At 45.4% G+C, this 70006-nt stretch overlaps 4 protein-coding genes and 2 long non-coding RNA genes across 7 annotated transcripts in view; 4 read left to right on the forward strand and 2 right to left on the reverse strand.

Moving 5' to 3' along the window:
• Positions 1 to 9321: 9321 nt before the first annotated feature.
• On the reverse strand, positions 9322 to 35971 carry TTC9 (tetratricopeptide repeat domain 9). Of its 2 annotated transcripts, XM_015864644.2 has the most exons (4): positions 35565 to 35971; positions 20712 to 20792; positions 14329 to 14511; positions 9322 to 10466 (listed from the first exon to the last, which is right to left on the reverse strand). In XM_015864644.2, exons 1-4 carry the CDS (start codon positions 35932 to 35934, stop codon positions 10387 to 10389), a joined length of 714 nt encoding a protein of 237 aa, XP_015720130.1. In that variant the 5' UTR covers positions 35935 to 35971; the 3' UTR covers positions 9322 to 10386. The 2 variants fall into 2 exon arrangements, with proteins under 2 accessions (XP_015720130.1, XP_015720131.1); XM_015864645.2 differs by lacking the exon at positions 20712 to 20792.
• Positions 18624 to 25724, forward strand: LOC107314884. Its single transcript, XR_004307319.1, has 4 exons — positions 18624 to 18799; positions 20904 to 23342; positions 23617 to 23742; positions 25628 to 25724. It is a non-coding gene; the product is annotated as an uncharacterized LOC107314884 (long non-coding RNA).
• A 17176-nt stretch (positions 35972 to 53147) lies between the features above and the next one.
• MED6 (mediator complex subunit 6) lies at positions 53148 to 60123 on the forward strand. Its single transcript, XM_015864642.2, has 8 exons — positions 53148 to 53244; positions 53994 to 54153; positions 55193 to 55284; positions 56794 to 56876; positions 57568 to 57676; positions 58101 to 58216; positions 58970 to 58997; positions 59592 to 60123. The coding sequence occupies exons 1-8, from the start codon at positions 53223 to 53225 to the stop codon at positions 59720 to 59722; spliced, it is 741 nt and encodes a 246-aa protein (XP_015720128.1). The 5' UTR covers positions 53148 to 53222; the 3' UTR covers positions 59723 to 60123.
• Positions 60124 to 60493: 370 nt separating this feature from the next.
• Positions 60494 to 64281, reverse strand: LOC116653464. The gene is made up of 2 exons (XR_004307320.1): positions 64193 to 64281; positions 60494 to 60590 (listed from the first exon to the last, which is right to left on the reverse strand). It is a non-coding gene; the product is annotated as an uncharacterized LOC116653464 (long non-coding RNA).
• Positions 64282 to 64343: 62 nt separating this feature from the next.
• On the forward strand, positions 64344 to 66790 carry ADAM20 (ADAM metallopeptidase domain 20). Its single transcript, XM_015864641.2, has one exon. It carries the CDS (start codon positions 64368 to 64370, stop codon positions 66531 to 66533), a length of 2166 nt encoding a protein of 721 aa, XP_015720127.1. The 5' UTR covers positions 64344 to 64367; the 3' UTR covers positions 66534 to 66790.
• A 372-nt stretch (positions 66791 to 67162) lies between these two features.
• Positions 67163 to 70006, forward strand: part of LOC107314883 (synaptojanin-2-binding protein) — a 7335-nt gene continuing 4491 nt past the window's right edge. Inside the window, exon 1 of the mRNA XM_015864646.2 lies at positions 67163 to 67433. Coding sequence (XP_015720132.1) covers positions 67367 to 67433 — 67 coding nt within the window. The 5' untranslated portion in view covers positions 67163 to 67366. The remainder of the gene's footprint in view (positions 67434 to 70006) is intronic.

Raw genomic sequence — 70006 nt, forward strand, 5'->3', positions numbered from 1 at the left:
ACATGGAGAAGGAAAGTGAAGGAGCTCAGTGTGTAACAATGTCCTGCAAGCAGTGAGGAAGGAGGGTAAGCCAAAAGGTTGCTGGTTCCTAGAGCAGAAACCAGAGAGCCTGGACTGGAGGTTTTGTCTCCATGCTGTGATTCACTCTGCCACTGTGGGCAGTAGGTTTTGGACTTCAACTTCATTCATATGTAAAACAGAACTGGAAACCTACAAGTGTGTTGTAGTTTGTAACCAGTCTGTTTGAGCTTTGAGATCTCGGAGGCTGAAGGCAAAATGCTACAACAGATCAGAACATGAGGTAGGCACCCCAGCATGCATTCATTCTTGGCTGCAGCACGCTGCCGCCAGCCAACCTGAGTGCTCCAGCTGCATCCTGCTCCCCATAAGCACTTTGCAATTATGTCTCATTGTACAGTCTTTTTGTTCAACAACTCACTGGCTTTTCTCGCATCAAATGAATTATTCAGCGGCAGATTGTGTTCTTGTTTTTAACAGCAGCAGCAACAATACTTTGTGCTCAGAGAGTCCCTTCAGAAGTGTGCTTGAAACATTACTTGCTAAATTCTTCCATAAGCAGCAGTGTGAGATGGGGTTAGTTCAGTGCTTGCAGAAATGAGGCTCAGTGCTGCTCTGTAACAGGACCAGGTAACGTGGGGAACAGGTCTAGGAGAAGTAAAGCTTCTACTGATCTGCACAACATTTCTTCTCCTCTGAGCTGCTTTTCAGCAATGTAGTCCTGAGCCAAATCCTCAACTGCTTTAATCAGCATTATTTCCTTAAACACCACAGGGAGATGCCAGCATTTATCTGGATCTGGACCACATTTTCAGGCTAAATTCCCTAGGGCTTTCCACAGATACCTGATATTTTTAAGATGCCTTTGGCTCACTTCTCTCATTAAGAGTGGTGAATGTTGGTGCTATTTAATCTCTGGGCACATGCAAGACACCATACAATGAGATGGATGCTGCATGCCTGTTTGTGGCCGCTTCATCCACTCTTCAGAGGGGCTCTTGCTTGAAGATCTCACACAGCAACATACGTTGCAGGCTTTATAGCATTCCTAATAGCACTGAAAAGGCAGAGATTTATTTGTCCTACAAGCAGTGATTTTGTTTCAGTAGTTAATGCATTTAAACACGAACCCAGCTATGGTGCTTGCAGTGATTAGGGGATTTGGTGTTCTACAGCACAGTTCCGTGTAACCAAGTGGCTACAGATTTGAGTCTGCTCTTGCCACAGGTGTCCCAGTCAGATCCAGTTCAAGGCTGGCTTTTCCATTGGCTGAAGATATTCAGCGATGTTAGATGAAATCTATGGGCTGCACTGCCTGTGATCCTTGCCTAGAAGCTTTCTGAAAGAAATGTCTCTCTTTTGACTGTGGAGTGCTGGGAGAAGAACTTAGAGAGCATGAAGAACAACATAATAGGTCTGAATTTTTGTGCCATAGTTCTTAAATGCTCACATCTTGCTCAGGCGATTTTAATCCTGCTTGCTCTGAATGATCTGAATGTGCTTGACTCTGTAGGGTCATCTAAAAGAACAGAAGGAGTTTCTTTTGAGCAATGTTCCCAACAGGCTGTGACTCTCAGCTGTAAAGCAGTGTTTTTCTTAAATGCTAAAGGACTGCAAAGCCCTGAAGATCTTGTTAGCATCACTACAAAAATGAAACAGTTTTACTGATCTCCCCCTGCCCCAAAGCTGGTAATTTATGTCTTAAATTACGCGTGTCCTTTTAAGACCAGAGAGATGCAGATCTGTTCACTGTGTGGATAAAGAATTGTGATTCCTCATTTCATGACACATAATTGTTTCACAAACAGGATGCATCTTGGTAAGGAGTGTTATACGTGAAATTAAAGTGGGAATGAACAGAGCAGTCTGGGATGAGACTTGAATGTGAGTCAAAATGGTCTTGCTACTGCAAGGAATGCAAAACTTTTTATTAGAATCAATAAGTAGGCCTGTCACACATAGGACTTCTGAAATAGCGTTTCCACTCTCTTGTGCTGGGAGGTTGCACCTGGAGGACTGCCCTGTTTCCAGCACTGCACTCAAATAGAGATGGAAACCACCTGGAAGTAATCCGAAGGTAGGCCAGGGGAACAGAGAAACCCACTCAGCTGAAGAAATGTTGATAAAAGCTGAAAGATCAGTTCTAGAGTAGAGGCTTTTGCAAAGATCAGAGATTTCTGCAAAGAAAAAGAATAAATTTTTCAAGCCTGCTGTAGCTAAATCAAAAATTAATGGGATGAAATCACTGCAAAGACTTAGTTTAAGCTTTAGTAAAAAGTTTCTTATCTTCGCATCTATGTAGGCTGTGGCATTCTGTCACAGGAGGCTTTTAAGAACAGGTTAGACAAACACATCTTGGGAGCAGTTTAACTTAGTCTGACCTAATTGCCTTAAGGCAGTGGGGTGGTGTAGGTGCTCTCTTGAGGATCTTTTCCAGGCCCATTTTCAGAGTTAGTATCACTTCAACTTTATGGTATGAGGTGATATGGCTTGACTTGCTCATCATTAATAGAGCTCTGACATTCCTGAAGGGAATCATTGTTTACACTGGTAATGAGTGAAAGGAGAGATTCCATCTTTTATTAGACAGCTCTCCTTTATTGGTTAACTAATTCCATCTGACATTGGATCACAGAGATGTAAAAATCTAGGATCTCTGTAGCTCCACATCACTCTCTGGACAAATAACAGTGGGAGTAGGAAACTGCTGTCCCAGACCACTGCAAGGAAGAGAGATCTCTTAAGGACAGCACGTATCTTAGAAGATCTATTTCTTGAGAAGAAAATTATCATCAGAAATACAACCTAGCTCATTTGATAATGAGAATCCTTGCTAACAGCACTGTAGGGCTCCTCATTTTTCTGTTGATTTGAATTCTGCTCTGTATGCTATAAATTGGAGGATTAGAGTCAAGCTGCACAGTTTTCTGTAATCTGCAGATCCAGACCCTCTTATCATGTACAGCTTTTCCTTTTCTTCTCTCATATGGCAGTCCTTTTCCAGAAGCCACACAAGGTGAAGTGAAGCTCGACTCCTATGCCATAGCGGCCCAACACAGCAAACAAAGATGACAGAAGTTAAATGTTACTTTTATTCCTTGAGTAAACAAATATGACAGAGATACCTCTTACTCATTTTCCCTATTGAGATGATGGTAGACTTTGTGGAGTGACTGCTTGCTCTTCCATATTGCTAAGCTGATGTCAGGAGACCAGTCTCCCAGATCAACAGCATTAGGTTCTCTGAAGAGCAGCTTAAGCTCTGCAGGTTGAAGTAAAAGCCTCAGTTTGGGGTGCTGCTGGGACATGTTGCTTTGCCTCTATCCAAGGCAGGTTTCTGTCTTGCTCAGCCCTTCCATCTTGCTGGGCTGGGGACAAGTATAGGGAGTCACTGACTAGGTAACTGTTTTTCTGTACTTATATAAAAGCCCAAGCCTGTGTGACACGTGAACAGGCAGCACTGCCTGACACAAAAAAAATAAAAATGATGAAGTGAGTCCTTCTGAATCCCAATAGCTTAGAACAGCTAGTGGCTTTTTACAGTTTGTTTGGTGAGTTTGTAAAACTTAGGTTTTAAAAGGCATCTAGAAACAGGAACATGCCCCTACCCCAGGATGATGGTGCAGCCTTAGCGTCAAGGCACTGTGGGCTGAAAGAGGTGCAGCTGAGAGCCAGCAATGGGGATATGCCAGTCTGGGCCACACTGCCTCCTCCAGCCCTGCTGTCAGGGTCAGGCCTCTGGATGACTCCATCTGTTCTGCTCAGGCACTGCCCATGCCTGCATTTTGGTGAGCATCCTGGCAGGACAGCTAGATTTCACCAGAGATGTGAAGGATCCTGTGAAAGGTTGTGCATCTTGGCTTGCAGGGCTTATTTCAGGAGCGGGCTTATGAGCTCTCCCTGTGTCAGTGCTCAGAGCTTGCCAGCAGGCAGCCAAGCCTCAGAGATAACCTACTGAAGTCAGCAAGCTGTTAGTTGGATCTAATTCAGCCCTAGCGAGATGCAGGAGGGCAGCTCTGACTGAGGGAATATGCCATTTACATGTGGCCATTTTTCAAAGCAGAAGTTTGTAGGAGGCAATATGAGACAGCTGGGTTTTATCTGATGCCAAAAGATTTGCTGTAGCCCAGCACTGCTCCTGTGTGAAGAGAAGGAATGCTGCAGAGCATAGCTCTGTCAGCCCTTTTCAGGGAGTTGCTGCCACAGTCTCTTCAGCCTGAGCCTCGTCCTTGGTTTGCTAAGCTGCTTCTCTGGGTTGTCATCACTGACCAAGAATACCCCTAGTAGCCAGGCTGGTTACAAAGCACCCATTGTTGTTTAAAGGAAGTGAAAATCCTCATGTTCCCAACTGTAAATCCTCCAGCTGTCTTTGCTAAGCAAAATCAAAGGAATGCTTAGTCCATCTGTTTCATTCTGGGTAATCTGAATATGTAGTTTTCCTAGTGGCCAATAAGATACATTTTAATTTAGTATCACAGGCACAGCAGCAGGTTCTGTCTAGAAGAAGAGTTGAAGATGCTGCTGCAGGAGATGAGCAAGGGGGGTCTGCATTTGAGTTTGAGTCAGTGCTGAAACAGAAGCATCAGCAGCTAAAAAATTCCAGCTCTGCCTGCACTGCTGTGCCCTCAAGACTGCAGCCTATGGTCACTTTGTGCCCCTGCATGTACACACTCATACGCACATAGACTGGGGGACACCTCCAGAAATTATGGAAGAGACACTGTTGATTAGGATGATTTTGACTTAAATCTAGCTCCAGTAACAAGCAACTAGGTCTTCTTCCTTTACTTTAAAAGGTTGGGGTTTTTTTCTTTTCTTGGCAGAGTTCTTTATATGAAGCTTCTCTGCCATCTTCAGTGCTCAGAGTTTGCATGTTGGATGTCAGCATTTCACTGCAGTCAGCACCAAGCCTTTACAGCACTGAGCTAAGCTGGGGTCTAATACAGAAAATGTATGGTTTCGCATGAATCACAGTTTTGATTTGTCGATCTGACAATAGACGAGAGAACATATGCTCAGATGCTTCTGTTAGCCCAGCTCTAAGGAGAAAACAGCGTAACAAGGAGAGCACAGTGGTGACTCACCCTTCCTCTGAGCTTATCTGCTATGGCTTCTGTAGGCCGCAGAGAGAGTGGGGAGCTCTCGTGAGGGTCCTGTGACAAGCGCTTAAACACAGGCAGTCAGGGGAGATTGGGTGGCACAATTGTTATGAGGATTATATTGGCTCCACAGCCCCAGCCAAGTTCACCTTCATCTTCCTTAGTTCTCTCCCCAGTTCCAGCTGGCTCTGCTGTGTGTTATTTCCTCACCAGTGATGGGCAGTTGCCAGAGGCAGCTACCAGCTGGCAGAGTCCCACATGCCCCAGCAGGAAAAAGGAGAGGAGGGGAGCCCTCTGGAAGGAAGAAAAAGTTGTACAAGTTAGTTACTGCAGAGCCACAGCTATTTATAAAACTGGGCTGGCAATGAAGGAAGGAGAAAAGCTGTGGGTAGGGCCTGTGATGCCAGCCTGGCAAGGCAGCTTTGTTCTCCCTGTTATGGCTGGATAGTGCAGCACACTGGGCTTGCAGCTACAGCGTTTTTCCCCACCTAACATGACCAGTCATTCTGCCAAAATCTATCTGCCCTCAGGCTTGTGCTGTGGTGAGCGGGGAAGACTGGAGGCTGTAGGGCTGGCAAGAAGTTGTGGGGAAAGTCAGAGGCCATGGTTCAGGCCGGATGCTGTGGGGCAGGAAAAGCAGTGCCTGGCAGAGGCAGCCTGGGCTCGTGCTGCTCAGTGCAGAGCACAGGGGAAAATTTGGAAGGGCAGTCTCCTCTACTCCCTTTCTGGTGAACAGGTCAACTTGTTAAACCCATTCCTGCATCAGCAAGTGAAGGTTTGGCGTCTATTCAGTGTATTTGCTGCTACACAGTTTTGAAAGGAAAATTGAGAGAGAGGTACATTGTGTTTCTTTCCATCCCACCTTATTTCCTCTCCTCCCCCTTGTCCTCTTATCTGGCCTTGTAGCACAACAGATGTTTTCCATAGGATAAAGGAAAGTGGAGCGGGCATGAAGTTTGGGTAACAAGACAATTTCCTGGGCAGTACACAGTCTATTCATCTTCCAATTCCCCACCATAACTACTGCTGGAAGCAGATGTTATAGGCACAGCTTTCCAGGCTGAATGATTTTGAGCTGGCCCTTTGCTATGACAAAAGAAAATCTGTCTCTGGGAAGCCAAAAGGAATCTTATCCTCTCCCTACCTCCATGAGACCATTTACACCCCTTTCCACCTCACAGGCTGCTAACTGCCTCAAAGTCATATGTTGACACAGGTTTCCTCCTATGTTCTTATCTGGTATCTATGAATTTACCTTCCCTAAGCTGTAGCTGAGGAAGGCGTCTTGTCTTTTCATCGCCTCCACTGAGGCAGCAGGGAGGCTGTTGATGTGGTAGCATTGCCTGCAGCATTTAGCACCTGAGGAGCTTATAAGAACTACTCAGAACAACCTCTGGAAATCTCATACCAGTTGCAGCAATACAAAGTCCTGCTAATTAGTTATGCAAATCCATAAATAGAATTAAGAAACCTGTTAATTAACTGCGCCCTCCCAAGCATCCCTTCTGGGTGGCATACCACTGTGCTTCCTTATTTAAATAGCCCCTGCCCCAGCCTCTCAACTGCCTCGTGGAACATGAAGCTCAGGAGGAACACAGGTGTCCTTCAGAGTGCATGAGCAAAGATGAGCAAGCAAGCAGAGAAGAGGGGTATACCAGTCCTGTGTATTTGGTGTGGTTTTCCCTTTGTCACACATACCCTTCCACTTTCCTTCTCCACCTTCCCTTCTCCTTCCCCTGCAAATAGAAAAGGTGAGGGTACAATCGAGGGACTGAACATGAAGGAAGGATAAAGAAAACAAGGCAGACAAAGCCCCTGAAGATCCCATGTGAACCACCACAGGAACACAACTGCTTGTTAGTGTGCTGGGCTGAATTCTGGGGAGAACATTCACACAGATGAAATTCTTGGAAAGTGAAACAGAGATGCACTGCTAAGGGGGTTGCTCTGTGCTCAATGTCATCTTCAACTTATGGGCTCCTGAGTTTTCCAGCAAGCACGAATAGCCAGACCTTTGCCTACCCGTCAATTCTGAAAACCAATCATTCTTAAATCAAACAAAGACTTCTGCTCTGCCCATGTCACTTTTTCCAGCTGCAGGGACTGACACGTGTTTGGACAAATTCTGCAGCCAGCGTGTGTCTGTCAGCTCCTCACACTTTCACAAACAAATTGTGCTGGAGGAAGGAAGCCTCCCTCTCTGCTGCCCCCTCCAGCTGGAAAATCAACTCTAATCCGACTGTCCTTTTTCCTGTTGTGTATCCTGCCAATTAAAACTAAGTCTTGTTATTAACTGCAAATAATGTGGCTAAGCCTTTGGTCATATTTTTCCTGCTTTAATCCTCATTCTGCCCATGAGCCTGTATTTGACTTGTATTTTGCATCTCACAATTGGCTCAGCTCTCTCTCATTTCAACCCCAGTTCTTGCTTGCTTTCAGCCTTCCTCCTGCTCTGCCAGGTACCTGCCTTGTCATTTTGTTCCTGCTGTTTTCATATGTAATGGGCGAATGGACTTCCAATTACACTGGAGGCATTTAAACTGTGCTGAAGAACCCCTTAGTGTGCTGGAACTCAAATATGCCTTCTCTTCCTGCAGAAGACAAAGATTCTTCAAGGCTTTTCCTCACTCCCCTGACACATGCAGACACATGTAGAGGTAGTGATATTTCTGCACATCTTTCTACTTACACTGTAAACTGTACTGGTTTGTATTGCAAGGCAGAGCTGGCTGCAGTGGGGAGGAGCTCTGTAGCTTTGGTGGCATTGCTGCTCTCTTTCCTTCCCATGCACAGAATCTCCACATGGACTTCTGTGCATCTTTCTCACAGGCTTTGTGTCACAGTGGAAACAGGGCCACGGGCCTACATCTTCAATGAGTGGAAAATGGCTTTCCTTTTATATTAAGGTCACAAGTGAGAAGCCTGCCTGTGCTCGCCTGCACTCTCCTGGGGCAGAGGCTGTGTAGGTGGTGTCCTCTCCTTGTGCGTGGCCTGCGGGGTGAATCCTTGTTTCAGTCCTAGTAAAGGGCAACATGCAGCTGTGGGGTGAACTGTCAGGAGCAATATGAAGTACAGGGAAGTCACCTCTATTTGCATTTGCCGTGCACCATAATGTACATAGGACATGGAGAACTGCACGTATCTGAACGGCAGAATCTTTTTCTCTCCCTATTTTGTGCAGTACCATGTAAAACCGGCACCCAAACATAATTCTGCCTAAACTTCTTTTTCTAGTTATCAACAATTTTCAGAATGTCGCTCATTTGTTCTCTGTCTTTAAACCAATGGTTGTCCTGGCAGCAGCTGCTTAGACATGGCTAGTGGTGGGCAGAGGCGCTTACTATTTCTGGCAGAGATGTATGAGCTGTAGGCCATCTAAAGAGGGTAATGGTGCTGCCCCAAGTACACGAGCCCTTCACAGTTGCTGCACACAGCATTCCTGATTTTGGGAAGCAGCTGCTTTCCACCACCCACTCGAGAAATATGAACTTCTGGTGCCATCCCAGGTAATATGTTTCACACAGCTGACATAGGTCCATCTTACCTCAGAGACTTAGACGTCATTCTGTCTCTTCCCCACCCCCAGTGTGGGCCTGATGTATCCTTGAACTAAAGAACACAGCTTCATTTTTTTTCAGACAGTGATACAGATTTGCCTTTTCCCTTGATTTTCTCTAGCAACTGTTTCAAGTTTTGGCTGTAAAAAAAAAAACTGTTGCAAGATATTGCTGCTGGAATGTGAGATTAGCCCACTGTTTGCAAATACCACATCCAATAGGACCAGAGCACGCAGCACTCAACAGAACTCGGTGTGTTCAGATTTCTGCTCTCTGTGTTTGAGTTTGCACATTTATCTAAGTGCTGAGCAGGCTATCTTGGGGCACACAGACTGCACTGCCCACCACAGGATAAGAGCACGTGTTCATCCTGTAGCTAGGAGTGATTTCCTGTGGCCCAGTGCAGTGGGGCAGCCCCATTGGAGATGTGTGTGTGGCACTTAATGATCCCATTACTGGCAGCTCCAGAAAAGAACCCTTTAGCCAAGGAGACTGAACTCACAGAAGTGATCAGACTGCTGCAGTAGGTCTAAAAGACCCTCTGGGCAGCTGAAATGGCTTCCAAAGTTGTTGGTCCTGCCCTGTTTGTTGGCACCATGTTCTGCTAAAAAAGAAAGAAAGAGGACACAGGAAGCACCAACACAAGGTGGGAGAATCAAGACCTCAATCCAATGTACTAGTAATACTTAGCACTGTACATCACTATACTTACAAACATGAACTAGTAAATCCTCACAACACCCCTGCGAGGTAGGGAAGTATTATTATCCCCAGTGTACAGATGGGGAAACTGAGGCACAGAGAGGCTAAGTGACTTGCCTAAGACCACACAGCAAGGCATTGGCAGAGCTGGTACATGAATGGAGACGTCCCTGTCCCCCACCCCAAGCAAACCCCACCAGATGATGTTGCCTGTCTGGATACGGGAAACCCACAAGTCCCTTCTAAAAGGAATGCCTGGACTTGTTGCCTATTAATAATTTTTATTTGCCTTTAATGAATTATTTCACAGTTTTTCCCTCATACTGTACACCACACTTACAGTCTATACAGCCTTCTGTGGTACCCCACGACCTTCTCCTCTGGCACTGGGACAGCTTTGGGGGTATTGTAGGGTGCTCTGTGCTTTCATTTAGAGGATGTTTAGAAACAGTTTCACTGGAATTGTACTGGGAGCATGTGAGCTCTCAATGGAGACTGATAGCACACACTGGAGAAGCAGGCAGGGGGAGCTGATGGTAAAAAGGCATTTGCTGTCCCCTGTGAAATCACCAGCGGTCTCTTGGTTTCTTAGCTCTTCTAAGCTCCATCGATCACTCAGAGTAGAAACTGTTTGTCTCCAGCTTGTCTGGTCAGAAAGGAGTTGTCTGGGGATTGCTTCCCTACAGGTAGTAGCAGTCAGCTCGGGACCAGAGAGGTCCCCCCACATTGTCTCCTCCAGGTGTGTGACACTGTCTTGGAACAAGGCTGGCTGTAGCCATTGTGCTCTCCTGCCATGGGGAAGGGGTATTACTGTGGTTGGCAATGGTAATTGCTGCAGCCATACCCAGCGTCTAAGTCTCTTTTCTCAAAACCAAGATTCAATGAAGAGCAAGGGAGAGTGGGTGGATGAGGAGATGGGGATGAGGCAGAGCAAACAAGAAAATCCACCAAATGGGCTTCTGGGAAGGAAATGTTCCCCTTTGGGCACTTCAGCTGAAGCGGCTCCTTCTTCACAAGGCTTCTTTCTCTCTCTGGGAACATCTGCTGAGCTTCATCTCTGTCAGCTGAATATATCGTATGACATTGGTATCTGCAGGGAGAGAGCAAACACATACACATACAGCAGTTACAACTTCCTGTGAAGGACAGACACACCACAGCTCTCATCTGTGGTGCATCTCCCATTCTGGGCTCCGGCACTGCCTGAGGAACAGCTCCAGTGGGAAGGGGCTCTGAACCAAACCCTCTAACCAAACAGGCATAGAAACACTGTTTTATCTGCATAGAGAGCTGTGAGATCCCTGTGCAAGTTTTAAGCCATCTTTTTCCTCACAGTATTTTGTTGCACTAGCACAGTGCATACAGCACACAAGTTTTGCCGTTCACTCAAGGCACAGGTTGATTTGCACAGGCATGTCTTCAAAAGACCTCATGCTCGTGCAGCCAAGGTCACTCCAGTCTCCAGTCACGTTGATTTACTATCACAAGAGCCTGGCATCTGCATAGTACCAAATGGTGTGTGATATCAAAAGCAAGCAAGCATAAAAAAATAACTGTTTTCACTTATGTATTAATTTAAAAACGGTCCTTTGCTCACAGCTGTACTCAGAAGGCCAACCAGGGCCAGCTTTGTCCATTATAAATTATTACAGCTTCAGAAATCAATCTGAAGCACATTGCATCCACTCTGCCCACAGTGAGAGAGCAATCTCATCTCTTCCTCATCCAAACAGCAACATGCCCTGTGCCAGCAGGGAAAGGAGAAGTGCTTGAGCCTCTGAAGAGATGAGCACATTACTGGTACCATGACAGGTGCTAGCAAGTGCAGGTACTGCACCCACTGAAGGAGTTGTGGGTGCAAAGTTTCCTTTAAAATAGGGAGGGGGGCACCTCTGTTGTGCCCATCAGCTCAAGTGGAGGCCGTGGGAGATGGTTCAGCTTCTCTTTACACAGAGCTCTCTACATGTTGCAGCAATGCTGTTGTGACCTTCCAAGCCACCTCTGGTGAGGTGGGGCTCTGGGCAAAGCCTTCTGCTGGCTCATCAGCATCACCCAAGTCAGTTCAGAGGATAGAATTCAGTGATTTAGCTACATGTCCCACTCAGGGAATCTCAGTGAAGAAAGGAGCTCTGCTGTCACTTGTGTTAGGCAAGGAGAAGCAGCCTAACTGATTTTAAAGCAGCCTTTTAAAAAACGCAGAAGTAGTTTCAGTTGCACAGCCTCCAGAAGTGGAGCAGTTCAGCTGAGGGAGTAGCCCTGAGTGTTTGGCCACCCTTCACTCTGCCTGATCTGCCCTCCTAGCACCTGATGGTGACACAGGTAACCATCCTCTCTATTGGGCTGCACAGAGGTCAGCCTAGCACAGGTGAAGGCACATTAGGAACTCACACCTGCCTTAGCCTGCAGGATTCTGTGCCTGGCACAGGTGGAGGTGGGTCTCAGCAATGAGTAGTAACAGCAGGCTGCCAGGTACCTTTGGCCTAGGGGTAAGGGAGGTAGATAGGTACTGACAGCACAGCCTCATCACCTGGGAGATTACAACACACATAGAGAGCCAGGGGCAAAATAAGATGCAGGTGACAAGGGGTGGGAACAAATCTAATTGCAAGATAGCTAAAAAAAATTGCTGGCAGGTAGAGATGTGTTTTGTTTCTCCTTTGAGGGCTACTGCTTTACTGGAGAGGAGTAATGAGTAGTACTTTGCTTGTGGAAAAAAATGGAGCCTTTTCTTTTCCTTTAAATAATACTGCGCTACTCTCACTCTGTATGTAGGGGTATTTCAAAATTAAGTGTTAATGAGCAGAAGGTTCTGGTGCTTCTCAGTGAGGAAGTACTGACAGGTAAGGGCAGCCTGGTCAGGCTCACACCGAAAGATGGTGATGCTGCAGTAGGAGTGGCTCTCTTGGCTCTTAGGCTGTGCCATCAGCCTTTTTGCTGTGTTGTTTCTCCCTGTAGCTTCAGGGCTGGTTGTGTACTTCTGGGGCAGGCATTGTTTTTGCTCCCAGGCCCGGAGTCCTGAGCATTAAGGCCAGCTACTTCTGTGTAGCATAGGAAGCTGGCCTGGTGCACAGGCCCTCTGACCTGAGTACTGTAGGGCTGGCAGACTAACTATGGGTGTCTGGTGTTCCCAGCCAACCTGTGGTCCTTTTGCATCCCTGGTCAGTGGTCACCTTTATGGTGTGACCAGATGGGCGGGAAGAAGTTGGGCACTGCTTGAAGGTAAGGTGTATGCCAAGTCTGTTATATCAAAGTTCAACTTGTGATGTGCATCTGATTTACAGATGTAAAGCAATTTCTTAGTAAGAAGCATTATACGGTTATCTCATACTATTTATATAATCTGCTTTTGTATTTTTATCTTTTTCTTTGGAGGTAGCACAAGAAATCAGGACAAACCCAGGGGACAGTGAACACCTATAAGGGATCTGTTATGCTGGCAGACGTGTAAAACCCTCTGCTCGCTAATTCCTCTTTGCCATTTAAAATTCCCCCACTGAAGAGAGTCAATGATTTGTGCCAAAAACTGTTCTATTTGAGAGAGAAGGGAAGGGGAAAAGGGGGGGGAGGGAAAGGGGGGCTGTAATGATAACCAAGTGCTTTACCAGCAACCTTGGTGGAACATCAGACAAAAGAAATGATCACGTTTTGCAGATGGAGACATTGAGTTATTCCAGGTCACGTAATAACATTTCTTGATAGCATCACCTGGTTCCTACTGCTCTAGCAGCCTCATCCTTTTTTACTGTATGTATTCACTTCTTTCCCCTTGAATACCCTGCAAGTTCTCAATAATAATAAATAAAACAGTGCAACAATGGCCTCAGTCTGAGGGTAAAAGGGAAAAGTATGATGCAGAGCTGTAGGCCAGAACTGTTTTTTGTATACATTAAGGGTCTTTGGGGACAGTTTCTGGTATGTCTCTGCAGCAAGTAGTGGTATTTGGAGCTGTTGCTGTTGAATACATTAGTTTTTACTTCAAGAAGGAATGAGAGATGCCAAATAAATAGTATTTCTCAGAGGGGAAAAAAGAACAACAATTCAGATTTTAAAAAGTGGTTCAGCTAGAAAGACTTCTTCATGTCTGAGCCTTATCAGAACCTCAAGGTTAAGATAATTTCTTATTTTCCTATGTTCTTTACACAGGCTTCCCTATTCCCTGATTCTGGCATGGGCTGAAAGCAGAAGGGCACACTGTAAATAGGCTAAACTGAGCTCTTAAGCACATTTGCTCAGTAGTGTGGGGTGTGCAGCTGTGCTGTCAGGCTGCCCAGAGCCTGGGGCCAGGCATGGCAGATGGGACTGGGCCCCTGTACAAGAAGTGGAAGGGGAGTGGGATCCCAGTGCTCCTTCAGGACACTGCCACTGCAAGAGCCCAGCAGGACCAGGACACTGCACACAGCCACCTCTCACTACCACTGTTGCTTCCTCTGGCCCAAGGCACACCAGCACCACTGTACTCACTCCTGTTCCACACCCAGCTTTCACTCTGTGCTCACAGGTGTGAGTGGAAAAGCTGCTCTCTGGGGTTTCCCTTGCACATGGCTTCTGTTTGACTTTCCTGTGGTCCTTTAATTTTCCTTCAAGTCTCTTCATGGAAATGGTTTGAACAAGTGTGCTTTTTATCTCATTATCAAGACTGAAAAATAAAAGCACCATCTCTGCACTGGGGCCATCTGCCCCCTTCTGATTTCAGGTAGGCCGGCATATGGGTGGCTGGTCCAACTAGCTTAGGCTGTTTGGGTAAATAATGAGTATGTTTCTCATATTAATTATTTTGGTTTTGGACATGTGGATGGCAGATACTTGAACAGGGGAGAATCCTTGAAGCAAGGCTAAGGATACAATGAGTCGTGCCCATCCCTGTGGAAATCAATACAGTCAGATAGGGACCAAGTCTTGTGAAAAGAAATGCAAAGGATTTCCATGTAAAGTCACATTGCTCCTTTCCATACCTGTTGGCTGGCGGGATCTTGCCTCTTTCAAGTAGTAGAGTGCCTTGTTGTAGTCACCCAGGTGGTAAAATGCAACTCCCGACCGGTAGAGTGCCTTGAAGTTCTCTCCTTCTTTCTGCAGCACCTTCAGGCAGTACTCCTTGACACGCTCGTAGTTCACCAGCTCGGCCTGGAGCAGGCAGGCTGCAGGGCATGGGGAGAGAGAGAGAAGAGCATTAGGCTGCATTGCTGCTCCTGCAATCTGCACAGGCAAAAAGAGTAGCCTAGGTGAGGGCAGTGACTCAGACTTGTGATTCAGAAAGGGTGCAGTCGAACACATTGTTTGCCAAATCCAATTGTTCACCATTTAAATACCAGCGTTTCTATTTCTGCAGTTTCAGACAGATTAGGTTGTTTGTTCTGGGGGCTTAGGGGAAGAGTGAAAACATAAACATCCCCCTGGAGCCAGAGCTCCACGTGATCTTGTGGTAGTGACTGGCTTAGCTTGGAGCAGAATCATTCCTCAGCTGAGGAACAGGGCTTGGAACAGTACAGAAAAGGAGGTAAAAAAATAATGATCTGATAAGAGGGAGCAAAAGGAACTAAATTAGGTTAGATATCGGTCTTAATGGTCCAAGGATGCAGAATTAATAATGTAATGTCTTTTATGCAGGAGGTCCTATATAGTTTTTTTCTGTAGGAAGCAATGAGGAGCCCTGCTCTGTTGGAATGCACTTAGTAAAGCAGGGGCACCTGGAATTATAATGGGAGGAAAAATGTGCTAGGCTGCGTGCTTTTTGCTAAGTACTGTAACAAAAGGTTCAGCACCAGAGGTCAGTTCTCCTGGCTTCCTAATGGAAAGGTACACAACAGTGAGGAAACAGCCTACTGAGGGCTCAGTGCTGAAGGGCAACTGATGTAGAAATGTCAGGGAGCTGAAGAAAATCCCCACAGCGAGTTTCCCACAACTAGGGGGAGCTGACTGCCACTCTGGGCTTACTGTAGCGCTCACTCTGGGCTTGGTTTCTTTTGGCTTACTGGGCATTAAGATGGTCTTGGGGACCACCGATGAGAACAGGACACACTGAAGCCATAAATCTACAGGAAATGAAGAGAGCTGTTCTGTCCACAAGCTCTTCTGGTGCTACAACTCAAGGCAAGTTTGGGAATGACATGATCTGGGGAGGAGAGAAGGGGAAGGAAGGCAGGATGCTGCTGCAAGGATCAGTTCAGAGGCTGGCACTGTCAAGTGCCAGGGCATGGGGAGAAATTTCCCCTAACAGGTGGTGTTACTCAGTGCCTCATTGGCAAGGAGACTCACTGCTCCTGGAAATCCAAGACATCACTGTTCATGTGGTACCAACAAACAGCCAGACTTCATTTTTTGTGCAGTAACTGTGACCGAGGTAATTCAATGCTGGATCAGGAAAATGACTCAGTTCTAGATCTCCCTTCTGCTGCATCCCTTAAGTAAGCCCTGCACCTTCTCTGTAACACACTTCATATTCCATGGACAGGAGAGTGGCCTAGACGATCTCCAGAGATTCTTTGCAACCTAGATTAGTCTGAGCCTATCTTCAGTTAATGTGGATGGAATGCGCTTCTAACCCAAGTATATGTTTGAAGTTCAAATAGATAACTGGAAATGATTATAAACAGCCTTTGGCCTGTAGAGAATCTATGGTACAGATGCACTGAGTGAGTGCTAAACTTGTCCCACTACTGGTCTGTTTGGCCGAGTGGCATGTTATTTACTAATCAGATCTTTGTCCCATTTGCTTTAGTGATGGACTTTCTATGTATTTTAGCAGCCCTGACGTGGAAGTGCATAGATACTAGAAAGGCATCTGACTGCTTCCTAATGATTGCTAGTTAAGAAAGAAAAACCCATACATCTCTAAAAGCTTGGTAGCATTTCCTCATCCAGAATTTGTCCCTTCCTATTTGTCAAATGTTGAATTTTCTCACTCTGTTTCTAATGGAGCTTGAAATGACTGTGCTCTGTTTTTCTTTATTTTTTTATTTTTTTTAAAGCTATTAAAAAAGAAAAAAAAGAAAAGAGAGTGTAAATTTCCTGCTGGCTTCACAGCCCTGGAAACTGGATTGCTTTGTTAGTCTGCTGCCCAGGTAGCACATACAGCAGTGGCAGCAGCTCTCTGCACACCGATCCAATCTTTCATGCCCTGGGAAACTGCCTTGCGGAGCAACTAGATGGGGGATTTCTGGCTGTTTGCTTACTACTTGGTATTTCCAACTATTGTCATAGAAGTTACTCTGGAGGTGACAGGCATATTAACTCAGTAATTCTGTATTGGACTTGCTTTGTGGATTAGTTTAAAAGAAAACTATTCTAAATCCTGCTAATTGATAAGCTGAAATGTACTTCCAGAGATCTAGCTGGGTTCTTTCTGTGGCTCGTGTTCACAGTAAAGATTCTGCAAGGCAGCGTTAGTAACTATGCATATGGCTGGGAAAAGTCATTACCACATGGCTAGCAGGAGAGATGCGTGTTTATCGGAACAAAATGAGCAGATGGATGTGCAGGAAACAGTTATGCTGCAGGAGATGGCCATTTGGAGCACCAACGTTGGAAGTGGCTGTTGTAAATGAACCTGGAGGGAGAACCTCGCTTATAAATATTTAGAGGTGCGTGCTTTTAGCTCTTGTGCACTGGAATGACCTTAATGGATTGTGATTCAATGCAAATATTGAGTCTGTTAGTAATTCGGCTTTCAAAAATGGAAGAGACGTGGCACCTTTGTATTCCTGCATCATTCAGTCAGGGGGGAATTGTTTTGAAATGTCATCTTCCCAAACAGACATGTGTATTTCTGGCTAGAAGTGTTTGTTTACCACATAAAAACACATCTTCGCTCTCCTTCTCTGTTCTTAATAGGCCCCCCAGTGAATCCTTCTGAGGAACAGAGCTCACGCATCAAGGCAGGTTTATCTGGATCCTTCTTGAAAGTGAATGGGCTCAGCCCCACACAGCATCATCTCTAATAGCAATCTGGCAATTCAAAAGGTGCCCTTCACGGGCAGATGCAAACCTACAGTTGTAGTCAGTTTCTGTGGGTCTCATCACTGTAAAGCAGCATCGGTTGAACTCACAGCTCAGGAATTAGGATGTTTCACTTCACCTCAGTGTGTGTCTGGGAGAAGAACTCCTTGAGAGCAGCCTTGTGTGGAAAGACTTGGGGGTTCTGGTGGATGAAAAACGCAATGCAAACCAGCAGTTTGCAGCCCAGAAGGTTAACAGTGTAGTCACCATAGGGAAAAGGAGGGGGTAATCCCCCTGTTCTGTCTTTATGAGGCCCCAGTTGGAGTACCATGTCCAGGTGTGGGGCCCCAGCACAAGAGAGGTGTGGAGCTGTTGGATCGAGTCTGGTGGAGGGCTGCAAATATGGTCATGGAGCACCTCTCCTACAAAGGCAGGCTGAGGCAGTTGGGATTGTTCAGCCTGGAGAAGGTTGCAGAGAGACCTTGTTATGATGTTCCAGTACTTGAAGACAGCTTATAAGTGGGAGGGAGACCGACTTGTACATGGCCTGATAGTGATAGGACAGGGAGAAACTATTTTAAACTAAAATAAGGAGTTTTAGCTGAGATATTATGAGGATTTTTTTTTCCCCTCAGAGTGTGTCAAAGCACTGGAACAGGCTGCTCAGAGAAGCTGGAGGTGTGCAAGGCCAGGCTGGATGGGATCCTGGGCAGCCTGAGCTGGTGAGTGACAGCCCTGTCCATGGCAGGGGGTTGTTTAGCTTCAACTCCTAGTAACTGATTTCTGTTACACCTTTGTCTGCTACCCTGAACAGCTTGTGTTTGCTCCTTGCATCAATACGCTGAAACTGATAAATTCATTCCATCTCCTCTTTAATAGCCTGCATAAAGAAGAGTCTGGAGTTTCTTGGTACAACAAAACCAAACAAAGCTTTTCATCGCTTTATAGCTGTTCTCTGAGCCCTCAAAGTGAAGTTCAACACAAAATGCTGTAGGTTAGCATGTCATCAGAGAAACCTCTCCTACTTGCAAACCACTGCAGGTTATACAAATAGCTCCATTTGGCCTCAGCTTTTGACTTCAAATTTTGGCTGAGTCAAGTACTAAGGCTGCAAGTGAGATGTATGGGTTTTAACATGGAGATTTTGAACAACAATATGAAAAGCCTTGTATACCTGGAAAGTTTTGCCAACGGGTAAGTCTGCATGCCAGAGCATTCTCCCAGCCAGTTTTAACCCAGTGGCCAAATTCCTACTGCAGGCAAGGCTCAAAACCTATCCATGTTATGGAAAAGTAAGCCAAATTACTGCGCAGGCCATTAGCAGATTCCTACCCTGTGGCATCCTCCTTCAGCTCAGTGCTGTTATGTTACTCAAAACAGGAATTTGCACCTTTTCCAGGGGATGAAAATGATTTGGCCCTTCAGGAATGTCTCGGCTTTCAATTCATATTTCACAAAGTCCAGCCCTGTCTGCAGTTTGCTGTCACCCAGGTAAGCTGATACTATTGCTTTAGTTTGCTTTGCTTCCATCGTAGATGTGAATCACCTGCTTATAACTTTGTTGCTCTTGTAAGTTTTTGTTCTAAAATATTCCATATGTAATGTCTGCTTTTTGGGAAATGTCAGCCAAAACTGTTCAGGTATTTTTGAAAAGCAGATTAGAGAAACACATCTTATTTTCCCCTTGTTAAAGGTCTCTGCTGACTGTCTCTTTGGATTTGTCTCATGTCCTCTCATCATTTGGCTTTGCAATCTGAAATCTGGCAGATATCATTTGTGTCAAGCAGGTGCCTTCTGTTATCCCTGGGGTATTATGGAGCTGGCCAACCAATAACCTTCTGAAAATAAAACCAATAGAGTATGGTTGTATTGTACTCAGACAGAGGTGCCTTAGATTTTGGTACCTAAATTTTTAATATTTTGTCTAAATTGGACATAATCCACTCTAGGAAACAGAAGGGATTTGGGAACTTAAGAGAATAGGAGACATCTCTTATTAGCTCACTGGTAATGAGAAGAAAGAATTGCAGAAGCTGGAAATAAAGCAGAGATAAACTGTCTTATGATAAAGACATAGAGACTGATGCTGGCAAGGCAAGGAGACGGGCTGAGAGCTGTGAGGGGGGAGAACTGTGGGGGTGCAGAAAAGGGTGTATGAGTGGGTAAGTGAATTCTGCTGAGGAGGCAAAGACTGGGCTCAGAAGTGGAGATAAGTTTGGGACAAGGTGCTGAGGACATAAAGTCACAGAACAACCCAGCCTGAGTACCAGGAGGAGCATGTACATAGCTGTAATTCAAGCACAGGTGACTAGTCTCCCTGCATGACAGCAGGTCCTCTAGCAGACAAATTACCCACCTTTGCATTCTTGCTCTGAATCATCTTTTTCTGTTCACTGTCCTCGCTGAGGAATACTGATCTGCAATGCCTGAAAGCTGGCCTTTGCAAATATCCTCTAGAGACAAGAGCAGGTGTCCTATGCAAGAGCTAATAGTTCGCCCTGTGGCCGAACCATTCTCAGACACCCATACGAGAGTCTGAATCCAAATAACTTCTACTCCTTAGACTAAAAACCAAGATTTGACTTCCAAAAAACAAGCAAACAAATAAAAAACCCCAGTGAGTCCATTTTTGTTCTCTTTGAGTTTTCGATGAAGGACAAGCAGGACAAACAACTGTTCTGCAACATCTGCTGGTTCAGAATGGACCAAAAAACCAAGCAAGTGTGTATCAACTGGGCTGGCTGCAGAGCAGAGAGAAGTAGCTACTAAACCCATTACTGCTCAAGCCTGATGTGGATATTTCTTCTTTACTGCATTTATTCTTGATTCTACCACTGGAGTTTAACAGCCTAAGCGTGGATTATTACTTCTTAGCAAGTGCTAGGTACTCCAACCACTACAAACTCAATGTGTATTTCACAAACTCACAGTGTCATTCCCAGAAATAACCATGATTAAAGTCTGCAAAATGCTTTACTTTCTGACATGATCTCACCCTAAGTATAGCAGCCAACAACTCACTTAAAATCTGTTTAAATCACAGAGAGATGGAACATATTCTTGTTCTCTTTTAGACAATGCGCGGTTGATGCTTTGATATAATCACTTCAGGGTTTTATTCTGACATGATTAAGACCTTGGATGTATTGCTGAACAGGTTTTGTCTGCCTGTTGCATATAGAACTCAAATAGGGAAGACTATGGGAGTCTCATAATACTTCTCTTACTTGAGAAGGCTCAGCATCTTTCATGGGGGTGCTCTTCCTCAGAAAAAACATGACAGTGATAAGTCTTGGTTTGATTTGTGCTTAAGAAGAAAGAATATTGGAACATAACTAGAGAAAAATCAGATCAAAAAAGAAACAAGAATGTTTTGGAATAGACAGCAATCTTCTATTCATACCACTGTTGGATGTATCCATCTTTGTGCATGGCGGTCTGTGTAACCATTGTTCATAAAAGTACATGGGCTGTATCGTGTCCACTGGAGGAATTAAAGAGGATACTGTTACTAAATGACATTGAAATTTTCAGCCATGTGTTAGTAATTCAGATTACAACTAAATTCTAATACTGGATAACATGTCTTTTGTAGGATGATGCTGAAAATGTAAAGGGTTATCTGAGATTGACAGTAACCTTGGAATGAAGCTACAGTGATTTCAGCATGCAGCCCACTAAGAACTAGACTGATCTGGATTGTTGGATTACTTTGACTTAAACTTCTCTGAAATCAAAGTAAGTGATCTTGAATGTGAAGCTGCATAAGTAACATGTGGATGGCACAGCCCAATCTCTAACCTGTGTTAAACTTTTGATCCTGACTGGCACTGAAAGAAGTAGTATATGAGGGAACATACGAAACCTATGCTGAGAGAACAGAGCAGGTTGTTAAGCATTCATATCTGCACCAAGCCCATGTGTGCTGTGCTGTTCAAGAATACAACCCAGTGTTCCTCCAAAGAGGATATTTAGCAGCATCTTTTTCAGAGAAATGATGCATACGGTTTCACTACAGGGCTGAGATGCTAATTAGAATCTACGGTTTCCAGACAATCTCTTCCATTAAATGTTTCTCTTTTCTCTATAGTCCAAGCTTGCAAACAAAGAGGATTTTCTGGCTTCTCACCAATAAGAAACTAATTATAGACAGCTTGATAATGTCTGGCAATAATCTGATCAGCTGACTCCTAGTTCCTGAACACCCTTAATGGGGTGAGAAGGGAATATGAGAATGACAATACAACTTTCCAGTCTATGGTTCTCACTTATTCATCTCCAGGTACCACAAAGCCCTAAATATACCCGTATGTTTCTGCTTGCAAGAAAATGTGTGGATAATTAAAATCCAAGCTGTATGACAGGCTGTTTCTCTCAGTAAAGAGGGATTCGTGCTAAATGAGCTGTAGATCAACAAATGTTTGGAGAGCCCAAAGAGTCACCTCATCCAAGCTGCCTTCCTCTTCTTAGCCTGACTCTCAACTCATAGACAGATGCCAATTGTTCCTTCCCTTTCTGCTTTCTAGACCATGCTTTCCTTTCATTGCTGAGCATGGTCTTCTTTAGTTCTCTGCTGCTCCTGAGTACTTCCTACCTCTTCCAGGAGAAGGACCAGAACATGGACTACTACAATTCAGAAGAGAGACCTTAGTGACTAAAGAACGCCGATGTTTCCACCATCATATGCACTAAAAGGCATCTAGCAGCTCTCCAAGGAGCTGCTGAGCCTGTTGCATCTGGATTTTTGTGGCTTGCAGCCCACCCTAGGACTCCACCTACCGCCATCCCTTCTAGGGGTTTGGAAAGCACAGGGCTGATAACAGTGAGATAAGTAACAGCTAATGTGAGCTGTCAGAACAAATCAGTTTAATTTCAGTCTGCGATAGGGCAATCAATCTTGAAGATAAAGGAGAAACAGTGGATGTTACATATCTTGGCTTTTATACTAGTCAAATGACAAATTTTAGTGACGTTTTCTCAAGCAAATTGAAGGAGAGCGGTCTAAATGAATAGACTTAACTTTGTTATTGAAGAGGAAGGCAATATTAAGTAAGGTTCTGCACTGATCTCTCCTAGATCCCATGGTATTTGTTATTTTCAATAAAGATCTAAATGACAGCCTGCAGAACACCTTGTGAATTTTCAGGTAATGCCAAGATGTGAGGAGATGCTGGGGTGTATCGGAAGGCAGGGCTAGAAGACCAAAGCACCCCCAGACTGGAGCAGTGTCAAAACAAAAACAGGATGCAGTCTGGAAGGGGCTGGTGAAAGGTGCTAAAATTAGGCAGAAAACAAAACACCCTGCAGTGGTATGGGGGAAACCAGCTGTCTGAAGGACAGTTCTGCAGAAACTGATCTAGGGGGCGACCCACATCACATCTGTCAACAAGGCAATAGCATTAATGAGGAAAAAATGCACACCAGCATGTGTAAAAGGAAGTCTGCAAGAAACATCAGTAATATGTCTAATCCTGGATAACAATCTTGCAAAAAAATGTGGATATAAACTGCAGGGGAACACCAGCAATAACAACTGGTACAGAAGGGACAGAGTACAAGCCTTAAAGGAGACATTGAAGGAAAACAGCCTTACAATGCTCACATGTGTAAAGAGAAAAAAGCTCTGTCATGTGAAGCAGGTTATAATCACGATACAATCAGTTCTTGTATTCATAAAGTAAGAAGAGAGCTTAAATTTTAGCAGGAAAGATTCTGACTGGGAAGAACTTCCTAATACTGGGAAGATAAACACTGTAGTAGACTGCTCAGAGAAGTTGTGAAGGATCTTAGCTTTGACAGCGTGTAAGAATAGTTTGTATAAAAGTTACCTGGAACATGCATCACCTGTACCCCTGCACTGTGCTTGAGTCTCAATTTCTGTCTGCAATTCAGTTACTGATTGTGCTGTCACAATTGGAGCACAAACTTGGTTCTCCCAGTGACAGCCCACTCATTCAGAAGGTTCTATGGAAGGAGGTTGCTGTGACACCCTCCAAGCTAGACTTCTGAATACATTAGCACTTAGTAACAGCAGGTGTGAATGACATCTGATCCTCATACCTTCTGTTTTGAGAGGAGTATTTGGACCTACCTGTTCCTGTAGTTACTGGTCCTTCAAATTAACACCTAAGATTTACTGAAAATTCTTAGCTGGTAGTAGTTAAAACCTAGATGTCAGGCAAACAAGGAACGCTTTCTGAAGCACTCAAAATCTATGCCCAGTTGTCAATCAGCAAATCTTTATTCAATCAAAACAGAGATCATCTTCATATTGCATCTTCTAATCTCTGTGCCTTTGATTTTCCCAGCCAGGAGATGTAGGAGCAAGATCCTAGAAAACCACTGGTGGGACAAGAACTTCAATCAGCTTTTGATACCTAGACAAGAGCTTCAGTCAGCTATTAATGCCTAGATCACTTCATTCTATAATCTCTGTAAGTACTTCCTCCTCCAGCAGCCACATGAGGAGAGATGGGAATCCCTTGTTTGTTTTTGCCAAGGCATTTATTGTTGATCTGCCAGGTTACATTCCCTGGAGGTTTCCTTCGCTCTGACTTTACATTTATCTAGTAATCCTTGGCCTGTCTGTATCTTTTAGAATCAGGACTCATCTAGTACAGTCTAGTCCAGTCAACATGAGTTTAGATATGTTTGACCTTCAGTTTTGCTGTTCGAGTTGCTATTTATTTCACCACTCCTTCCTTGTTTGTTTTTCCATGTATTTCACCTTGCATTGCTTTGCACTCTCAACTGCTGTGTGGTCTTCACTTCATATCCTTTCCTCCTTTGGCCTTCTATTGATATTGCCTTCCACTGGAGGAATCTGGTTGTTTTCACAAGGGAAAAGTACACACGATTTTATCAGATATCAGCAATATCAGATGGTGACAACCATCTGGTGAGTGCCTGGAGTTCAACAGCTGTCCGGCTCTAACATGTGCAATCAAATGTTTTATGACTCTTAACAGAGTAAACTACAAGAACTACTACATAATGAAATTAAGACCTTAGTAGAAAGGGGCTTTTGTAAACCCCACTGAGGCAAGGAGGGTATTTCTTTAAGTATGGAGAATCTATGGAGGGATTGATAGATCTCAAGGTGCCTTCTTTGCTGCATGGGAAAGCCTCCTTTGCTAGGTGTGGTTTGCTGAATAAACAGCTGACAGCAGGGGTGTGAAATGCAGCTGGTGCAGCTTGAAGGTTCTCAAATGAGGTTGCTGACAATTGCGTATGCCGCAACTGCCTCAGGCTCAGCTTACTGTGGCACGTTTAATTTGGGCTGAGAGCTAATGCTCCATCCTGTGCCATAGCAGGGCTGGGAAATGTGGCTGCACAGCACCTGTGTGCTGTGCCCTGCGGTGCTGAGACACAGCTCACCTTACCTCCCAGGACACGGGGAAACAGACAACTGCAGAATCTGCTAAGGAAGGGCTGGAAGCAGGCTGTCTGAGGCCACTGCCTTTTTGCCTTCAGACCATGTATGCAGGCCACTCTGATATTAATGCCTCCTAATTATTTCCTTGGAAACTACAACTGATACAGAGAGCACAATAATGCTGATAAAGTAAATTCTTAGCTACGAAACACTATTTTTCAGCATAGTCACTGCTGTTACCTACGAATTTTTGCTAGTGATGGACAAGAAGCTGCATGCTGTGCTCATAAAAATCTGCATCACTGGAGTGAGCCATTGTTTCACAGCTGCTATGATGGCATCATGGCTAGGAAAATGTTTCTGTTCTTATGTGAGCATTTGTGGGATCCACCTGGTGCAAACCTTGAGATATTCCAGTGCTGTCAGCACCATTTCCAATGCATTGAAGCATTCAGTTCTGTACACAGTTCTCTGGCCATAATCTGCCAATTCATGTAGATGAGCTGATTGAGACACTCTTTACTTCATGGTGTGACAGCTGTGAATGGCCATCCGGAACGTGTCTTATCTTCTGCTGTCGCCACTGCTGAAACGCACCAGTGCTCACATTCACTGTTTGGTTTCCATAAATGTTCAGAAAGCATCAATGAATGGCAGTGGGTGCCATTTTTTTTCCGCACGGGGGAACTTGCTGACACACCTTTGCTTTATCCGTGCTTCCATGTCAGTTGCTATTTTGTCAGACTGGCCCTCTGCTGCCATCTGTCACACAGCAACAACATGTAATGGAATACCAGAGGGTGGGTTCAACCTCTACTGCCGTACCACCAATGTCCACCTCCGACATCCCAGGTGAACATAATAAAACAGGAGGTATTACTTTTGGAGCAGCCTTCATACAATTGATAGAGACTAAAATGCTTTTTTTTGCCTTCTTTTTTCAGTTCGATCCCTCCTGAGATCCCTAGCTGAGAAACCTTACTGGCAAGGAGAGGTTGAATGTGGAGGCACATTTCCTTCATTAAAATAACAGCCCAATCACATGCGTAGCCCAAAGCCTTTGCATTTTAATGAGGTTCTGAAACAGAAAGCAGCCTTTATGGCCTCTGTGGGAGGGATAGAGAGAACAAGAAGGGGCACAATCAGAGGCAGAGGACGCCCAAGTCGACTGTTTTCTAACAAACTGAAGAGCGAGAGGTAAAAATCAAAGCTCTGAAAACTTTGTTTTCCTTAAAATTGCACAGAACAAATGTACAAAGAAAAGTGGTTTGTGAGCACAGCTGGCTCTGTTGGGATGTGCCACCTGGCTGGGCTCTGCCTGCCAGTGCAAGCTGAGGTGAAGCTTCACCTCTCTGTGTGGTTGGGCCTCTAGTGTCCTCATCTCTTTCTTGCCCTCTGTTTGTACTGTAAACATAGTGCATTTGAGATAACTGCCGCTCCATCAAATCCGGATAGGCGACAGGTTGGAAAGTTATTGAGAGGGGTCTGACAGGCCAACCACGGCAAACATGCCTGCTTATGACTCATTTCCTCTGGAAATCAGGCTGAAAACAAATAAACTAAAGACTAGAGTGATGATTCAGTGCATTATTTGCCTGAGAAAGCCAGGGTTTGAACTGTGCGGGAGCACTGGTTGGTGTTCTAATCAGATGCCTGCTCTTTAATATAAGTTGTAGCAAAGTGCTTCAGGTAAAGATCCCAGATTGTTCCCAAGCTTTTCGTAATCCATGTCTGAGCAGCACATGGCTGGCAGTGGAAGAATAGAGTAGGTAGAGTGTGTCTGATCAGAACTGTATGGAGTGGAACTTCCACCCCAAGTAAGGAGCTTGTTTTCAGACACCAGCAACACAGGAATCACTGTACAAGGCCAGGCCAGTCAGTTCTCTGTCCTGACCGTGTACCCTTTTGCTTACACTAGGGGACACGAGGATATACTGAGAACCATATGATGGCTAACCAAGTTGAAGTGGGTTCTGCTCACATGTGTATATGTCTACTAATAGAGATTGCTAGTGGAATGTCTCAGGAAGTCATTTCATTATTGAGCCTTAGTGCTTTTGTAGGAGTGCTCTACTCACACTGTGAAGTCAGAAGGTATAGTAAAAAGGATGATGATGTTGTATGAAAAGACCTACATGACCCAGTGGATGGTGTTAAATTTATTTGGGATGGAGACTGGTAATGTAAAACTTAAAATTGTGCTCTTTGGACTCGAGGCAAGAATTTATGCTTGAATTTGTGAGCTCGTGAGGTGGAAACAGCCCAAGAGGAAAAGGATGTGAATATGCTGGCTGGTCACAGGACGACTGAGTCATTTATGTGACACAGACATGGAAAGGGAAATTAAAATCTCAGGGGTTTATTCATAAATCCCAACCAGTTAGCAGTGGTTATCAAGCATGAAAATGTAATATTTGCTTTACAGTTTTTTGCCTATCTAATACAGCATCGCATGTTCTGATTAGTTCTGTGTCTCAGCCTTCTTTTCCAACCTTATTCGGTTCTTTAACTCCATGATACCTTCTGGCACCGTGCTTCAAGTTAATCAGCCCTGAGTTTAAAAATTTACTTTGCATTCATCTATTAATTTAATTTACCCTCCGCCCCATGAGCAAAGCTCCTGATCTGCCACAGTCTGAGCCCCCATCACAATAGACAGGGAATGTATAAAGGAAAAGGAGTGTATTTTCTTTGTGCTTCCAGAGTAGGTGAGGATCTTATGCTGCTCTGGTTTCTTTGCAACATGAATGCACTACTGCGTCTTGAGCAATTAATCACTGCAAATCATTTAAGAGGCTGGTAATCTGGGATTTGAATTATGCTAGCATTAAAAAAAATATGGGGACTGAAGAAGTTGTTGAGGCTTAACTCTGCACCGTGCTGTTTGATGAGAGAATCATCGCTAGAGGCATGGGATGGAGGATCTCATTTATTCATCTGGAAATAAGCGACCAAAAAAAGGTGCTGTGGCAGAGCAATAGGTATAACTAGTGCTGACTTATGTCATCCTACAGTAACAGACTCCTTTCTTCACGCTTCTGCTTTTGCAATATTAACTGATGGCCTCCCCAAGTAGCTCATGTTTGAGAGAGACTATTGCAAGGAGCCCACCTATTACCTCAAAGAATGAAAGAAACACAGGTCTTCCTGTCCACTCCCAGAGAGGGAGCAGGAGTGGGGGAGAGGAATGCTAACTCTCACAGCTTCTTTGCAGTTGGCTGAAAGATTGTTCTGTATTTCATGAAGATGCTTTTCCTGTCAGGGTGAATTAGTGGGTTAGATGGTGACTGTAGGGATAGTGCAGCACACTGGAGGTAGATGTTGGTTAGTCACACCAGCCCAGGAATAGCCAAAGGAAGCGTTAAGGGTCTAACATAAATTTTCAAGTCCAGACACCTCCTCTGCCTTGAATTTGCTTTCAGGAGTAAATTTCTTCTCCCACACACCAGACTGGGGAGTGTGCAGGACAAGGATGTACTAGCACTTATTTTCTGCTTTCCCCTCCATCTGCTTCAGGTAGCAGCAAACAATTCTGCTGCTCAGAGTCGAAAACAGTCTTTCAAGCCTAAGATAAATGTATTGAGCTGAGCTGAGCTGAAATCAGGCCATGCACGTCAAGCTAAGCCTTAAAGATGCATGAGGCAGGTAGCGAATCTCCACCACTGCATGATTAGGTTCCACCAAGAGGGAATTCGTCCCTCTTGCTTTACAGAACAAAATGACTTCTGGCAAGGTAGATACCTCACTTGAGTTTCCTCAAGTAGGAAACAAACCATTTAGACTCTGATGTGGCCAGGCCAGCTTAACACCAGGGGCATGAAAACTGACAGTTGTAATCAGGGCATCACAGGAGCTTCAGAATCAAAATCTGATGAAAACTAGTTTGGTGGCTCTTTGCTGGCTGACCCAGCTGCTCCTTTCCAGCAGCTCCTAGGAAACTAGATCGACGGCTAGATTAGCAGAGTTTTGCTGCTGCCACTCCGATATGAAAGGAGGTGCTGCTGTCATTGATGCAGAACAATCTTCATGACAGCCCCCTAAACTGGCAGCAAGGAAACGCAACAGACAGTGCTCCTGTTAAAGTAAGAAAGAGAATGCAGAGCAGTGGTGAGAAAAAGAACTTGCCCTAGCAAGGCTGAGCTTTTACCTGTTGAAAATGGATGTACTGGAGAAGGTGTCGCAGCAGAGATGGGTTTTAAAGAGAACCAGGAAAGGAGAAAAGATCTGGTCTGAACTAACATACCACAAGTAAAATCAGCTCTGAGGAATCAAGTGCATCAAGACACTGTGAGGCAGAACCTGTGAACACAAAGGACGAGAGAACCTCACTGACAAAATGGGGACAGGGCCTGGAAAGTATCAGAAATTTGCCTGTGGGGTCAAAAAGTTGTAACCAGGAGGGCGAGCAGAAGGACACAAGTAGGAAGGGCACTGACTGTGTGAACAGCCCTGACTCCTGAGCTGAGAGACATGATGGGAAAACTGGGTACATGGGACTAAGCCAAGGAGAAGCAGATGGTGCTATCCAGCCTATAAGCCTCAGGGTGATGGTGTGTCAAGAATTTCAGAGTGAGGAGAATGGAGTGGATTTTGAAGTACAGACCATGACATTAGCTGTTGCCTATGGATAATAACAGATGAGCTCTGGCACATCAAGTTATGACAGATAAAATCATTGCTCCCAGCTGTCCCTTCTGCCATGGGTTATTGTAGAGAGAAAACGTGAGTGTGCCTAATTCACTCCATGAGTTGTGTCAGGGTGATTTCCAGCACGGTCGTAATCTCAGAATGGTTATGCTCAGGTGGGACCTCTCTGCTCCAACCCCACCTTCCTGAGCCGCTGAGCACAGCACAACCACCTGGGCGGGTGTACAGGAGCAGGGCCAGCTACGTGCCTTCCTACCTCCTCCCACCTCACGTGAGCCTGCCCCAGCTGAAGCTACCTCTAGCAATTCCAGCGAAGCTTCCAGAAACTGCACTGACTCTACTGTCCTTGTTAAAGAAAAAAGGAATAGAAACGCTCCAAGCCACCACAAGATTTACCTGCATTCATCTATCAATGTCTTGTGTTTACTGTTTTCCATCCAAGATGCAGTGCAGAAATGAACAAAAGGAGACAGATTCCTGAGCGGCTGTTAGTAACAACTTCTTAGTTAACGATAGTTAACATTGACTCTTCTTCAAAACATTTTTAACCCTCAGTTTTAGTCACTGGTATGGTTATCCAGGTAAGCTCAAATCAAGATTAACAAACAGCTATATCTTATGTATTCTATAATATACAGCTACATTCTTTTTATATCACCATTTCTCACCTGTGAGGTTAGAGAACACAGAACAAAATAAATAGCCAGTAAATTTTCCCAAAATCTTGTCATGTAGTTCCTCTTTCTTAAGTTTTGTTTCTTCATTTGCATGCTATTGTCAGGAAGAAAGTGGGACCTGGCAACACTTAGACCTCCAATTTTATTTTTACCGTTTTCTTTTGCTATTTCTTTCCTTAAAGCAATCTCTTTTATTGGGTGTGCATTAGAGCTTATCTTTAAATCCTAATATGAGATCCTCTGACAGCCCTCCTTACTTGGAGCATCGGTCATTCTGCTCACAGGACACTGATGGGGACGTGCTGCTGAACTGATAGGCATTTCTAGAAGAACGACTGGAGAAGCAAGTCTGGAGTTGGGTTGGAAATTTCTAGGTTTAAACCCAACTAACAGGAAGAAAAGAAGGATGCTCCACCTGCTGAGCTATGGAAAGGTGGCCCAGCTCCCATAAAAGAAGGTAACCATGGAGTTCATGGATGTTTTTAGCAATAGGTTGAGAACCAGCTTTGGTTTTCACACGTGGCTTTGTTGAACCACCTGAACCATCTCCAGAGCATCACTGACAGAAATGTGGGGAGGAGGAAGAGGCTGTGACTCACTGCGACTCACTGTGGGACTCCAGGACAGCATTTCAGAAGAGGATGGAGTAAAGCTGGGAGGAGGTGCTACTACAGACCTCACAGAAAGCAAATCAACACACACCTCAAGGAGGAGAACAATCTGCAGTCTTTAGGTAAACAAATTAACCACAGCTCTGTGTGCCAGAAAAAGCTGTGTCATTTTTTGATGCCTCCTGCTTCACCTCCTATGGTGAGCTGTAGTTAGCCTTGGACACATCTCAGCTCACCAGAACTGCAGCTCCTCAGGGCAGCCTGGCAAAGGGCTCTGCACCTTAGCAGCACATTGGGATGAGATCAGCAGGGACAAGGCAACTGGGCATCTGGTAGAAGCAGCTACAAGAACACCTGCCACCACCACATCCTCAAGTTTTGAAAAAGCTTGGGAAGAAGAGTGATGTAAAGAGAGAAAAACACGTTTCCTGCCTCAGCAAGAGAGGTGCTGTCAGATATATTTAAACTGGAGAGCACTTCCCATCTCACCCTCACAGTGCCTGAGCAGGGAGAAGTTTGTTCTCCAAAGTAAAAGCGAACAGGTAAATGCACAGGATTTGTATAGAATAATTCATGGCAATGGCTTAAAATCCCACTTATTTAAATACATGTTGGGCTTTGGGCCTATCACTACAATGCCTCAGTCACTTGTATTCATTCTCTGCTTTGACTGCACCTTTGTGAAACAAGGACTGTGCCAGGCCTGTACAACAGCCGTTCCCATCGCTCTGGTTGGGCAAATGCATCTAAACTAAAAGTGTCAGGAAACTCCCACCTCAGTGAAAAAGCAGCCACATCCTGCTCACATTTGCTGCTCTCTCTTTTTCCCACTGCATGGAATCCTTACCAAGCTTTTTTGTTGTTGTTGATGCAGCATGTAAAAAAAACCTTCACATCAAGCAACAATCCAAGGCTGCTTTAACACCCACAGCAATGTGCCCTGGTAGAGTCTGTACTTGTTAGTTGCAATATACTGGGGTGGAATTTTAGTAGAGGTTCCTTTTGAGGAGACATAGTGAGTGTCAGTGAGGACAAGTTTTAGCATCTTTTCTCATACATAGTAGTATTTTCACTTAGATTAAGGCCCCTTGTCTCAAAGGGACTACTCTCTGAAGGCTGTACTTGCTGTCCAGGCTGAGACCCAGCTTGGATGGTTATGCTTTGTAACAGTCTGCAGGTACGTGTGCCCTCTTGGCTGGACTCCTTTACTAAAATAAGCGTACTTAAATGGAGATGAACACATTACATTTAATTGACATTCATGTAATTCACAAAGCATTCCAGCACTCCCAAGAGGTCATCAATGCGGATGTATACACTGAGACTCAAAGAATGAAAGTTTGGTGAGGCTAATACAACTGGTCAGCGCAGAGAGGCAGAATGGAACATTCACATCTCCCAGCATCACTCCTCGTCCTTCATTCTGTCTCTGGTTCTGCTTTTCCTGCCAAGATTAGCTCCAGTGTTTCTGCGTGCTTGGGAAAATCAACAGAGGTTTGCTTATCACACTGCAATGTTCCCTCACGACAAAGCTTAAAACTATGCTTACTCTGTGCATTTTGCTGCTTTAGAAGGACAGGAACTTAACACCTCTCTGCAGAGATTCTTTTGGGCAGATCCTTTGAAACCTTTGGGCAGTAATGCTGGAATAAATTCTTGTTGCATTTGATGGGGATAGCGGTTGCATTTGTAGCAGGTAGATGCTCCCTACCTACTTGTGGTTCAAAAGGCATTTTAGTTTTGACTACGCACAAGATGTTATATGAGTGGAAAGGAGACCAGGACACGAGTGGTATTTGGCCAGCTTGTTTTTCTGCAGGCATTGTTCCTACATTCATTTTTATTTTCAAAGAATACAAACCACTGACTTGGGAAAACTCGGTTGAATGCACCACCAGGACTGGATTGTGGCTCCTGTTCTTTATTTTTCAAATGGGCTGAGAGAAGCAAAAGGAGGTCAAGTGACTTCCTCAAGGTCAGAGACCGTCAGTGAGTCATAAAGAAATGACTGTTTGCCTCACAGCCTGGCATTCATTCTGCAAGGCTGTGCGTTGCTGGTAGGATTTTTCTTTGCCTACCGCAGTGATTTCTGGGAGCCCTGACCATGCTGCTGCCCTTGTGTCCAGTAACATTTACCAGACATAGGCCAAAACAAAGGGCTCTCATCTGGGTTGTGCAAATGAGGGGTGAGTCTCTTTCAGGTGAAGCTCTTGGGGCTGGCCCTGCAGCCCAGCTCATAGCCGCCCTGCCCTGCAGTATAAGAACTGCCTGTTGAAGGTGCTCTACGTGAATCTGTGACTTCACATTCTGCAAAGCAATAAATGCACTGACAACAGTTCACCGCTGGCCCACATGCTCTTACGTAATCACTCAGATTTAAATACAAACCAACCCCAGTCGTACTGTTTGTGGGCACAGCCTTCACCCATCCGAATGTCCCAAATCCCCTTTGGGTGTGTATTTCTTACCCCCTTATTTGGCTAAGTGCATTATAACCATAGCTGATGTGCTCCTCTGTCTGGCTCTAAGTAATTAGGTGTGCACATCTATACTTACCATGCAAAACATCTCTGACAGGTGAATGTGTTCTGGCCGCGTGAAAACAGTGCAAAACCAAAGTGGGCTTCCTAACTGCTGAGCTTGGAGAGCAAGCGGAGGTGCTGAAGGAACTCGATAATAAGGACACTCAGATGACAGCTGCTAATGCTATCGGGTACACATCAGAGCTAAGTGAAAAACTGCCTTCTCTAGAATTAACATGCATGGCTGTTATGCTCTCTGCACTATGCAATGCAGATTTATTTATTTTAAAAACAGCTCGAGGCACCCAGTCAATGCTCAGAAGCAGGGCGCCCTGCGTCTCCTCTCTTCCCCGCGTCCAATAACTCCAACATCAGGCACTGGTGCCAGAGCACACTGTGCAGCGGATCTGCTGGCTCCTACTGCACCACTCCCTTACAGCACACAGCCCCGCTGCTGCACCTCGTGAGGTTTCTATTAGGAAGGTGTACTAACTGTTATGACAGTTCTGGAGGAGCTCCCTCCCACCCCTCTTCTTCCCTACAGACTCTAATTCACAGATCCTCCTGCTAAGTGGGAGCTCAGGGGCTGTGCCGGGAGGAGCAGCACTGCAGTTTGTTCAGCTGCACGCTCCCCTCTCCAACAGGGGCACTTCCTTCAGGCAGCGCAACACACCCAGCTCAGTGTCTCCAGGACAAATTCCTTCTCTCTGCTCTTTGCTGTCCATCTCCTGAAAACAAATAATGCTGTGAGCAAAAGGGCACCCTGACCTGCTGCCATGTTACCCCAGGGAAAGCACTGCCTGCACCTTCAGGGTTAACTGTTGTCATCTCCTCTTGTGTTCACACCAGTTAAATTTAGGTAAAATCTGTTCAAATCTAGGCTAAAGATGGAGCAGGTTTCTCACGTCAGCCTGCTAACCGCTGACAGCATCAAATACAATCAGCACTGAAAGAAATTCCCTGCAGAAACCAGAAACAGCAAATAAATGGACAACGACCACGGTGCAGGAGGACCCTGCAGGCACCGTGCACATCTCCAGCGAGCACAACTTGTGAGTGCAGCAAAGTGCCACGGTGGTGGGTCAGCCCAGCCCTGCTGCCGTGTCCCCGCTGTGCCTCAGCACTGACAGCTACAGAGGTGTCCCTGGGAGCACATCTGCAAACCCACAGATGCTCGGTGCGGAACTGTTTGTAGTACGATGGGCTCTGTATAACTAACTGCACTCATCTCAACCAGCCCTGCCACATACAGTGGGTTTTAATAAACCCGTGGACAGGAATTCCGCGAGAGGCAAAATTACAGCTGTGCAATTATGCTATCGCTCTGGAATCTCACCTGCCTCTCCCTCCCCGCGATTTCGACAGGCTTTTGAAGGAGGAATATCTATGAATGTGATAAATGGGGGCTAAACCGTGCCTTGCCTTCCGCTCCATCCCAAAAGGCACGCTGAGCGTAACAGATTGGCGTGGATAAGGCAGGAGAAGGTTCTGGCTCGATGTTTCAAACCCTGTTTGCTTTATTCTGCCTCTTTTTTTAGCCCTGGACAACAGGAACCAAAGCTCGCCAAGTGTCTAGAAAGCCAGGAGCCAGGCGGTGGGGACAGCTGACACGCCAGTGTCCTGATTTTCACCATTTTCTCCCCAAGGATATGAAGGGTAGTGAGTGACCCTTCATCCTTCCGAGAACAGCACAGCTTTATCAGTTTTGTCATTTTGCGCACCTCGTTGAGGTTACAAACCTTCCCTACCCTCTACGTACGTGGCCGCAAGTTTTTGTTTTAGGGATGCTTTTGGGCTCGGAAAGAAAACATCCATGTGTTTCCTGGGAGCAGAACTGACCCCTGATCCCGCAGCTCGTGCTCGGGCGCAGCTCCTCGGCAGGGACTTCAGAACGAGACCTCAAAGTGCGCCGATCCCCGGCCCTCCCCTCCATCTTCCCGCAGCACCTCTCCCGAGCAGATGGGAGGGATGAGCCCACGTCTGCTGGCCGCAGCTGCGACTGGCGCCTAGCGAAAAGCCAGCGCTATATTTGCCTTCAACTTTTATAGCGTAGGGGCCAGAAAACGCCTTTGATACCCGGCGCTATTCGGAGCTACCGCAGCAGCACCCGACCCCTTCCCCTGCTTGGCCTCGGTCGCGGTGAGGGAGGCTCCCCGCCGTGCCGCCGCTTACAGGACCGGCTTTACGTTGCGGCGGGGGCACCGGACCGCAGGACGCCCGTGGCTGCGGGGCAGCGGCACGGCTCCGCGCTCCGGGCGCCGCTTTCGCACCGCTGGGGCCTGCGGCAGCACCGGGAGGGCCGGGAGGGGAACGGGGGGCCACGAACAGCGCCCGGGTGCCGAACTAAAAGCGCTGTGGGGTGGGGGCACGACGCGGGGGAAGGGACGCGCGGCCGGGGGTCCCGGCGCCCCGCGGCCATCTGACCTGCCAGGCTGTTGTAGCAGTCGACCTCGATGGCCTCCACCGCCTGCCGCTGCTCCTCGCTCAGCCCGCCCGCGGCGGCGTTGGCAGGGCGCTGCCCGCCCGGCTCCCGGCTCAGCAGCAGCGCCTTGAGCTCCAGCAGGGCGCGGTGGTACTTGCCGATGGCCTCCCGGAATTTCTTGTCCTTGTAGCACTGCGCCCCTTCGCTCTTGAAATCCAGCGCCCTCCCGATCAGCTCGCCCGGCTCCGCGCCGCCCGCCGCCGCCGCCGCCCGCGGCTGCTGGCTGCCCCCCGCGGGGCCGTGCCCGTGCCCATCGCCCGCCCCGCGGCCGCCGGCGTTCAGCTTCCCCGCCGCCGGGCTCGCCCTCTCCATGGCCGCGGCGCCGCCGCCTCCCGCGCCGCCCTACGCGGGCGATGCCGCGGCGCCCGCCGAGCCGCCGCCGCCGCCCGTGCCCCCGCGCCGCTGCCCGGCTCCGCCGCTCGCTCCCATCCTCCGGCGGCCGCCGCTCCTCCTCCTCCTCCCCGCGCCCGCGGGGCGCCCGCCCCCGCCCGCCCCCGCCTCCGGCCGCCCGCAGCGGGCACGGCCGCCCCCCGGACAGCCCCGCGCGGCTCGGGGCCTCACCGCGGCCCCGGCTCTACTCGCCCCTCTGCAGCCCGGGAGCCGCCTCGCCCTCCCGTCCCCTTCTCATCCCCATCCCCGCCGCTCTCGCCGTTCCCGTCCCGCCGCCCTCGCTTCGCTGCGTGCCGCCGGGCAGCAGGTGGCTGCGCCTTCATGAGGGCACCGAAGCCGTGGCCCGGCGGCTCCGCAGCCCCCGGCACCCGCCCCTCGGGGGGGCTTCAATTTTCCCGAGTCGGATTTTAACATTTTTTTGACAAATGTGTGTATGCCCAGTGACAGGCAGGACACTGCCGGGTTTGGGGATCTGTGGGAGTGCCCCACACACACACAGTGAGAGCATCGCATCAGCACCAGACACACACAGCTCAGGTGGGTCCGTGTCCTGTGGGTGCACCATGGCTCCAGGGTGCTTTGTGGGTCACCCTGCATGCTGTAAAAGCAGAAGGTGGATGAAAACACAGAGAGGCGTTTTCATCACCCATGTAACCCTCCCATGTAGGAGGTGCAGGCGTGGGGCGGTGTGCTCGAGCTCTGCAACCGCAAGGAAGCTTCAAAATGGAGGCCCAGTTCTCCCTGTGAGATACATGTGGCCTTGTGGCATGGCACCAGAGAACAGCCCCGTTCTGGGGGTGCATGTGGGTGTGCAGATTGTGGCTGGGTGACTCCTGAGCGGGCAGTGCTTGAGGCCTGGTGCTGTGGGGTTGCTCCAGGCCTCTGGGCATCACTAAAGCCATGGCTTCAGCTTTGAATGCGGACATGTTGGGGAGTGTCACAGAGAAGCGGGTGGCACCGTACCTGTGGTAAAAGCATTATTTTGATAATTAGAGCTAAGATACTCAGCCACAATTAGCTGATTTCACGTGCTCTGATTCACAGGTGACCCAGCAGACCTGTCCCCGTAAAGCCTCGTTTCCTGCAAACAGATGCTCAGTGATCTCGGGTACCCTGTACCAAACACAAGATAAGACAGACACTTGTGCTCCAAGCATGCATGGTCTGGAGGTTGGGAAGTCCAGCGAGGCAAGGAGGGCAGCAACAGTCAGAATAGAATCGATGTGTGGGATCTAAAAATTAAGGAAGGAACGTTCCTGCTGGGCCACGCTTTGTCCTCCTGCTCATCACATTGCTCAAGGTAAGATCACAGAACTCCAGAGGTTTCATCTTACCGATATTGATTCCTGCTCAGGAGAATCACAAGGACACAGTGTGTCACCTGCGCTGGAGATCTGACATTGCCAGGGGGGAAAAGGGAATGTTGCAGGCACTAAGCAGTGTACAAATGAGGAGGGGGTGGGCTTTTAGCAGGGTGCAGCAGCATGGCTGGGACCTGGGCTTGGTTTGCATGAGCCCACGAACATACACAGTCTCAGGGCTCTGAGACATAGGGGACCCTGCCTTCTCTTCCTTCCTGTGCATTAGCCTTTAAGGAAATCTTTGAGATTTCCTCCTTTGTTAACTGCTCTTCAGCGGGTGACTGAGGCAAGCTGTGTAAAGCTGAAGTTTCTCCTACATCAAATTCTGGCAGTGCTCATTATGCCATTATGGGTGCATGTGGGGATGGAGGAGGTCACGGAATAATAGTGAAAGCAAGTGCTCTAATTAGTATGGACTGTACTGGGTGTACTGCTCTGAGGCTTAGTCCCAAGTGCTGCTTAAGCACCCAGATGAGTTTTCCATCCTGTCATTCTTCCAGAAATGTCCAACCTCTCTTCCTGCCAGATTGCAGTGGCTGTGAAGAGGGAAGTCACAACTGCATACATCCCAAAGTAGGTGGTAGCAGCAGTGTCTGACTGTTTGCTGTTTCTTGTCCAACTGGATCTCCCATGCAGATGATGTAAAGCTGTGGTCAGGTTTGCGTAGGTCAGGTGGCAAAGGTCAGAGTAGTCCATCGGCCCCATCCTCCTGGAGAGGAACTGAGCAATGCGCTGGTTGCACTAAGATGCTTGAGAAACATTGCAGCATCAGTCTGGGGGCACCGCACTGGCCGCTCTTGGGGATGACCAGCACCTCTATTGGCACCCAGCTTGAAAACCTGACAGCACCAGAAAGAGCAGGTCTGCGTACCACATAGGTGTGCTGTGCTGAGAAGTGAGGCATGCATTCAGATAAATAAAGCAAGGCAGGTTCGTAGCCCTCAGCTGTGTGCCATGGGATGAGGTCACGGCGTTGGTCAGTGTCAGCTCCTGTGCCTGCTGGTGAGGTTTTGTCCGCAGCAGCACAGTGCTTATCTGTCTCATTCTGTGCTGGCTGGGGTGTGCTGACTGTCTGTCTGTGTGTCTGTCTGCTTGCCCCTAGGTGCAGCAGAGCCGGCAGCTGCCTGGGTGTGCCTGTCTCTCCTCCTCCACACGTGGAGGATTTCCTCACGCATTCAGAATGTGTACGCTCGCATTGCTTTATTATTGTTATTATTCTGCAGCAGCCACATGCCTCATAGTGGTATTTTAGGATCTGTGACTCACTAAACCATAATTTCCTGCTCATAGCCTACCTGAAAAGCATTGTCTTGGTGTGGTCCCTTTTGCAGCGGGGAGATGCTCTGCTGGGTGAGACCGTAAATATAGAGAAAGATGCTGGGCACAGAGCCACCAGATCCTCCGACCTTCTCTTGGCTGCAGTGGTTTGTCTCTGCCCAAGTGGGTGATTAATTGACAGACAGACATAGGGCAGATTCCTCACATTTCCGGACAGTGCTGTAAAGAACAGAGTATGAGCTAAGCAGGCAGAGCACCTGTCTTTATGGCTGCACTGTTCTAGCTGGGTGTGAATGTGCTGTATCATTTCTGGTTCTGGTTAGCTTTTTACCAGTTACCACTTTTAGGGCCCCTGTGAGGTCTCACATCTAAATCACAAAATCATAGAATGGAATCATAGAATCGCTTGAGTTGGAAGGGACCCTTAAAGGCCATCTAGCCCAACTCCCCCTGCAATGAACAGGAACACTCCTTGTCCACGCACTGACTTTGATAGGACTGGTGGTGGTGTGAGAGTTGTCCCACCAAGTCTTTATGGACAGCTCGAGGACCAAACCAGAAGCCTCAGAGCTCCCCAGATGAACCCAAACCAGGTTGTGATGAAAGTGGTGCTGAGTCCCTGTGAATGGGGGAAGAGATTCCTCCTGCCTGCCGCCATTCAGCTGGAAAGAGAATACCCAGGCTGCCCTCAGCCTCCAGCACACACAGCTGCTGCTGCTAAAGTCTGTCACCAGCTTAGTCAATCATCCATTATTTATTTCCAAATCGTATGTAAAGCTCTGCACCACAGCCTTTAGTCTACCTATGGGGAAAAGAAGAGATGGAGCTTCTGAAAGACCTGGGAAAACAAAGGCAGAGAAGCCTCTGAAATTCTTTGCTTGGGAGATTGTCACATGTAGTTACATCTAAAGAAGAGAGGAAAGGGAAATAAAATCATATGCAAGAAGGGGTTGCCACCTCAGAGCATATTCCTTTGATCTCTCCATGTCATTTGGTGCAGTTGATTTCTTTTAGTGCTGGAGCTCCTTTGTTTACAAGTGTTCCTCAGACACAAAGCGCTTTGCTCGTCGTGTCCCTGGTGCATGTTTCCATGCAGCCTGGGCCATGTGTGCGACTGGTCACCGGTCACTGCCGCCTGCCTGCTGGAGAGAGGGATCCTGGCACCGAGGAAAAACAGCCAACAGAGATGTTTGCAGGCAAACAAGAGCGTATTTGTGACAAGCCATTCGTTAGGCATGTGGATGAGCAGCATCTTTGTCACAGAAATATTTGCTGAGGAAGAATATTAAGAGGTAGATGGTAAAACAGAACGGCTGCTCAGAGTGAGGATGGGTGTTGCAGACTGCTTTTAACACACTGGATTCCTCCATTTTCATGATGATGATGATGATGATGATTTCAAGATGATGGCAGAGTGCTGCTTGAGAGCCTTGGCTCTGGGGGCCAGATCAAACCCATGTCATCATTTCAAGTGGCTTTGGTTTTTTTTTGCACTTAAATTAAGAACGAGTTCTCTGATTTGTAGGACTGTTCAGCTGCACCAGAAGGGAAGAGAATGTTGCCCTGAAATTTGAGAGACCCTTTTAATCTCTTAGCATCTATGGTGACAGGCCACCTGCAGGCTGCAGTTACAATCTGTTGGGCCATCCCTGGAACTCTGGAAGAGCTCCTGCACTGTGCTCAGACCGAACTGGAGGGTAGTGAGGTTTGTTCCTCAGTTGTGTGCAAAAGGAGTAGATTTGTGGGAAAAAAAATACATCTTCCTTAGCAGGCAAGTACTGAGAATTACAAAGTAGGCATTCCTGTATCTTTCGGCCCTCATTTTTCCTTTACCTTATCTACCAGCATCCAAGCCTGTCCTAGTTCCAAAGGTACATCTACACCATACAAAAAGCACAGTGAGGGGTTTTTGTATTAGCAGTGACCTAGATCTGAGCTCAGAACAAAGGTTTCCTGAGACCCTATGGAAGGAAGCAGACTGTCTCTCTCCTCGCCCAGCTGTTGCTGCCCTGGGAAGATGAGCAGGACTGCTCCATGTTATACCACAGCATCAAGGGCTGTGTCTCTGTGCATCGCCCTCCTGCTGTTGCTGGCAGGACACCTGCTCAGGTGCTTTCTGAAGGTGAAGTCACTCAGCTCTCATTTCTGGACCACTGATGCACTGCACGCTGTGCAGTATTAATGGGGAATAAGGGACTGCCCAGGTGAAAGGCAAGCAGCTCGAGGCTGGTAAGGACCATGGCACTGGATGAGGTGTATAGCAGGATACTCGACTTCAAATCTGTACAGGAGTGAGGAGGAAATCAGCTGAGTATGAATCAAGCCCAATTGCCTGCAAGTATGACTGGATCATGGATTACTGAAGAACATTAAAGGCATCCCAAAATTCACTGACACTCCATGTATCCTGGATGGCTGGTGCTCAGAAGAGACAGGCAGCTCTGGTTATACACCCTGCTTACACCTGCAGGATCAGGCAGGGGTTGTGACCACTTTCCAGGACAAGTGTGCATTTTTCCTAACTCACCAATTACTAACATAACTAACCCCAGAACCACTGGGCTTACTTCGCATGTATGGCTGTAACTCTCATTCAGCTGCATTCTTCCACAATAACAGGTAGGCAGGATCAAGTGTGCATCCAGCTACACCTAAGCTTAAAGAAACATCCCTCTCAGCTTGATGGTTCAACCCTATCACTGTTTATGGGATTAAAAATGAAGAGTAGGATCACATGGGGACATTCATGCTTCTAATCACTTACAGCTTACCCACCTTACAGCTGAACTGCAGGAGTAAAGCTGTGAGCGCTCATTTCACAGAGCAAACAGACCTGCTGGGAGAGCAGCTGCCCCTCTGAGACCCATCCCATCAACATGTGAAGGAGTTAAGATCTCACAACAAGCACAGGTGTCTGGAAAGTTCCTGGTTTGGCTAAACCTTTAAAAACCAGGGCTTCTGTGAGTGGTCTCTGTGTGGCATCTGGTATTATTGTTCTCTGTCAAGGTGAAGAGTATGGTAATAGGCTACTTTGTCGTGCCTGGCTGTGAGCAGAATGTTGTTCTCTGGACAGGACATCAGAACACAGCTGGCTGCACTGATGGCAGCAGAAGGGCTGTGTGCTTCTCCTGCCTGTTCTCACATACCTCTGCAAACCGTGGTGGTGTCCAAGTGAGCAGCCCCGAGGAAACACAGGCTGACTCAGGGTGTGTGGTCAGCAATGCAGTAAATGGTGCTCTCTGCTAAGTGAGCACTTAGCCGCTCCTCTGGTGCATCAGGAGGTCCTGCCATTCAGCCGGCTGTGCTATCTTTGGAAGAGGTGAGATGAAGGTGTTTCACTCTCCTGATCTTTAATGCTCTTGTGCTGTTACTGAGTTTGGAATTTCGGCTGTGGGTCCTGGGTCAGATTTCAGTGCAAATGCATTCCCATTTACTTTTCCAGTTGGATGTACTTAGTCTGCTTGCTGTTCTTTCTGTCCCAACGTGCTGAGTGTGCTGCAGTGCACAGCTGAGCAGATGGATCCTTTTGTCCCAGAGACAGATCCATGGCTGAACACAGGGATTCTTATGTCTACAGAAGTGCTCGAGTGCAAGCTGCAGTGTAAACTGGAGATCTTTAAGGCCATTTTGCACATGGATAGCTGATCTGCTCACAAGGAGGCAGAAACAGGGAGACAGGCTCTAAAAAAAGGAATGCATCTTGCTATATCCCCAACATTCATCATCCTTAAGCAGCACGTGGGGTTTTCTTGAGGACACACAATCCCAGATTTGCTAGAAATAAATTTGTGAGCTCTGGTGAGCGCAAAGCCCCAGACAGCATGGTTGCAGGCTTACCATCTGTGTGTTACTCCAGGCCTGCAGTTCGCATTGTGGGGTTCTCAGCTTTGTTCTTTTGTTGCAACCCAAGCAGCTTTCCAGGCCAGATCCATCTCCCAGGACGCTGCAGTGATGGAAGGTGGCCAGTACAGTGTGGTATCAGTATAATGCTGCGTGCAGTGCAGTGGAAGCTTAAATGAGCCTTAAGTGAAGAAACATCATTGCTTCATCCTGCAGAGAGAAGTTCAAGTGAGCCTGGCTCTATGCAGAGCTTTCAGACTCATTCAGAGGAGCCATGCGATGCTGCAAATATAAGGTCCCAAGTGTAGACACGTAGAGATTAGCACCATCCCTGCTTAATCGAAGCTCGCTGAGGATTTCACTGCTGAAAGTTAGCATTTGTATGGTGATTCCCGCAACACACTGTAATACTGATTTTAAAGGTATTTATTTTCCTGTAAGCTGTTGAGCACAGTTGATATTACTTTGTATCACCCTGCGGAGAGCCTGAAGAGCAGCCTTTATGGGCCAGCTTGTCTGAGCCCAGCTGTCACTATAATAATGCCTTAGCCTGGAGCAGCAATGTCCTGGCAGCTCAGGAAAAGGCGCCTTTCTATTGTTGAGGAGATTTTGGCTGCGCTCTTGGCTTTTGAATTTTCTATCACGTTTTGAGATTTGACCTTGTTCCTGCCTGCCCTGTGCCTATTGGCCAGAATAAGCCAGGTAAAACAAGTTAGTTTCTATGCAGCATTTCCAAATTTCTCAAGAAAAAGAGGACAGTTTTAAGCTACATTCATGATCCTCTTTCCTTACCCTACAGTCGCCTTGGAAGATCAGAGTATGAAACTCACTGTATAGTACAGCACATGCTGTCAGAGAGACGTGGGAAGTTGCGGCCATGAGTATCTCAAGCTGGAAATTCCTTTGTCTTGGACTGCAGCTACGAGCTTCCTGTCTTCATATATCAACCCCTCCTTCATAATGTCATATATAAAAATTTTCCTATATGTGACTCCTATTTAAACCAGAGATACAGTCCTGATGGATGTTGGAAGTGGAAGATGAAAGTAATTTTTCTTTTTTTCCAGTCCAACGTTTATTTAAAACGCTGGATGGTATGGAGACAAACAGCAGTTAAATACTAGTTAGGGAAAGGAGCAAATATAATTTCTACAAGGATTTTGAAAACAGAGAATCAATGGTGTCAAGAGCAGCAGATGCCCCATGGAAGGAACTTTGAAATCAGTGGCAGTGAGAATAAGAAAGAACAAAGATAGCGTGGAAAAAGGAAAAGCTGAAGGAAAGAGGTGTCTTGGATGAGGAAGTAAAAGGAAAATACTACAGTATAAACAGTACATTTGCACTTGAGGGAGGAAGCAACGGATGGTTGTAGATGGGGCTGGTGCAACTTCTGGGAAGCTGAGCTGATGGTTGGAACCCATGTGAAAAACAGCACTGCTACAGCAGGGCCACAGCAGTACAGGTGTAAGGAAACAAACCTGAGTGGCAGTGGCACATCTGGTCCTGAATCCATGCAGAGAACAGAGTAGTGTGCAGCCTGATTGTTCATTACTGTGGCTTCATCTGCTCTAGCTAAAGTCAGGAAGACACAACGTCCACAAAGATGGACTTGCAAAACCCTTCTTGCATAAATTCAGAGAGCTGTGCACGTAATAATGAAGTATGTGGGCATATGGGACAGATTTTCTTGGAGCTTGTCAGCAAATCTGCCAAGTCTGCAACTTTCTAGGTTTTTGTCGTGCCGAGGTCAGATGCAGCGTATGAGGAATTCATCTGAAACCAGAAGGTAAGACAAGGATGGGCCTGATATCAAAATGTGACCTTGTCTTTTTCTCATTATTCCCATAACTTATATTAACCAAATATATATTGATGGAACAGAAAGAAAATCAATACTTTTCCTCCAAAATGAAAATATCAACATAAACATAGGTTATAAAGTTGCTCATACGACCTCCTTAATATTTATAATGCAGATTTGTAGGGCACTTGTCAAATCAAAAGATCAAAAGGCAAATAGTGTCACAGAAACAACAACAAGCCAACAGTAAGCAACGAGTGTTTTGGATTTGTCATTTTTCAGCGCACAACCAGAACTGTTTGCAAGCAGTAATATTGCTTAATGTACCACATTTCACATTCACAGTTTTGAAAGCGAGAATGAGCTATTGCAGTCATCTGTTCTAATCTCCTCTGTAAAACAGGTAATGCAGTCTTAACTGGTGGTCTGTGATTACAGTTTCTTATTTTTATTCAAGCTCTGAAATTTATTTATGAAGACTTGGGTCCTGACTTAAAGTCTCCCAAGGTTTTTGATGGTTTATTCCAGGGGCTGATTACCATCATTATTTTGTCTTACCAAGTCTGTCTTCTTTCAGATTCTAATCATCAGATCTTGATGTAATTTTTTTCCTGCTAGATTGCACAGGCGGCTACTGTAACCAAAAGAAATCTTCTGTCTTGACAGCTATTTCTCCATTTATTGTGGTCTGTTCTTGGTTAATAGACCAAGTTACTCTAATCCTTTGCTGAAAACAGAGGTTTCCTAAAATACTCATCAGTTCCATGGCTCTTTTCTGGACTCTTTCTTAAATATCGAAGTGCAGACACTGGAACTAAACTCCATTGTCACCTGTAATTTCTTTACTCCCCAGTTCTGCCTGATAAGCCTCGCTTCAAAATCAGGTACTATACTCACCATAACCAACTTGTTCAAATATTTCCTTTTAAGTTTAATACAGTTTTCAGGGCATCTTGAGTTTTTCCATAGAAATGCATTCCCATGGAGGTGAATGACACTGACTAAATAACAGATTATGGAAGGACAACATTAGAATACCCTCTGTGTGAAGACTCTGTCATCTACTATCATTTTTTGCATTTGATAAATGAAACATTTTTTTATGTCTCACCAGACCTGGACCACGCTGATTTTTTTCAAGTTAGAATTTCTTAAAGGACAGACACAAATGCCGTGCCATATACATGCGGTAAATATGACCGATCTCATTTCTAAGCCAATTTTGCCTGGTGAGATTTATATTGCAACAAACCAAGCTGACTGGTATCGATCATGCCTCTGTTTGCTTCTCTGAGTGCATCTCCTGTCCACTAGCCCCTGATTCTACTGGGATCAGGGTCAATCTAACTAGTCTGGGGTCACTCTGGTATTTATGTCAGCCTTGTTTAACAATGGGCAGAATGAGACTATTTTCCAGCATCCAGACATTGGAAATTCTAGAAGATCTCAGGAAAAAAAAAAAAAGAAAATCAATACTAGGAGCCCTGGTAGCTTTTAAGTCAACTCCTGTAATAATCTCTTTTGATACCTTGGAGAGTAATGAAATCAGATGGGAAGCAACACAGGCTCATACCATAAAATACCTGTTAGGACTTGCCATTGTGGCAGTGAGTCAAGATGCTGTTAGCAAAGGTATGACTTGGAAACTTACATTCATTTTTGATTCTCGGACTGGTGGTGCCTTCTGAAAGGTTGTGATTTCTACAATTGCAGCCATCTGTGTGTGTTTCAGCTACGTGGTTCCAAAGCTTTAAAATGAAAAGGAAAGTCATTTTAGTGACTTCAAAGAGTTTCTGCAATACATGGAAATAGATATTATTTAGGTGCATAGGATGGGCAGGATCTGTATGAGTAATAACTTCAGTGTCCAGATTTCATTCATAATCCACTGGTTTTCAATCAAAGACTGTTTGTATGAGAGAATCAGGCAATAAAAATCTCTCGTGGGCTGTTGTCTCTCTCTTGGAAGTTGTAGAATTATTTAAGTGTTGCCATCACAATAGAGAAACACCAGTACTGAAAAATGTAGAGCAGTTAGAAGAATAAGCTTGACCTTATTAGCAGCATCACCCACTTTGTACTGCGGGGCTTTGGGGGCGGTGGGAATTGAGCCAGTCTGCTGGGAGTCATGGGACATAGTGCAACTGTCTTCTGGTTGTTTACTTCTTAACTCATTTAATTAGTTTAGTTTCTCGATTATTTTTCTTTCTGCTTAAGTGCTGTTGCTGAGGTAACTCGTATACATGTGTGTATGTATACATATACACATGTGTGTGTATGTATAATATAGGTTGGGAAGTAGGTTGGGAAATGCAATCTCGTTTGGGTGACAGAGGCACAAGGTTGAAGCCCAGCCTCTTATCAACACCTCTATGGATCTTAACCAAGTTAATTTCCCCACCTCTCTCCCCTGGCTCCCAGTTTTTGCAACAGACCCAACCCCTCTTACGTATCCCGTAGCACCACCTACTGGGATGAGGATTCTCAGATGAATCCGGTATAGGGACACTGGGAATACGGTCCAAAACCAATGTATAAAGCTACCTTATAAATGTATAATGCGTTTTTAGCATTTTACTAGTGAGTGAGGGGATGAAGAGATGACAGGCATGGGCAAACTTGCTTCTGACTATTTACCGTATGCATTAAAAGGGTTCTAAAGTTATGATGGATGCTGAAATGAGATATTTGAGCTGCATTAAGGATACAGAAATTGATACAATCACTTAGTGTTGTGCTCACATTACAAATCGGATCTCATTATGACACACAGTCTTCTACAGATTGAGAGAGAGCAGGTCACTTTTATATCACAACAAGTATTTTATGAAATAGTTGACTTGTGTAGACTGTCTGAATAAGCTGCAATGTCTTTGTAGCTTCACAGATGAATTTTAAATTGTATTTGGGAGGTTATATTCTCATGTAGCCTTGGGCTGAAAAATCCAGGACTTATCTGCCCAACCAGCTGAGGTCTCGGGGTTACAGAAATGAGGAAAGCAGCTCCTGGAAAGGACTAGATTCTGCATGTCACTGAGACAAAAGGCAAGCACTGAAAATTGGTATGGGAGATGATACAGGTAGTATTTAGAAAATAAGTGCCCTCTGTAGTCACTTCCACTCCATCGGTGGTGGAAGGGAGTCAGGCTTCAGAAAAATAGTATTCACAAATGCAAAAGACAGTGTGTCCTGATTTGAGAGGCCTGAGGTATAAGCAAGAGTTACAACACTTAATATATTGTATAGGCAGATTGAAAGAGATTTTAAAATATACTGACAAATAATCAGTATGGAGGATAGGCAGACATGAATTTTAACAAATAAGAATCATACAGACAGAGAAATGTGTGATGACTGCAGCTTTCCATGTCCACTTCTGTAAATGTTCAAAGACATGGGAGACATTTGATCTGCCATAAAAGCCACTGTGGATCAGAAAGTAGAAAGCCGTGAGCAGTACAGCAATTCAGGCTGCAGCTTCTGCATCCTTGATACTTGTCTGAGGTACAGTAAGAAAAAAAATGTTTTTTTCTGCCTATAATGAAGACCGGGTTTCCTCTCAAATGCTAGTAAGTCATAAACCATATGATGTTTCTCCCTATTCACCTTTTCCTTTTAGGAAAGAATGATCATATTGAGCTGTATAGCTGGATAATGCGCATAGAAAGGATATTCCAGCCTACACAGAGCTTGAGTTTGAAGGACATTTCTTTCACCACAGCCCTGATAAGGGTATACAAAGAGAAAGCTACTCATCTAGCTGAACCTCCCTTAAATCTAAATCCTGTTATAACTTGGGGAGAGAAAAAGTCATTTAACGTGATTGAGAGATTTGATAAAGAGATGGACAGCAAACAAGAGTTAACAGTATGTTATGGGGCTGGGCTGGGTGAAGAAGGCAGTAGAGATTGGTAAGGCTCATGATGTCCTTTTCCAGTACAGAGCCCAGGCTGACTATGTTAGGAATGGGCTCCACTGCGCTATTAGATGCAGTGTCCGATATGTTAACAAAACACTTTGCTACAGATCTGTTCTGCACTGGGGAAAGCTGTCCTGGAGAAACAGCCCTATTGATGGAGGTATTCATTGCCCTGCTCTACCTTCTGTTCCTTCAGATGACAGTCTACACTTCATGGCACTGAATCAAGCTATGAAGGTTAGTCATGTGCTGTATTTCTGCTGGTAAATGTTAATTTTGGACAGATTTGTAGGACATTTAACAGGTCTGTATTCATCTCCTGATGTTCCTATTATCATTATTTATCACTGGATCATGATAGCTTTAGCATCCCAGTGGAGCCCCACTGTGCTAAGTACTACAAGAACACATGCCCAGCTTTGCTTCTTTGGCTTCACTCCAGTAGATCAGCTATACTTGAGCATCTCCTGCTCTGCTATCTTGACTTTTTCTTCTTCAGCAGAGGAGATATTTAAAACACTGGAGAAAGGGGGGCGGGGGAGACAATCACTTAAGATCCCTTGCTTGTTAATCTGCGAACATTCCTGCTCTACCCCTTTCCATTGCACTTACAGAAAGTCATGACCAATTCTTTGCTAGATGCACAGCTATCACAGTGTATTCTCTAAGCTGCCACATCCCTACAGACTCTAATGCAGGGTGTGAAGCAGAGAGGTGCTGTGGTATTTTCAGTTATACAGATGAAGCTTTGGTAGAAGAGCAGGTTTGTGTTTGCTTAGAGTACATGGTGAATCTCTGTGCTGTGAGCTTAATTAATTAAATCTACCCTTTCCTATTGAAGTCTTACGCCAAGTACCCACTGGCATAAGACTATATTGAAGCCTTATGCCAAGTGCCTGTTGGCATACCATACTTGGCTGATGTGATTGAGAGAATATCCCCAGATGAAAGTTTCTCTTATATGCAGAGTATCCTTTTGCCAAACGAGCGCTTCCAGCACTGTACATCGTGAGAGCAGGGTCACACCTTCTGGTTCTGTGACGTGGCACAGCAAGACTAGTATCTCATTCTCTAATGGTGGAAAATGCAGCACCAACGTGATGGTCTGATATTTTTTTTGATACCAAAGGGATTGACCTTGCCTTTTTGGGACATGTCGAAGCCAAATATGAGATTATCTATATTCACCTTTTTTTTTTTAATGCAGCCTATGATGGGAGTATGTTACTCCTGCAATAGGAGGGATGGATGCTCCTGTGAATGAGATTCCTCTACAAATTGCATTCCAGAACTATTTGAACAGATTTCTTGTGCATCCATAGTTGTTCCAAGAGCCCACACAAAGCACTGATGCACCAGTAGTTCCCTATTCCAGAGAGGACTTCATAATTTAGAGCTCACAGGGCAACAAAAGGCAGCCTACAGTGATATTCTCTGCAACAGCTTCTGAATGGAAAGGACTAGGAACCCACAAGCAAGTAAAGTCAACTGCTCAACTTGTTCATCCAAACAAAAACAGATTGTTAGCAGTGATTCGAGCCTCATTAAGTTAAAAAAACAAACAAACCCATAGCCCGAGATTAATATTTGGGTGACTTGTCTGTCTTAAGAGTTGGGTGGTGTGAAAGCACAGGTGAAGAAGCAACACACCAGTCAGGACAGAACAAAATGATTTTTATTGCGACATACAGAGGGAAACATGTAAAATTACAGGGAAGGAAGCACAGGTGTTAGGGTTACCAGGCAACCACAGTATTAAAAATAATGTGACAGGAAAGCAGGGAAGAAGGGACCCAATCGGAGAGCTGCCTGGCCAATTAGGTGCCTGAGTCAGTGATGAAGTGAGCACATTAGGATTTCATGGCAGGTGAAGAAATCTGAGATAGACAGAAGCTGCAGAGAAAAAAAATGTAAGTGACTAAATGGACAGAGCGGAGATGAGAATTATTATCAGTGGAATAAAACCCTCTATTTTAATTATTATAAAGCTCGGAGTTGTTCAAGCAGAGAGGTGATGAGAAGTTCCATTTCTGATCTGCCTCTGGTGTTTCTGGATTGATTTTTCAGCTCTTTCAAAACAATGAAATTAAGCTTTTCTTTTGCACTTCCTGATCTGGTCAGCCTGCCCTGTTCTGCTTCCTCCCTCTGGGCTGCACTGAGCACTGCCACTGTGCGGCACAGGGCTCGCTGCCAACCAAGCCCTGGTTTTGACACAGAGTACAGTTAGCCAGGAAAGCACATCCTGATTTTGTTCTTCACAGTGGAGACACATATTTTTCTCAGACCTTCTTTCAGATCAGCCAGATGCCTGACTAAGGGCATTAAAGGGACTTCACGATCTGGCCATATTTATAAAGCAATGCAAAACAAAGGCACTCAAGGCCTACTGAAAGATATTCTGTAATTGCTATGTCAGTAGTGTGGTGCAGAGACTGCGGCTGTTTCTAGCATGTGCAGTACAGAGGCTCTATGGGTGGGCAATTGCTTTGCCTTCCTTCCCCCCACTGCCCCCTGCTTGGATCTGCTTAGTGGAAATGGGGTATCAATGAAATACCAGCTGGCTGCAAAGCCAACGAATGGATCCAAGTTGGAGGCTGAGCAGCAGTTACCTGACAGATCATCCTGACTCTCTGTTTGTATCTAAACTTGTGAATCTTGTAGGACGTAGGGCAACTTCTGGGTCATGAGTGCGTTCCATCTGCACCCAGGAGGTGATCCCACACCTGCAGACTGTACTTGTTGCCTTCTTCTCTATTGGGCTTCTGTGCTGACAACATCAATGCAGCAGCAGAGATACTACTATTACAAATGTCTGCAGAAACAAAAAGGGCAGCATCCCGACTTTCAGTGATGCTTTTATAAGAGATCACGTGCCAGATGACATAGCTGGTGCTTCTTTGCTTGAGATCTCATTTCCTCTCCTTCCTGCAGTCATGGGAGCCATGTGGCATCCTGACATTTCTTCTTTATTAACTTCTTGACAGATAGGCTTTTGGGGTTTATTAGGAGATTAATTGTTTTCAAGAAGCTTTTAGGATATTATCAAGGCTTTATCTTTTTTTTTTTTCCTTCCCCCGTGCCTTTGAACATGTAACTCCTTACAGCGCTGTGAGATGCTCTGAGGATGCCGGGAGCAGTGCTCTTCTCACCACCCTCAGGCTCCTGCTGCTTGCAGCAACGAGGTGATAGCAACAAGGGGAACCCAGTTCTGAAGAGGGCACCAGCTGCAGCCATCGTGGCAGCTGCTTCAGTTAGATCTTCCCTGTGGCATCTTTCCAGTAGGAAAAAAGAAACAAGATCACGCAAGCCTGGCTTTTTTCTTCATTTTTTTCCCACAGTCAATGCATGTGATGAGCAGTATTTATAAAAACTGTGCATGAAACAGTATCTCAGGAAGGAAAAGTACAGGCAGATGCACTGAACAAAAGGAGAAATTAACGACTTTGAAGTCAGCAGAAGTGCCTGATTAAGGATGTGAAGAACAGAACTCTGCAATCTGCCCATTTTATAGGTTTCTAAAGCATCGTTCCACAATGGATTTTGAGGCCTATGGAAAGCTATGGTACAAATGACTACGTATGTAGAGTCACTAAAGATACCATTGAAATTGTCCTTATTTTCAGGATGGAAAGAAGGAAATCTCATCAGCAAAATGATAATACAACTTAAGGACAACATTCACAGTAGGCCAATTAAACCTCCCCATGAAAGATGTGGGTGTTGTGGTTGTAGTATTTCCCTTGTGTTGTTCGTAATTTTCTAGCACTACTTGGTTGTTGTTTCTTTTTTTCTCCCCAAAACAAAAAGAAACATTTTTCCATTCCTATTTAATATAAAACTGGTAACAACTCGCTCATTTCACATGCAGTTCAAGCCCTTCAATTCTGCATTAAGCACAGGAATTTAAATTTCCCTTGCAATTCACAGGAAAGCTGGATTTGCACAGAACAGTCAGCGAGACTTGGAGCTTGTTACTTATTACAGTGCGAGTTCAAACATAGGTTGGCAGAATCCAAAGCGCTGTGATGATCTTGTTCTGCAGCCTCTGAGATGTTTGGGAAACTACCCAGTGTATAATGAGAAGGATAAAGAGACAATGCTTTTTACCTGATGACATACAGCTGGACTGTTTGTTCTGCCTCTGTGGTCTGTGGAGATGCGCACAGACTGCCATTAGTAGATGGAGTCCTCTCGATTTAGTTGTGTTTATGTGAGGCCATAAAGGGAGTCCTTGCTAGCGGCCCCTCCGTACCCATAATGCGATCGGAGTGTTCAGCACTACTGAGCCCACATCCACTGGGGATATAAAGACTGTAAATGAGGGGCAGTCTCTTTTATTCTATCTGTTCTACATACAGTGCCTGGTAAAGAGGGTCAGAGCAGGACAATTCCTCATTAGTTCTGATAGCAGAAATACATACAATTAATTCCACTTGGACAAAGATGATATTAAATGCCATCAAATCATGAAAAGGCACCTATTTTTATCCATGTGTTTTATGCGTTTTTGAAACACAAATAAATCCTTAGTGAATGTCTGACTAGCCATTTCTTAGCTGCCTTTCTGTGACATTAAAGGCATCGAGCATGAATCCCTCATTTCACCTGCAGAATCCATCAGATCCCCACGTGTAACCCACACCTCCTGCTACTAAAAAGTCCTCATTAGTACTCCAGCTTCAGAGAAAGCCAAGGGAAAAAAAACCCCAATCCTTTCATCCTGTACTAAAGGTGACAATGTCACCAAATGAGCAGTTCTTCCCGGCAGTCCTTCAGCCGGTCTCGCCGTGTAATTGGAGGTTTATTATAAGCCATCGAGCACCATTATTTCCAGCGCAGGAGGCAGCTCCTCATCCCCGTACCCACCCCAACACGTACCGGCTCTGCACAGCGCTCATTAAGAGCCCCCCTCAGCCTGCAGTTCCCGGCGGTGCCGCTGGGGGCGCTGTCCCGCCGTGGCGCCGCTCGAGGTGCCGGAGCCGCTCTGCTCCACTTCCGGCTCTCTGCAGTCATGGCGGCGGTGGATGTCCGAGGTGCGGGGCGGAGGAGACAGCATCTTTCTTAACATCATTTCTGGGGGGTGGGGTGTGTGTGTGTGTTCTTTATTACAGGTTTCACCTGTACCTTTGAAACGTGGTATCAGCTGATGTGATAGCACAGAGATTTAGTGCGATAACAGCATCGTTCAGGTTTAGCTCAGATTTAGTGTAAGGTTAATAGCTTCGTTTTTTCAGCAAAAGATTCGAACTTAGTAACATAAATTGAAGTTGCCTGATATCTGTGTTTTAAAGGGAACTGTGCTTTTCCTGTGCTCTCTACTCAGTATTCTTGTTCACTGCTAATTCTAGTAAAGGTGTATGTTTGGTGGCCCTGCCAGGCAGGGGGTTGGAACTACATGATCCTTGAGGTCCCTTCCAACCCGGGTCATTCTGTGATTCTGCAATGAGGCTCATACGAGCTAAGTGTAATTAGGTTGCTACGCAAAATCACAATTACTGACTCCAGTTCTTGAGCTGTCAAAGATGTACCAGCAGCTGGGAGTCAAGGAAAGAAAAACACTGTAGTTAAGTTGCTGTATTTCTGCTCTGTACCTACAGAACTGCAGAAGGCTGAGGGACATCAGTTAGTACTTGAACTCTATACAATGTGTTTAGAATTAGAACTGGTTTGTATGGGGCTGTGTTGCACCTGCTGTAATCATCAGCTGGTGGCAGCTTTACTGTTGGTGATGGTTGTGGTGTTTCTTGCTGCCTTGGTACTCAATGTAGGTTTCTCTTCTCAGATAACCTGCTGGGAATTTCCTGGGTGGACAGTGCGTGGATTCCAATATTAAACAATGGCAGCGTGTTGGACTACTTCTCAGAGCGCAGTAACCCATTCTACGACAGAACTTGTAACAATGAAGTTGTCAAAATGCAGCGGATGACCTTGGACCACTTGAAGTAAGTTGCAATTTGAAACTGCTTCTTACTAGTATGCTTTGTCTGTCTGTCCATCTTTGGTGACAGAATGGAAGCAAGCTGGAAACCTGCTTCTCTCTTTGGAGCTCTGTAGTCCTGCCACTTGCCTGGGAGCCCAGCTTTCTTCTTCCTTTTTTAGTTACATTCTTCTTCCTTCAAAGCTATCTCAAGGAGTGTCGATTTTGAAGCATCCTAGCTACATGCAGAGATTCTAGTAAGTCGCCTTTTAGACATTTCTAATTAGAGAAGCTGCTGACTTTTCTCTTCCCAGCTCTACAGATAATGGTAATGGCTTTAAATGTTTTTCTTCCTACAGTCAATAGGGTTTATGTTAGGGGATACTTTTGTGTTCAGAAGTAGTTTGTAATTCCATATCACGCTGGCTGCGTGCCATAATTAGAACACAACTCCTCTTAGGAGCTGGCTTTTTAGTGTGGATGATGAAAGTATGGAACGTTGTAAATAAGCTGGTCACAGATGGTTGTGTAATGAGATGGCAGTATGTGTAAGTTAACTTTCTCTGCAGTTCCCCATCTGCTGCACTGAGCACAAGTGAGGTGTTAGAGAAATACTTCAAGACTCTACAATATAATAAGGAGTGTGCAAACTGAGCTGGGAGTTCATTGGTAAAGCCACTTGTGTTTGGATGTGGTTGTAGAGGGGCTTTCGAATGAGATATACTGATAGTCACATCATACACTGGTCCTTTTTCTGTGTTTAAATGGCGTTTTCATGCTAATAGATTGTGTTTTCCTTGCTATTTGGCCACTAGTGTGTCCAGTTTAGATGTGTCAGATTGTTGCAGTGTCATTTGTATATGCAGGTAGAGGTTATATGCAGGTGTGTGTGGGGGTTTTGATAACTGGATTGGGAAATGCTATGAAATCCTATGTCTTTATTTAGAAATAGCTCATAGAAAGCTTGAGAACTTTATTGCTATAGTGTTAGGCCCTTGATATCTCTTCACATCCCACAGATTTTACTTTGAGAAAGATATTTATTCAGCTTGTTTCTGTTTCAGCCAGATGGTTGGAGTGGAGTACATACTCCTTCACGCTCAAGAGCCCATTCTCTTCATTATCCGAAAGCAGCAAAGGCAATCTCCAACACAAGGTGAGAGGTCATTTAGTCCTTGCCACTGTTGAGAAAGCCAACCAGTTAGTCTCTTTTCTGTGCTCCTCATTTGTTTGAACACTTCTGACTCCCCTTTTCTGCTTTCATCCTAAGCTGAAGTGGAAGGTTACGAGGCTTTGTACAGAGGTGAGGTGGAGGTATTTTGTCACTGCTGACCTCTGGTGTGCTCGTAGCCGGGGTTGCCATCTGGTGGTGAAATGTGAAGAATGCAATGAGAAAGTGCTGCCCCATGGTGTGTTTTGAATTTGGTAGTAGCATTGACACAACATTTTATGTGTTGGGCTCTCTAGGATTTTTCGTTTTAATTATTTAAATGTAAGGCTAATTATATCTTTGCTTAGTGCTTAGTTTAATTATGATTAATCACCTGAAGTGGCTACGATGCAATTGGGAGTGAGCTCTGATTTCCATTGATTAGGGAAGGTGCTCATTCGTGGTTCTTAAATGCTAGTTACTTTTTAACTTTATGTTTAGTAACTTAGTCTCTGCACGTGCATTTTGTTGCTGCGTAGGACCTTGACTTATGCAGTTGTTTTTTTGTTGAAGGTTTTTTGCCTGGCTTTCAAAAGGTGCATATCAAAACATTGTGCTTGGACATCTTTTAAATCAAGAGTAGAGCTTGGCTTCCACAATACGTGTGTTAAGCTGTGAGGCAGGGGAGCTGCTGTTCTGTATCGTCTTGTGCTTCCAGGAAACACTGAGAAGGAACTCCTCCTTCTTTTCACTGCCTGTAATATGTCCCCAGTTGTCTTGGTCAATTAATTTAGGCAGGTGTCCAAGCTTTGTAAAATGCAAATACAGGAGGAGTTGGGCCTTGTCAGTAAAAAGGCTGAGACAAAATGAGTTAAAGCAGATGGAGGAACCAGAACAAACAAGCGCACAGACCAGAGTCTTGGGAATGTGAAGCTGACATCATTGTTACAGTTTCTAAACTGAAGTCCATTCAGTAGAACGTTATGGAGACAACTGGGATGTTTTTGGAAGGCCTTTTATTCTCTTTTTTTCCTTCTTTTTTTTTTTTTTGGCAGAATGTTATGAATTTAGGAAGGCATCCTTTGCATGTGCTCAGCTGCCGTTGGGCTTAGGAAATGTAGATAAGAAAATTGCACAGGTTGGAGAGAGCAGACTACAGAAAAATGAGGTCTTTTGGTTTGGGTTTCTGATAGCAGGAACAACTGGTGCAACTACTTCCACTTGATTCCTCCCGTGTTGCTCTGAAAAGACCAACTCCACTAAGATCAGTTATTTGCTTGCAATAGGGGAGGACCTAAGTGTGATGCTTTCCTCTCTGTAAAACAGACCTTGGGGCTTTTCTCCTTAGGTGAAAAGAGCACAAATATAACACCCTTAAGGAAAGACATAAAAAGACAAAACTTGTTGGTGAGGATATTGCAGTTTCTATTTTTGCTCCTAAAATTCAGCAACAAATATGGAGTCTTTAGCCAGAACTTCGAACTGGTCCTGCCTATCTTTTTCTTCTCCCCACAGTTATTCCTTTGGCTGACTACTATATTATTGCTGGAGTGATTTATCAGGCACCTGACTTAGGGTCTGTCATTAACTCCAGAGTTGTAAGTGTTCCGTATGTTTTATATATGTGTATGTGAACAGTTTGTATCTGCTTTTATTTTCTGTTGTCCTCAGGCTTTCAGTCTTTCCCTCACTGTAGTACTATGCTATGTATGTGAATAGTATGCGTGGGCTTAAAAGAAATGCCAGCAGTTAATATGGTTGTGTATTCCACATGGAAATGAAAGATCCTGGCAGGATGCAGCATGGCCCAAAAAGTAGGATGCATTCCTTAAGAACTAAGGGATCAGAATAACTGAAGATTGACAACTGTCAGAACAGGAGGTTCAAGTAATCAAAAGAGAAATTAAGTGATGAATATATATTAAACAGTAATTGAACATTCAGCTTTGAATAGCTCATCCTATGGTAATGTGGTATTTCTTTTATTCAAACTTCTCTTTTTAGATTAATATGGATTTCTCTTTAAATTTTGTTTTTATTTGCATTTATTTCTTCTGACCTCCTTGTAAGCTGCTGCTTATGCAACTTTTCCTCTGTAAATTTAGGAAGAGAAAAAACCTAGGTTTTTATGAGATCCTTTGCAATAGATTAAAACTAGCTGTCCCAGCTTTCTTTCCCAAAACATAAATGAATACAGAATACTAATCTTAAAACCATTGCTTACAAAAATGTCTACTGTACTTTCGCCTTAAATTCTGAACACTGCCTTATGTTGTCTTGTTCTACAAGCTCACTGCTGTACATGGAATTCAGTCTGCTTTTGAAGAAGCCATGTCCTATTGTCGCTATCACCCATCAAAAGGCTACTGGTGGCATTTCAAAGATCAGGAAGAACGAGGTATGAGTCCTAGTTGCTCTTCAGAGAAAGGGAAGATAGTATTGAGAGCGTAGGAGGGAAAAGCTTGAGGCAGCACATGTGATGGTGTGGAGATGTTCTGTTTGAGGAGTAAGCTGGTGCTCACTGCCAGGTAGAAGGAATCTTGCCGAAGGGATAGACACTGAGACATGGATAGGAGATAAAATAGTGAGCTTTGTGCCAACACAATGGACCCAACTTCAGCTTACTGGAGACCAGAATACACTTTGTTTTGAGGTATAAAATCATGCTTAACCTGTCTTCTGCAAAAGAAACCACAACAACAAAACAGAGAAAATGGAGCTGAGGTTAAGAGGAGAGTTGCATTCCAACTTTGTGTACATCAAAGAGCTGCTGAGAGAACAAAACTTCTCATTAGCTTCCTCTTACATTTTTGTACTTGCAGAGAAAGCTAAGCCGAAAGCCAAGAAGAAAGAAGAACCAAGTTCTATTTTCCAAAGACAGCGGGTAGATGCTTTGCTTCTAGACCTAAGACAGAAGTTTCCACCCAAATTTGTTCAGGTACGACACTTATAAGCCACAGTATTACTGCAGCTTACTCAGAATTTAAGGCAGTCATAAGCAGCTGAAACTGACAGTGGGAATTTTCAGTGCTTTCTACAATGATAATGCAAGTTAAGTAATAAGTTTGAAATAGAAAGCTTTGGTTTGTGTGTGGGATTCCCCTTGGTAATTGCAGGAGTTAAGACCTTGGTGAAACTATGAGGGCAAATTGCATTACACCAATTCCTTATCTATTTGTGGAGGGTCTGTAAGCGTCAGCTATCTGACTTTGCTGCTGCTTACGGTTTCCTGCTTTGTGAGCTGAATCAGATCACCACAACTATTGTGTTCTGGTTACCCCATTGTTTTGAGTGCTCATTAATTAGAGTGGAAATTCTCGGCATTCTGTGAGGTTGTTGTGATTCCCTCTGATAATCTCTAATAGTTCTTTGTGCCATTGTGTCTTCTGGTTGGGAGTAATCAAAATAAGTTTTACAGCAACTCAGGAAACTGCTCCTCTGATACCGAGAACTGGCTGTGCATTTATTCATTTAGTCCTTTTCAGCTGTCTGAGGAAAAACTGGATGTTATAAAAATTAAAACTCTGTGTTTAAAAGTTGGATTTTGTTTTAAGTGTATTTAGGGATCTGTTCGACAGCCTTCCCTTCTTCCTTCAACTCATGTATGGTTTGCATTCTTAAGTGAACGGTTGGAAGGGTCAAGGATTAAGACTTTGGTTCCACTGATGTGTTGTTTTTTCCTCCCCCGCAGCAAAAGCCTGGAGAAAAGCCTATCCCAGGTAAGTCTCTGATATTATCACAAGAGCTAAAAAAAAATATGCTGTGTGCAGTAAAGTCTTCCTGTTGCCCTGTGAGCTTCTCACCGTTGCCACTGAGGTGGTTTGGGATTCTGGCATTGCCAAATTGTGCAAAGGCAACAGTAGAGAGCTTAGTGATAGCAAGAAGGAAACTGAAAAAATGTGTATTCTGCTCCGTGTCTTGAAGATGTGCTGCCCTTTGCATCTGTAAAAACGATGTTAACTGAAGGTCCAAATGCAGGAAATAGTCTTTGGAAGCAGCAGACAGGGAAAAGGCAAAAGAGGAAAGGAATAATTTGGTCAGTCCAGCATCCTAGTGATTTTGGCAAGTTGCTCAGGAAAGCATGTGAAGGCTTTTAGTTGATCTGAAGCAACTTCAAAACAAGAAAAGCATAAAATCTTTTCAGCAACTCCATTATTATTATTTCAAACTGTATGGGCATGAATTTATTCCTTAGTTCTTAAACCCTTTACACTAATTTTATCCTTTTGAAATCAGTGTTTTCTAAGCACTTTGAAGAATATTTTGGGAATGAAAATAGGAGGTTTAACCTTGTTTTGCTTTTACTTCTCAAGTGGATCAAATAAAGAAGGAGCCAGAACCAGCCCCTGAAGCTGTCAAGACAGAGGAGAAAGAGACTGTAAAGAACGCTCAGCAGAGTGCTGCTGCTAAAGGACCACCTGAAAAACGGATGAGACTCCAGTGAAGGGCAAAGTTGACGCATGTCTGGATGAATCAATACCTGGAAAACAGCAGATTCCAACTCCCTTTCTTCATATTTACTCTTTTCAAACTGAGACTGTGACATTTCAGGAACTCGAGCCCCTGTAACAGCTTTTTCTGTAGAAATCTGTTACAAAAGTGTTAATAGCAGGATGTGAACTGCCTCAAGTAAGGTGTTTTCAGTTTTCATCTTATTTTGAATATTGGCTACTGGGAATGGATTTTACAGAGATGTATTTTGCAGCCTCCTAAAATCTACAACCCCCTGCATTCCTTGTGTCTTGGTTTGCTCTGTAAGCAATTAAAGATACACAACCCTTTAAAACAAAAACAACAAACAACCCCAACCTCATATCTTGATTAATAAAATCCTGGTTGCTAGAATGCCTTTCTTAACTGCTTATTTGGTTAGTAGCAATTATACCATATGTGCAAGCACCAATTGTTTTTGGTTTGGATGTTGAAATATGCTATGGGCTATTTTGGGGAAGGCAAATTCACCTAAAGAGTGTGAAGCTGTTTATGTTTCTCCTTTCTTTCTCCACTGTCAGTTACATGTCTCTTCCTCTGTGCTTTTAGCACCTTCTTGGTGCATTTTACCACCTTGGTTAGTCATCTGCCTTTTAGACCCAAGGAGGCAGAGCAGTGAAACATTGCAAAGAGCACTTTGTTATTTAAGCATGCTGTTTACACAACTCTTCTTTTTTTCTTTTTCCTTGCAGAAAAAAGTTAGAAACCACTCATTGCAAAGAAATGGCCAGCAGGTTGTTGCTTTTTGCTTTTATTAAAGTCATGGAGCATCGCAGAGTAACTTGTTTCCTCAACTGTTGTCTTCTTTCTTGAAGTAGATTCTAGAAAGCGACAAAAAGAGCTGGACATAGCATATGAAATGTAGGTAGGAAGGAAGACTAAGATCTACTTCTGTTGTTTCCTCACATTTATTTTGAAGTTGTAAGAGAAGCCTTGTTTTCTGATTTAGTAACTAATCAAGAGTTCTGATGGGGTAGCTATTGAACAATGGAAAGACGCATGGGATTTTTGCCCTTTCAATCCAAAGCTGTAATAGCAAATACAGATAAGCCAACAGCTATTTGCTGTTGTTGCAGATATTAAACCTAAAATTGACACATCAGTGCACTTAAGTGTGTGTTAGCTTCATTTTATGTAATGTGGGTTACATATGAACCACTATTTCTTGAAACATTGATGGAAATAAGTAATAAACTAGTGTGAGCTATTAAGTATGGAGAGAGCAGCTATTCTGGAATGCTCAAAACAAGCTGGAGCTAATTATTTAACCTTGAATAATTACAAGGTAGCATGAATATGCTTAGAATAAAAGTTTTGCTTCTTTCTTCTGTTAAAGAAATACCTTTGCAACGAAGGAACTTGAGAAGTGCCCAAGCCCTCATATTGCTCACCTGTGTGGTAGAAAGGAGGCATCCCCAAAAATGAGGCGTGAGTGGTGAGAAGCCTTGAGAATCTCCACTGAATTTTTGATATTCAGGTGAAGTTCTTGTAAAGGGGTTATTAAGGCAGCTGAACTCTGAATTCTGTGATTCTGTGAACTCTACACGGTTATTCATATTGCTATAACCAATAAGCTATTTGGAAAAGCTTAGTTAAGTAAGATGACTAGATATCTCTGTAATGAAGATCTGGGGTTTTACTTCTGTTTGGGAGATGAATTAAATACTTGTACATCAAAGAAAGATTTGAAATTAGTAGCATAGGAACTATACCTTGTCTATTGTTAAAAGCATGTCAAAATGGTCAAAAGAGGATGCTAGTACAAGCAAGAGTTCTGTCGTTCAGTGGGCTACCCCTACAGTACGGTGTATTGTACAGTACAAGTACTGGAAGAATTCTGCCAAAGAAAAGGGGTTTGAAGATTGGCATTAATATGAATAAGAGGGAAAGAAGAAAAGAAGTCCTATGCAGCCATTGGTAGGACCTAGACTTTCCTAGGAAGCAAAAGACGAATATTGACCCTTTATAAAATTGAGTGCTGGGAAGCAAGTGTGATACCTTGTTCTGTCTTGCATTGTGAGAATACATGGACAAGTTAATGAAGCTGAATGGAGTTACGTTTAAAACGAATCACTGCACTTCATGCTCAAAATTTGACCTGATTTAGAGAGGAGAGTGGCACTTAGGGGGCAGACTGTCCTTGTGTTTGCCTCTCTTAACAGTCTTTTTGCTTTCTGCAGATGCATCTGGTTTTGATCAGTGTCAGACTGAGGACACTATAAAGGATGGTCTTCTGCTCTGATCCATCTTGAGTTAATGCCAGCATATGAGCTGTTGAAAGGATAGAAAATGGTTTCCATGCATGAAAACGTGAATTAGAATGCAGTAAGCCTTTTTATTTTATTTTCCCCAAGGAGGAATGATCTCTTCTGCAAAAAAAATAAAAAAAATTTAAAAAAAATCAAGAGCTGTAGAAAGCACAAATTATGTTACAGAGCAGTGGGAGATGTTATCGATGAATGTGTTGATTTCTTAGCAGCCATCTTTCAGTGCTGAAGGCTTTTACTGCATGAGGGAGTAAGGAATTGGAATCTTGTCTGATCCTATTATTGTTGACAAGATATTCTAAAACAACTTTACCAGTTAAATGAGCTTTGATATTTACTTGCTCAAGTGACGTTATATCAGATATTACTGCTAAAATCAAAGTTACTGCCAAAAAGCTGCTGAACTGCTATCTTTTAGTCAGTTATGTTTCTTGGTGTATGAGAATCTAAGTCTTTTTTCCTTCTGGTATTTATACAGTATCTCTTAGTCTGAGCCTGAGCACTGAAGTCCAAAGTCCTTCAGAGGACGTTCCATATTTGTAAAGCTTATAGATGAAAGGGAAATAAGCAGTTCCGAATTTTTTACTGTCACTTTGTTTTAGAGGTATTTGGTTGTACAAAGGAAATACATTTTTCTCTACTTTTGCTCTTAGATAATAACTGTTCAGACTTTAAAAGGGCTTTTCTTAGTCCAAATCACAGGGTTGAAGGAATTGAAGATGACCTAAAAATCTAATAAAAGCCTTCTCCTGAGAGCCTGAAGATGCATATGTCTGCATGCATATCAATATGAACAGATATGCGTACATATATATGCACTGCAAAAATCTGGCCAGATTATAGGAAGAGAGGGAGCCTTGCTATCTCCCTTCATTACTTCAAGCTAACAGTATCTGAAATGTGTCACAAATACAGTCCTTTCTGCTCTTCACCAAGTAAGATGTGACCAGACCATGCATTGTGCTCACCCATTCCTCTTTGCTACCTGCACCCGTACTTTGTATTTCAATAACCTTTCTCTAGTTAAAAAAAAAAAGGAAGAAGTTAAATGCCATTTGAACAGTCAGTACATGTTTGCTGTGTGTTACCTTGGAGAGGTGCATAAATTTTGGATCAAGTATTGTTTTAGTCCTGTGTTCATGCACAGAACAAATGATCACTTACTTGATGAATATCCTTCTGTACCATAATGTGGTTTATGGATGTGTGGGTAGTAAGGGGAAATCTTCCCAGTGGAACGAGGTATGGTTTAGTACTACTGATCTCAACAATCAGGAAGCTTAATTTCTTTCTTTTAGGACAGTATATTTCAACCTGTGGTCCTCAAGACTGCTGTAAGTCTGTGACCTGTGCATAAAGACTCAACGAGAGTAAGCGAGATAAGTAATTCTCCTGCTAAGATTCAGTTTCATAAAAGCCTGTACCTCCTGTTAAAATTTTAGGGGTTGAGCACATCAAAAAACAAGTTTGAAAGCACTTCTGCATACAGAGAAGGCCAGTTACGCCTGCCAAACACATGTTTCTGCTGCTGAAGTAGCTGTGGATTGATGCAAACTTTCTACTCTGCTATAAGATTGGTCTTTTTTTTTTTCTTCCAGCCTGTTCATTGTCATACAATGGGAATGTACCTCCCTCTTGCTTTTTCCTAATCAGAGAACAAAGTGCAGTGTTCTGTTAATCATAACAAAAGTGTCATCTCTCTTTAGGTAATCCTGATGCCAGAGGGCTTGCTTTAAATGTTTAACATGGTGTGAAACTGTTCACGTGTTCCTCCCCCACCCAAATAACCTGCAGTGAGTTGGACAATGGAACCTGCATAGTTTCTAGTCCTGATTGTGTAGTATCTAACTAAGTATACTAAAGGATAAGAAAGTAGTTTGCCTGCTCATCTGCAGCAGTTTGAAATGTTAAGATTTTTTCCCCTGGTGGTCTAACCAGATGATCTATTTGCTCAACACAGATGGGAATGACCAGGAGCGTGAAACTTAGCTGGGGCCCCTCCTCACACAGAGCTCTTAGATCCATGCAGGAGAAATGAGGACTGTAGAAAGCTGGGAGTTTGCTTGTTTTGGATTAATTCTGTTCAGTCCTCCACAAGAGCCTATGCCTGTACTCATAGAGCAGGGGAAGGTGCCTTGTGGCCTTCCAATATATACCTCTGGGCAGCAGGGTGCCATTTCCTGACTGAGGAGGCAAAGGAGGCTGCAGTGTTGCTGATCTTCCTCATTACCTCCCAAGGGTTGAGGGACAGTTCTAGACCTTTGGGTGGCTCCTCCATTCCAAGCTCCAGCCCATCACAAACAGAGCGTGGGGCAACGCTGGGCAGTAACCATGGAGACACTGCTGGTGCTGGTGGTGCTGCTGGGCCTGGTGGGGTGCCCCACCATCCCTGATGATGACTCCAGGCCGCTTCATATCACTGGCATGTGGGTGACAGTGCCACGACAACTGAGGCCCCGGGCTACCACCAACCCCCTGACTATCTCCTACTGGCTGGAGGTGGAAGGACGGCCACAGGTCCTGCGCCTGCGGCCCAGGAAGGGCCTGGCCTCCCGGCCTTTCCATTTGGTCACCTACGGTGAGGATGGAGCACGCCGGGAGGAGCACGTCTATGTGCAAGACAACTGCTTCTACCAAGGTGAGGTGATGGGAAGTCCTGGCTCCCTGGTGGCCCTCGGCACCTGTGACAGGGGCCTCCGTGGAGTGCTCTGGATGGAAGGAAGCACCTATGAGATCGAGCCCATCACTGATAATCCATCATTTAAGCACATGCTCTACCGCATGGAGGCAGAGAGTGTGCCTATGGGCCCCTCGTGCGGGCTGACCCCGGAGGAGCTGCAGTACCAAAAGTCTGTGCTGCCCTGGCTTCAGTCTCCTCGAACAGAGGATAAGTACACGCTGAAGTACTGGTGGACACACACCAGGTACGTGAAGTTAGTAGTGGTTGTGGACAACGTGCGGTTTGAGAGGTCAGATAGGAATGAATCCAGAGTCTTGAGGCAAGTCCTAGAAATCATCAACATTGGGGACTCTCTGTATGACCAGCTTTCTGTACAACTGTACCTTGTGGGACTGGAGATCTGGACCAAAAGCAATCCTATAAACATTACTAACTCTGTAAACAAGGCACTTGCAGACTTTAACAGATGGCGAAAATCAGACCTGTATCCACGATTGCAGCACGACACCGCTCACTTATTTGCATTTCAGGGCTTTGGAAAAAGCCTGGGATTGGCGTATCTGGGGTCCATATGTGACAGGCAGTGGTCAGCAGCAGTTGATTCCTACACCAACCGGAGGCTGTCTTCATTTATTGTCACATTTGTCCACGAGCTGGGCCATAATCTTGGGATGCGCCACGATGAACGGCACTGCAACTGTAGGCGGAGGAGGTGCATTATGTACGAAAGCGAATCCGACACCGACTCATTCAGTGACTGCAGTTACAAAGACTACTTTGACCTGCTTGGGACTGGTGGTACCTGCCTGCGTCAACCACCAGCACATGGCACTTACTACACTTTAGGTAGTAAGGGTGAATACTGTGGGAATAAGATAGTAGAAAGCGGAGAGCAGTGTGACTGTGGTTCAAAATCAGAATGCAGAAGAGATCCTTGTTGTCACCCTAACTGCACGTTGACTGAAGGTTCAGTTTGTGCTTCTGGGACATGCTGCAAGGGCTGTCAGATGCGTCCAGCAGGAACACTCTGCAGAGCGCGTACCGATGAGTGCGACCTGCCGGAGTACTGCAACGGGACCTCCCCTCTGTGCAGTCCAGACCTGTATGTGCAAGATGGAACCCCTTGCAACGACGATTCCTACTGCTATAAAGGAAAATGTTCTTCCCACAGAAAACAGTGCCAGTATCTTTTTGGCAAACAAGCCAGGCCTGCTCCTTTTGAGTGCTTCAAAGAAGTGAATACTCGAGGTGACCGTTTTGGAAACTGTGGCATTCGTAACAACATTCATTATACTAAGTGCAGTGTTGAAGATGCCTTATGTGGTAGGCTACAGTGTGAAAACATACGCAAGTCGCTCCCTTTGCAGAACCACATAACAGTCATCCAAACCCCGGCCGGAGGTAAAAAGTGTTGGGGTCTTGAATATCACGTAGGGATGCCTACAGGTGACATGGGGGCTGTGGAAGAAGGTTCGACGTGTGGCAGCGACAAGATTTGTATTGAAAGGACGTGTACCAATATTTCAGTGCTGAATTACGATTGTAACGTAACAAAGTGCCATGGCAGAGGAGTGTGTAACAACCTGAAGCACTGTCACTGCAACTACGGTTGGGCTCCTCCAGACTGTGAGCAGGAAGGATTTGGAGGTAGCATTGACAGCGGACCCCCCCCATCGGAGTTTTTTCGGAGATTAAGAATAGGTTTAATTGGCTTTTTTCTCCCTTTTGTCCTCGGAGGTATTCTTGCCATATACAATAAGAGGAAAATATGGGCACAGCGTATGAGGGAAAGGCGTGAATCCACAGAAAGAAGCTAGTGGTTGTTTGAAATATTGCAAATGCCAGTAGCTGCTACAGAACAACTACTGCTGAGACAGAATCTACTGCCGTGCACTTTGCAAAGACCAATAAAGCTGTGGCTTTGGATGCTCATAGGAAAGTCTCCGGTAGCCATTGTGCAGAGCCAGCTGGTACCTTATCCAAATAATTCAGCACATTCGGAGTTGTTATAGTCTAATGCAACGTTATTAAACAGATTGTTATCTTTAAGTTAATAAATGCAGGCAATAAGGTACGCTGCTCTTGCTTTGTATCTTGGGTTCTTAAAGTGCTCAGGTAGCAGTATGTACACAGCACTGGTACTGTTGGCTCCTCCAAGGAAGCGCTGTGCATTTTATTGCTGCAAGAATGAATTCACCGGGCTCCTAAAATAGTTGGGGCCGTTCTGCAGCTCTCCCACCCTCAGAACTCCTGCACTATTCCAGAGGCTTTCTATCTGCCTACCTCAGGGCCTTTCTCGTTTTGCTCTGTGCTTTCTTTCTTTAGCAAAGGCTGTGCAGTAACGCACTCTCCTGTTAGCCAACAATCACTGCTGTTGTTGATCGTCACAAAACCGTTAACTGCCTTTTTGGGCGTGTTACACGGCCGCGATCAGATCGAACCGTCCAGCTGCAGCGCCCACAGCGCGCCCCGCCGCGGGATCGAGGCACGGCCGGCATTGGGCTGCAGCGGCCGCCGAGCACGGCCCGGCCCGGCCCGGCCCCTCCCGGGCGGACTACAACTCCCAGAGCTCCGCGGCGCGGCCCTGCGCCGGCGGCCGAGGAAACGAAAGCGGTTGCCCCGCCAGCCGACTTCACCTTCAGGCTGCAGCATGAACGGCAGCGTGGCGGGCGGCGGCGTTTCGGAGGAGGTGATCAGGCTCACCCGGGGACCCTCAGGTGAGGCCGGGCCGGACGCGTTCCGCGTGGGGCCGCGCCGAGGCGGGGGGGCAGCGGACTGGCCCCTCGGCCGCCCCTTCCGTGGGTGGGGAGGAGGGGGGAAACGCGGCCCCGGCGCCGGGGGGGCCGCCGAGGGGCGGGAGGGAGCCCCGAGCTCTGCGGGAGCGGCGTCCTGCCGAGCCCCGGCCGGGCAGCGCTGTGCCGGGGCTGTGCCGAGTGCGGCGCTCCGGAAGGGGACTGCGAGCTGTAAGAGGGAACTCCGTCGGACTTGGTCTTCCGCGATAACAGCTTGGCGAAATGCCGTCGGCTGCTCTGCTGGAAGCAACACGGCTTTCAGGACGTGTGTGGGTCTTGGTGCTGTTGGAGCTCCTCGTGCTGTTGGAGCGGCAGGTGTGCTGCCCTTCAGCGCTTTGGGACGCCCGGAACTAGCGGCGTTCCTGCAGCTCGTGGCTGCGTTACCATGTAAAGGCAGCTCACAGAGGCCGAAGGGGACCTCTGAGTTCGGCTGGGGCGCTGCTGAACCTACTGTGAGAGAAGGGGAATGGGGACGTCTGGGGGGATGTTGTTTGGCTTTGTTTGCCCCCCCGTCTCAGTCCTGTGGTGGTGACCGGGCCTTTAGACACTGGCTCTGTTACAGCATTAAAGTAGCATTGTCAGTGGTGTGGCACGTTGGGGACAAATGCCCCGATCTGAAGCAAAATCTTGTATCTGAGGCGTTGCAAACTCTGGGGAACTTCTGAAGTCAGAGCTTTGATGTATGAGGCCTTTAATTAAAACAGGGGTGAATGAAACCGGCCCAGCTGCCTGCCTGGATTGCAGCACATGGCCACGGGCCAGATCTGCCTTCTTGTGTCTCACCATGAGCCGCAGCACTGACATCTTCACAGCCAGAGCCGCTCTGACTGACCCTGGCGAGGCAGAAAGTCCCCCTTGCTCATCCCAGGGAGGCCATGCTGACAACATATATATTGCAGTTTCCCCCATCCTCCTGCCTCAGTGAGCTTCTGGGAGTCTATTCTGAGCTGCTGTGGGTTTGGGTACCTGTGGGTGGTTAGGCAGCATGGCAGACCCTTAGCAAGCAGAGCTCTGTTTCTGTTCTGCTTCTGATCTCCTGATAGTGATCTAGGATCAGAGGGCAGAGCTGAGAGGTCTTCACCGTAGCTCCTGGAATGTAGGTCTGATTCCTGTGAGCAGCACCTGTCCAGTCAATAGGGCGAGGTGTCTGTTTTTCATGCAGCCCTCTATGATCTCGAATCACTTGTCATTCATTTCTGTTAAAGGAACAAACCTGTGAAGCAGGGTGTAATCCTACAATCCAACCCGCATGAGACTATGAGACTATGATACTATGAATATCTCTATTCTGAATGCTGACTGTGCAGTTTTCTAGAATATAATTGATGCTAAACATCTCTGGCAGAAGTTTGCTGAGGGGCTGGACATATTTATAGTAGCAAAACTGCATAAGTCTCGTCTTTAAAAGTCTGGTTTAATAAAAAACTAAAATACTTTGGAGGTTCAATCTGCAGTTTGTATTCTTCAATATCTCAAGATCCTATAAATCATGGGTTGCTTTTGAATGTCGTTAGAGGGAATTTTTATGTTTTAGGGGTGAAGAAGCATGGAAAGGTCAGAAGCTACACCCACACCTTCTGTTAAAGCTTGGTCATTGCACTTCTTGCCCCTTGTGGATGAGAAACTTAATGCCTCATGCTCTCTTCCCCTTCCTCTCTTTCTCCTGGTTATACTTTGTCTCTTAACACATAAGCTGCAAAGAGGAGAACAGCAGAAGAGCTGAAGGGACGGTAAGGAAGGTACCTTTAGCCAGACTGGAAGTTTAAGTGCAGAGGAGCAAAGACAGTGAAAAAGCCTTGCAGCAAGTCCTGCGGGTATTTAACTCATTGTGACATACATTGCTGCCCCATAGAACTCTGGTCCTTCTTTATCTTGACCCTGCTGAGGTAAACAATGGCTTTAGGTTGTTTTGGTAACCATGGGTGAAAACTTGTATTTTTGTTCATATTATGTTGTTTTTTAAATGGATGCATGCACGCAGATGTATCAAAATGGAGAGTCATTGTTCTCTGAAATTTAGATGCCTTCTTTCTGTTTCTTTAATAAATGTTGATTAAAACTTGTATTTTTCATAGTATTGATTTCCCTGAAGCTTCATGGCAAATCATTTTCAGCCTTCTGGATATTTTTACTTATTTTTCCTATTTAAATTCCCATTGAAGAGTATGTTTCTGTGCTCTCATGTTCCTTGTAATAGATATTACTCCAGCTGAGAAATCAGTGTTTCTTCACTCTATTGCTCCTCTCATCTTCTTCCTCATCTGTCTGAAGCTGCCAGGAATAGGAGGGAACAAAACAAACCAGCACAGGTGTCAAGGTCACTGTTAATATTTCTCTGCTGTGGATGCACGCTTACGCCATGACTCATCTCATGCAACCTTTGTTCCCTTGTGACTAATTAAAAATACTGCTTCCCAGCAGACACGGGGTATTATTTCCCTTTCACTTTCTACTCTGCTTCCCAGCATTTCTAGTCCCAGCTTTGAGAGAATAAGAGA

Source organism: Coturnix japonica, chromosome 5 (genome assembly GCF_001577835.2).
Source record: "Coturnix japonica isolate 7356 chromosome 5, Coturnix japonica 2.1, whole genome shotgun sequence".
Classification (NCBI taxonomy): Eukaryota; Metazoa; Chordata; class Aves; order Galliformes; family Phasianidae; genus Coturnix; species Coturnix japonica.

What these genes read in the sequence shown, in the direction of transcription:
- TTC9 (XM_015864644.2), bottom strand. Translation starts at nt 35,934, where the DNA reads ATGGAGAGGGCGAGCCCGGCGGCGGGGAAGCTGAACGCCGGCGGCCGC. An exon ending in GATGGATACATCCAACAGTG is followed by an intron (nt 14,512 to 20,711) that starts GTATGAATAGAA and finishes CATGCCCTGCAG; the next exon opens with CCTGCCTGCTCCAGGCCGAG. An exon ending in AAGATCCCGCCAGCCAACAG is followed by an intron (nt 10,467 to 14,328) that starts GTATGGAAAGGA and finishes CTCTCCCTGCAG; the next exon opens with ATACCAATGTCATACGATAT.
- MED6 (XM_015864642.2), top strand. Translation starts at nt 53,223, where the DNA reads ATGGCGGCGGTGGATGTCCGAG. An exon ending in CAAAGATCAGGAAGAACGAG is followed by an intron (nt 57,677 to 58,100) that starts GTATGAGTCCTA and finishes TTGTACTTGCAG; the next exon opens with AGAAAGCTAAGCCGAAAGCC. An exon ending in TGGAGAAAAGCCTATCCCAG is followed by an intron (nt 58,998 to 59,591) that starts GTAAGTCTCTGA and finishes TTACTTCTCAAG; the next exon opens with TGGATCAAATAAAGAAGGAG.
- ADAM20 (XM_015864641.2), top strand. Translation starts at nt 64,368, where the DNA reads ATGGAGACACTGCTGGTGCTGGTGGTGCTGCTGGGCCTGGTGGGGTGC.